This window comes from Bacillus rossius, chromosome 14 (genome assembly GCF_032445375.1).
Source record: "Bacillus rossius redtenbacheri isolate Brsri chromosome 14, Brsri_v3, whole genome shotgun sequence".
Lineage (NCBI taxonomy): Eukaryota > Metazoa > Arthropoda > Insecta > Phasmatodea > Bacillidae > Bacillus > Bacillus rossius.
The window spans coordinates 37,826,277-37,898,365 of NC_086341.1; the positions used below are offsets into that span (position 1 = coordinate 37,826,277).

At 41.2% G+C, this 72,089-nt stretch overlaps 1 protein-coding gene across 2 annotated transcripts; it reads left to right on the top strand.

Annotated features, from left to right (window-relative positions):
• The first annotated feature begins 18,354 nt into the window (after positions 1–18,354).
• Positions 18,355–40,932, top strand: LOC134538800 (mitochondrial import inner membrane translocase subunit Tim21). 2 transcript variants are annotated; one of them, XM_063380293.1, is made up of 4 exons: positions 18,355–18,852; positions 21,066–21,300; positions 27,797–27,896; positions 36,457–40,932. In XM_063380293.1, exons 1-4 carry the CDS (start codon positions 18,645–18,647, stop codon positions 36,592–36,594), a joined length of 681 nt encoding a protein of 226 aa, XP_063236363.1. In that variant the 5' UTR covers positions 18,355–18,644; the 3' UTR covers positions 36,595–40,932. The 2 variants fall into 2 exon arrangements, with proteins under 2 accessions (XP_063236363.1, XP_063236364.1); XM_063380294.1 differs by lacking the exon at positions 27,797–27,896 and having other exon boundaries at positions 18,375–18,852.
• The last annotated feature ends 31,157 nt before the right edge of the window (positions 40,933–72,089 follow it).

A 72,089-nucleotide genomic window follows, 5' to 3' on the forward strand; every position in this document is an offset into this window, starting at 1 on the left:
ATGCCCCTACAACAGGACACGATACTGATCCTAGCGGACAAGCGCCACGATGCCCCCCCCCCCCCTGCATAACAGGCTGAGATAAACAAGGTCCTCGCAGCCTGACCCGAAGTGTTTGCTGTAAACAGCTACTTAATGCAGACCACCATCGCCGAACTCCGTATCCCCACTCTGACCGATGACCCAGTGTTTGATCTACCTCGCGGCTTTGGTTTCTGTGAGCAGTTGACCATCTGGGAGCAGGTGGACAAGATGCTGCACAGCGGGGTCATGGAGCCGTCACACAGCCGGTACAATGTGTGCATTGTACTGACCAACAAAAAAGATGAGACCAACCGGTTCTGTGTGGACTTCCGTCCGTTAAATGCCGTGACCGTCAGTGCGCCCCCCCCCCCCCCCCCCCCAAGATTAACGTCGAGGCAGCCGTAGCCAGCTTAGGAAGGGCCCAGTTCTTCAGCACTCTGGACCTGAAGTCCAGCTACTGGCAGGTGCCCATACGGTGTGGAGACTGAGAGAAGACGGCATTCACGGTGCCAGACGGGCAGCATTTCCAATTCCACACCATGCTGTTCGGCCTGAAGTGTGCCCCTTCCACCTTCCAGTGCATGATGATCCGAGTGGTAGAGGTCTACATTGGGCAGTTCGCCCTAGCATACCTGGATGATGTCATCGTGTACTCGGAGAGCTGGGAGGACCACTGCCGCCATCGGGCCTTAGTAATGGAGCGATTAGCCACAAAACATCTGACAGCCAACCCGGCCAAATGCCACCTCGGAGCCACCGAGGTCGACTTCCTGGGCCACATGGTCAACGCGGAGGGGAACCGACCCCAACTAGGTCACCTCCAACAGATCGCAATGGCAGAAGTCCCACGCATCCGGAAGCAGCTGCAGCGCTTCATCTGGCTGCTAAACTGGCTCCGAAACTACACCCCAAACGTTTCCCAGGTCATCGCGCCCCTAATAGACCTGCTGTCACCCCTGGTCCGCTACCGCTGGGGCATGGTCGCTCAGGTGGCTTTTGAGGCCGTCAAGGACGTGTTCACGCGGTGCCACACTCTGGCCAGCATTGACCCCGAGCGTCCACTCTTCCTCCAGATGAACGCGAGTGCCCGGTCACCGCAGCCGTGCTGTACCATGTGGACGAATGTGGTGAGCGGCAGGTGGTGGACTACGCCAGCGCGAAGTTCGGCTCGGCGGAGAAGCGGTACCACAGCAACGAGCAGGAGTGCTTAGTGGTGGTGTGGGCCATGAAGAAATACCATCCACCTGGAAGGCAGGCATTTCACCCTACGCACCGACAACCACTGCCTCACCTGGCTCCACACAATGCAGGGGAGGAAGGGGAAGCTGATCCGTTGGGTGCTGCTCCTGCAGTCATTTGACTTCGCAGTAGATCACATGCCAGGCACAGAAAACCAGCTCCCTGACCTGCTCTCGCGCGAGCCAGACAACAGTCGTGAGGTACTGGACAAGGAGGAGTGGGTCGAGATCCTGCCCCCCACCTGTGTCAGCACATCAGCCGATGGGTTTCCTACCTGTACCTGCCTCACGATCGAAGTGGAGGGGGCCGAACATACGCCCAACACTGAGGCTGACCTAGAGCGGCGTGTTCTCGCGGCTGCGTGCCGATCACCGGACACCGACCGACAACGTGAGCTAGTGCACGGAGGGGGCCACCCTTTTTGGCAGCTGCGGGACGACCGGGTCCTGAACAGGTCACCATGGGAGATGGACGGGTGGAAGACATACATCCCGCCAGAGGCGCGCGAGGCAGCGCTACGTTTCTACCACGACCATGACCTCGCTGAACACCCGGGCTCGGACCAGACCGGGAGAGCCATCTGCCAGTACTACCACTGGCTAGGGGTGAACCTGGAAATCCGGGTCTACGTCCGTGAGTTCAAGACATGCCAGCACGGCAAGGCCCGTCGAGGCGACAGCACCCAGCAGCAGCATCCTCGCCTACCATCAGCGCCGTTCCAGACACTCGCGCTGGACCTGATAGGGACGTTACCTCTCAGGCCACGGAATAAGTGCTTCCTGGTGGGGGTGACTGACATGTTCACCCGCTGGACTGAAGCCTACCACTGCGGCAATGTATGAGCAGCAACAATCATCGACGTACTGACGCGCGGGTTCCTGACTCGGTTCGGCTACCCGAAGTTATGTCCTGACAGACAACGGCAGCCAGTTCCTGGGGGCCCAGTGAAGAGGGTGGTGTCAAGAGGCACACATCATCCACCACACCACACCCTCCTACCACCCCAGGGCCAACCCAACCGAGCGCAGGAACCAAACCTGAATGTCCAACTACGGCTGTGCCTGGGGGAGGACCACACAGAGTGGGTCTGCCACGTCACCGACGCACTACTCTGCGTCCGGCGGCGCATGAATGCAGCAACTTGGATGACTCCTGTGGAAATGACCCAGGGGCGCAACCTGCCGCTACCCGGCGAGTTGGCAACCCATGGCATTCCGCACCCGGGAGAGCACCAGGAGGAGCGCGATCAACAGCACACCCATGAAGATGACGCGGCCCGAGCGTGACAAGCGCACTACAGCCAAGACATAACACCACAGACTGCACGACCACCGGCACAACTGCGGACCTGCGACCGTGTGTACGCCCGAGCGTACCCCCTGTCGGCAGCGCCGCGCAACTTCTGCCTCATACTCGCCCTCCGCTAGGAGGGCCCCTGTACGGTGACATGGTGCCTAGGGACAACGTCCTACATGATGAACCAAGGCGGCCGCCATGTACAGAAGATCCACTAAGACCACCTGCGAGTGGTGGCGACTCCCGGGGAACTACTCCCAACCGAACCCAACCTAAGGGACCCTGATGATAGGCCAGGCACTACCCCCGATGTACACCCTCCCAGAGGTCTCGGGCAACTGCAAGAGACAGCCCAGGATGCAAATCCGGAAGAACAGGACTTCCAAACCGACGGAGGACCAGAATTGGAAACCCCACACGACCCCAGCGAGGCCCCCTGCTCCACACCAGCAGAGAAGAGGCCGGCCCCGCCATGCCCGATTCCGGTTAATTGATGTCACGGGGGAGGACTCCGAGAACCCTGCTGGAGCACCCCCTAGTCCGTAGCCCAGCATCTGCGACCCGGATGAGGGCCAAGGCGGAACCGCCCCCGAGCCCGATGAGAGGCGGTTGGAGACACGCAGCTTGCCTCGCTGATGCCACTTTCCGCATCACTGTCCCGCACCCGCACGAGGAAGGGACAAGAAGTCCGCGACGGACGCGGCGCAGACCAGAGAGGTTTTGGGTGTTCGTACTCGGCACTACCCAGGGGAGGAGCTCGCCCAGCCTGGCCCTGATACCCAAGCGAGAACGCCAGCCCTACAGGGGGCCACGTCCGACGAGCACTGAGGGGAGTAGCCAGTGAGAACACCCCTGATGGGAGCGTCGACCCCCGGCCCACCTAGCCGAGTATGTCTTGGGCAATCTGGTCGCGCCGCCCCACAAGTCGCGTACCGCGGCGACACCTCCCCGGCCCAGCTGCCCATGCAGAGACTGAGGCGGCGTCCGCCAGCGCCAACACGTCACGCACTGCGGTGCTGCCTCCTGGCCCAGCTGCCCACTCAAGGACCGAGGCGGCGTCCGCCAGCGTCAACACGTCATGCGCAGCGCCACCGCCTCCCGGCCCAGCTGCCCACGCAGGGACCGAGGCAGCGTCCGCCCGCGTCAATATGCCACGAGCCACGGGATCGCGCCACAAAGGGTGCCAGCTGCTCTAGGGGGTCAGTAAGCCGCGGAGTTGGAAACATGATGTGGAGGCGGGTTTCCGCTGGGGGGGGGGGGGGGGCATTTTTGACATCATATCGACAATGGCGTCTAAGCCCGTGCTCCGCACCGTTAGTATCCGATTTCATTTTCGAGAGCTCCCCCAGTCCAGCGGTAATGAGGTAGGCGAGTGCCTCGGTTGTGACCCCAATAGATCTAAAGAAACTTAAGGGCATGGAACCCCAGGGGCTCGAACGCATTATACAATTAAGGAAAAAGCCATTAGGACAAAATTTCTAACTAATCAACATGAAACAAGTGCTTCGTAGCCACTCCGTGCGAGTACCGCATGGACAGAGCAGACAACAAACCTTATTAACATTCACCATGGCCACTTGCCTTAATTAAAGTGCCTGTGACTATGATCGAGTCAGACCAGAAGAAATCCCTCTAAAACAATTCACAGTGGGACAATATGTTAGTAAATTTACAGTCGCCAACTTTATGTCACAATTTAAATAATTAAATACATTAAAACCATTGTTAAGCCTTAAGCACCCAATTACCAGGTGCTACTTTTTAATTGGGCACCTGGAACGTGTTTTACCTTATAACAGTGTAAATTAAGTTAATATAAGTTTTTTTTGGTGCTGACTCACAAATAAGGGAAAGTTTCCCTCCCTTGCGAGGTGGCCATGTTCGGCAGTCTCCAACCACTCCACCCTGGGTCAAGACGTTTGTCCATGAGAAAACTTTCGCTTTGTTTCACTGACCAGTCATTCTGCATTCATTTTAATACCTAAACCTTTTCTTTTATTGCACCGCTGCTCATGTCGACTTGGCGTGTATTTTGCGGGCACGGGCTTATCCCGACCACCTTCGTTAGTGGTTGCGCACCGCGTCGCGGACCACACTACGTATGGCACTGGCCTACTCCAGCCAACATGCTTTTCATAAACCGCCGCACATACGCCTGCTGGCCGCAACCCCAAGTAAGTGTAATTTAAGGTAACGCTCACTGAGCCACCCTAAGACTTTCGGTACTGGCTGTCTCCAGAACACTCGTAACCGCGTCCCACGAGACTGCCGTGGTGAGTTCATTGTGTTGACGTCGTCCGACCGAAGGCCACCCTAAAGCCCGACCTGCAACCGCCAGTATCCGACCCCGCTAACGGAACGCGCCCCTAGCCATGGCCCACCCGAGTCAGACGAGCGCCGCGGGACTTAGGTATTATCAACGCCCTTAACGTAATCAGCAAGACAAAACGAGTCATGTACACAGTAAATGCACTAAACTTTAATGAACCCGACACTTTGAATTAACAACACCGTGCAATACAAGTGCGACGTAGGAGTGCCCGGGCCACTCACGTGTAGTTTTTTACTAAAACAGCTGAGAGTGCACCCCTTGCGGCCTTCAGCCTGAATTCAATAGTGTAATATGTGACATAACTCAAACCGCCCCAAATTAGCATTTACCATTTGCCACTGGAGTAGTTATCAAGAAACAAACACTCTCCAATGTGACTCTAATAATTCAAACTTATTTTATACAAATTTATTAAATGTCATTTATAAAACATATATATATATATTAAGTTAATCATTAAGTTTTATTGTGTGAATTTAGAGCCACTTGCTTTTTGTTACTAATATAATTTTTTACGAATAATGGAACTTTAGAAACTCTGGCGCGAAAGGGAGCTCACCCCTCTCGCGCTAGGGCCAGACGCCAGTACAGCGCGACTCGCAGACCGGGACGGACGCACGTCCCACGGGGAGCCATCATCTCTTTGTCTTCATCGAACTTCAATCTGGTAATTATAGTCAGACCCCGAAACCTTTTTTTTAAATACTCCCCGTGTGCGCCCGGTCCTTTTCCGGTGTAGGGCCTAACCCAGCCGCGTCAACTTAACACGCCCCACACAACGTATTACGTGGAGCCGTGCAATATACAGTACGGGCCGACTCCCACCACCACTGACTTTTAATGAATCGCCAAGTGCACAGGCACTGGCTACATCCAATCGTAGACGTGTTCTTAATTTATTAGTGAGCCGCGGTCCACACAGGTGGGCCCGCGCGTCGCCGTTTACCAATTACGGGATTAGCCGACTCTAATCAAACACTCTCCCTCAACTGCGACTGGCGTGAGGGCATAACGTTAGTGACAGCGCGTCAGAGCGCCTAGTGTGTAATTGACAATGTACTTTATGTTAGAGAATTCGTGTGATTGTAAGTGCCAGTGTAATTGACCAACATAAATTAAAGTCCACTCCGCACACTCCGTGCGCGACGTGTGAACGACAGTGTACATTATTTCTGAACCTCACCAATCCAGTTAGGGATCAGCATCCTATGCTGTTGTGCCGGAAATTAGGCATTTCGTCACTTTTTTAATTTATTCTATAATTTTAAATTTTTTTTGGGGTTTCCATTTTTTTAATTTGTCTGGTGGTTAATGGGGGTGATTTACTTTTTGTTAGGCCGGTGTACGCCACCGATTTAAACTTGGTGCCAGTGGACCGAAGCCCCTTCCCAGGGGGCCAATCTGATATTTTGCTGTCTAATGTGGACATGGTCAGCCCGGTTGAAATTTCTCTCGCCTGCAGTCACGCCCCGAGTTTGTAATTTTAATTCCCTGCATGACCAAAACTGCTTTGAGCAGCTCCTGGGCTGCAAGCTGCTACCTTGTAGAGGCCTGCTGAGAAAAGCATGTCTCGTCACGAAGCAGTCTCCAGTGGAGCTGCGTTCCCACCTTAGTGGCTATTTCTGCCCCCCCTTCCTCTCTCTCCTCCTCACTTTAGTTCTGAGAAATTAAGCTAAGAGCAGTGACCGGACGGGACGATGACCTGATGCAAAAACCTTCTCCCGGGTCCGACAGACACATCCCTGACATCTAGCGGCAAAAAAAGTAACCGCGGGCCTGGTCGCCAGCGTGCAGAGCTTACCCTCATGACACCTGGTGGCAAGTCTGCTCACCACCTCAAGTAGTTCCCCCTTACGCCGCTAGAAGGCAGCGTCGCGGTGCCATAAGGCACTATGCTTTCCTCTCGCGGCCCGGAGAAGTCGATTGTTCTTTGTTTTCGTTTCGGTCCGGTAGAGAGCGCGCATGTCGTGTTGTTGCCACGACCGCCTCGGACTCCTTCGGAAATTTTCGGCTTAGAACCGAACCTACCCCCTCCTTTGACCCGGGGCCTTACCGCCCGATTTAATTAGGGGTTTTGGCCGATTGCGGGGCACTCAGCCCTCTGACCTCGGCTACCGACCTCGTCTCACCTACGTCCTCTGCGCTAAGAGGCTTTTTGCGGGAACGGTGATTTTCGCGTGCACGAGAATGTAGTCAGTTTGCTTAAGGGATGTGATCCCGTTTGTACAGTAGCCAGGCAGAGGTAGTTTTTAGAAAAGTCATGCGTAGTTAAATTTTTATTTATTCTTATTTAATTCTAAAAATTCCGGTTTCGTCCACGCATCCTGATTTCTCGGTCCGCGGCATCCTGATGTCGGCGCGAGACACCTAGTGAGCTCCGAACTCTACACCCTGGTTGGTGAGTAATTTTTTTTTCCTTTCCCCCCCCCCCCCCATTCCCGTTTGTTGGCCTTTTGCGCCGACGGTATAGGACTGTCTGGAAGCAAGTCTAATTCGTTTTGGATTTGATTTGGGTTTCAGACAGGGTCGAAGTGCTGGAGAGAGAAATCGCTCCCAGCTCGTGGTCCCGCACCTCCACTGCGGGTCACGTTAGAAGAGAGGTTTCCGCGACCCGACGTTATTTTTTGAAGACCCGGGTGGTAATGTGAAATCAACATCCCCCCCCCCCACTTTCTAGCTTAGAACTACATAAATCAAATGAATAGCCTACCAGCGAACAGTGCTTTCCTCAAGAATATGTAGAATCAACAAAACTAATCAGCGATGTAATTGTTGGGACATTCAAATTTGGTGCAATTTTTAAATTTTAATTATGTAATAATTTTTGCTAAGGTGTAACATGTACTGTTTTAATTACTCCTGGGGCGCCCCCTTTAACTTTGTTATTTACTAAGATTTTTATTGTCAGGTTGGAATAATACGAACACAAAATTCCTTAATAATAAACCAGGGAACCTATAGACCAAGCTACTTGTGTAGTGTTAATTTATTAAGATATACCTTCTTCCCTTAAAAGATCCATACTCCTCCCAAGTTGCTTGTGTCAGGGAGATCCAAATTATCTTGTTCTCCACCTCGTGCCACCTCTGGTCAATTACTTAATTTTCTTATTTTTCTTACCCAGCAAGTTTCCAAGGCTCTTTTTAATTAATTTAAAATAATTCAACTTTGAGGCACGAGGGGCGTTACAATTGGTAGCAGAGCATGGTTTGGTCTATAGGCATACCTAAATAAAGTAGGCATACCTAAAATAAAATATAAAAAAAAAATTTAAAAATTAAATTAATTAATTTTTGTGATAGCAATTTTGTAATAATAACATTGTGAACTGATCGCTGGTACACCCGGTAGTTATATTGCTTTTCTATTTTAAAGTTATGATTGAGTTTTAAAGTCCCGTGCGGACTTAGTCTGCGCGCAGCGCAAGAAGTCGCGGCGTCCGGTCCGCTAGCAGGCCGGCAGCGAGACGTGTCTTATCTCTCGCCTCAGCTGGCGTCCCCCCCCCCCCCCCTCCCCATCGCCCCACTTGAGCCAGCGACACGCCCGTTATCTGAGGGCGACGACACGGCCCTGTTCCTCCCGCACACCCCTCTCCCTTGTCCATCGTGGGAGACGACCTTGCGAGCGGCAGGTCAATCCCCTTGTGGACATATACAGGTGGTGCAGGTCAACCTGACAGGGGACGTTCGCGCAGTTGTCTGAGTAGTACGGCGACTCTTTACGCAAATAAGTTTGGGCACATACCCCCCCACCTTGAAAGTGTGACTTACTCCCCGCGCATTGGGGTTAGTTGGTAGTTTATATTAATATAGGAAGCCTTAGGAGGTATTTAAAATTAAGATAGTTGTTAAGAGAGGAGTATTTATGGTGTACGTTTGAATCGTACATGTGTGTTAAATTTTTGTTTTAATTAGCAGTAATTTACGTCCGAGCAGTATGTTTAAGCCGGAGTTATTGCTGTCAGATGAGCTGACCTATGAGTTACAGCTACGCAATTTGCCCTCCAGTGGCAATGTCCAAGTCCTCAGGAAGAGGCTCAGGGCCGCCCTTCATGATGGTGTGCCCACTAGTGTAGCGAATTTGGATTTAGATGTAACTGAAGAATTCAACCTTGCTTGCGCCAAGTTTTATGATATATCGGCTTTCGTAAGGTATCTAGATGTGGAGGAAAATTTACCCAATGTCGAGCGACATATAGTCAGGGTAAAACATGTTACCCGACGTTTGCAAAACCTGAAACAGCTTTCGGCAGACCTTCTCCATGGAATTTATATAAAAGAGATAGAACGATGTTTGCAACAGACGGCAGGTTTCCATACAAAATTGGCGGCGAGAGCAGCCGTTTTGGAAGACACACGACGCAGTCAGCATTATGTGGCTGAGGCACAGGCTTTAGGCATCGATTGTCCCGCCTTCCCGGAAGGGGACTCTACTAACTTGTCCCTGGGGGTAGAGCAACCCGACACGCGACAATCAGAAGTACGGGCGACGGTAAACAGACAGGAGCCGGAAACGAGCAGATTACCTGACGCAGCCCCTGACTCACAGCCACTAACGTCGTTTCCAAATCAACCGATGCCCGTATCTACTACTCATTCAGAGCCGCTTGTGCAGTTGATGACAGCGGCGACAAACATTACAACGGGTCATGTGACAACCCACCCCGTCACTAGCGTGACATTTTCACAGGGATTACCAACCATGGCACACCACATGACGCAACCATATCCACCAAACATGTTTTTCCCGTATCCGACCACTCAGGACTATTTTAACCCTTATGCTCAATTTCAACCACAGTTTCCTTCATGGCAAACCACCCCACTTCCGAGTGCTGGTATTTTGCAGCCGCCACTCATAACGCCCCAGATCACTCCACCACAGGTCAGTCCCTCGGGTGCGACTCGGGAACAGATTCAGTCGCACCCGGTGCCACAAAATCAGCATTCACCTCAGCCGGCAGGAGCCGCGGATCAGCCCCACGACTCAGTATTGCGGAGCACGACAGCCCCAGAAACTGGCTACAGTTTCTACGGAAAAATCACCCATCCTGTAGAAAGGCTACTCAAGGATTTGCCAGAGGCGTCGGGTCTGGACGCACACAAACTTATTGATTTCCTTCGAGTCTTGTTAAAGCTACGGCAAAAGGGAGGGATTCCCGACAAACAAATTTTTGAAATTGTTTACCCGTACACCCAAGCTCCCCTAAGTGAGAGGATCATGGCAGCCATTGAGAATGACCTCACTTTCGACGAGTTTCATGAAGACGTGTTAAATTTTTGTATACCGAGTAGGCTACTCACAAACATCCAGTTGGAGTGGTTTAACCGACTGCAGCAGCGTAATGAAGCCTTGCCAAATTACGTGGCGGACATACGCGAAGCCAACCAGGTACTCAGGCTAAAGGTTTCCGAGAGAGAGGTCGTGAGTACGATTCTAGACGGTTTGAACCCAGCGGAGCGCTCGCGCTCAGTGTTCCAGGCACGCCCCCAAAATTATGCTGAGCTTGACAAACTTTGCGTACACGCCACAAACATAGAATACGCTGATTTTCAGCGAAATAAACAAGCCACATTCGCTAGTCAACAAGGTAGCAGCGCGGGAACGGAGCGCAGTAATTCGCAACATAAGAATGCAGCACAGAAACATCAGGGCAATACATTTTTCTCTTCAAGGCCACAAGGGAGATATCAACAAAATGCACATTGTACTTTCTGTAAAAGAGACGGGCATTCCCTGGCCCAGTGTTACCACAAAAACAACAAACAAAATGGCGACACTCCAAAAAACGCATAACGCGGTGGCCTGAACAACCTTATTCAGGGCCACCGAAAAATTCAAGTGTTAAAAATTTTTCTTATAAGTGGGAAGTTCAACTTGCGCCAAGTAATGGCCGTACACAAGAAACACCATTACACAAAAACAATAATCCTAACAACAAGGAGTCCAGGAATAAAAGTAACAAGCGAGGTCACAAACATAAACAAAGAAAGCACAATAGCAGGAGAAATAACAAAAATAAGGGAAATGGTAATTCAACGCACACGTACTCATGTAAAACGTGTGTTGATCCTACAAATAAGGGCAAGAGAAAGTGCCACCAAATTTTTGGCAATATTCCTACAGTAATTCCGTATGCAGTAACAACGATTGGCGAACACACTGTACCGGGACTAATTGATACGGGATCAGCGCGCAGCCTAATTTCTGGACGTTTGTTTAACAAGTTAAAACAGAGAAAATTAATTCTAAGGACTGAGACCACTAAGTTACAATGTTTCACAGCTTCAGAGCAGCCATTAAATATTACGTTAGCAGTTGTGATCAAGGTGAAGATTGGTTTATATTCATGGAATTTCCCATTTTTGATGTCTGATCAACTTGCTACAGACCTAATCTACGGGTCTGATTTCATTGCCAAGACAGGTCTAATCATTAATCTTCAGGCGAAGAATTTCGTTTTCAAATTCAACATGGGTAATCCTATTCCTTGTGGGACCCCTGAACAAATAGTTTCATTTCCGGCCGAGCCAACGGCAGCCATCTTGGATCAGGGTAACACCACTTCACACGAGCACCTTAATACACAGCAGCGGGCCGCCATTGATAAATTATGCAGTACTTTTCCAGATGTCTTGACTAGTAAATTAGGTCGCACAAAATTAGTCGAGTACCAAATTGAGTTAGCGGATAAAATACCAGTGAAATCTCACCCTTATCAATTTTTAGGCCCTAAGATGCAGACGATGCGCAATCATGTTCAGGAGCTTTTGGAAAAAGGGGTAATCGAACCCTCGACCTCCGCCTACAGTTCCCCAGATTTTCTGGTGCCTAAGGGCAAGGATCAACAACGATGTGTAATTGATTATAGAAAAGTTAATGAGAAAATAGTGATACAAAACATACCTTTGCCAGACCTAAACACTGCTTTTCATTGGTTCAGTAAAGCCAAATATTTTAGTGTGTTTGATCTAAATTCTGCCTACCACCAAATTCCCCTTACTGCGGATTCAAAACCCATCACAGCCTTCTGTGTCCCTTGGAACTTGTACCAATACACAGTAGTACCTTTCGGACTTGCCACGGGAGCCCAAGTACTAACTCGACTCCTGGATCAGATACTAGGAGATCTAAAATTCAAAACAGTGTACAACTACCTAGACGATGTCGTCGTATATTCAGAAACATTTGAAGAACACATCAAACATTTAGAGGAAGTCCTAAGTAGATTTCGTAAAGCGGGGTTAACTGTCAACACAAAAAAGGTTAAGTTTGCAGTCCAAGAACTGTCTTTTCTAGGACACCTGGTTTCTAGCAAGGGAGTCACCATTGATCCTTCACGTACTCAAGCTATTCGTGATTTTCCGCCTCCCACAAACCCTAAGGGTATTTCACGTTTTATTGGTATGGCAAATTTTTACTCAAAATATATTCCTAATTTCGCTGAGCACGCAGCACCACTAAATACGTTGCGTAAGAAAAACACACCTTTCACATGGGGTCCGGAACAAGAAAAAGCTTTTAATTTCCTGAAACAGGCGATTTCTTCCCCGCCTGTACTCCGCATGGCAGACTTCACCAAACCTTTCATTTTACAGACTGATGCGTCCAGTGTGGCTATAGGCGCAGTACTGTCACAGGAAGTCGAAGGCTGTAGACAGCCCATTGCGTTTGCGTCGCGGACACTTACCCACGCCGAGAGGAAAGCCTCCTCGATCTACGAATTAGAATGCCTCGCCGTGGTATTTGGCATTGACAAATTCCGCCAATTTATAGAACACAGGGAATTCCTGTTAGAGACAGATAATCAGGCATTAGCCTGGCTTTTGGCACACCCGAAACAATTAGGGAAACTCGGGCGATGGATTGCAAAAATTTCCTCTTTGAAGTTCAAAATCCAACATATTCGGGGCACACAGAATATAGTAGCGGACACACTGTCTCGCATGTTCGAAAACCCAACTCAGACTCCGCCCGAAGGAACACCACTCTTATGTCAAGCCCTATTGACAGACTTTCCGTTGGCATTTCAGGATTTACAGAGCCAGCAGGAAGCTGACCCACACATTTCCAGTATTATTAAACGTTTTAGTTCAGGAACGGCGCCAAAATACTTTAGGATGTCTAAGGGGCTGTTGCAAAAACGCACCCCCCAATCAAAAACATACAAAATCGTGCTCCCGCAAAATCTACGTAATATGATATTCCATTATTATCACACCTCGCCGGTGGGCGCACACCTCGGTATATATAAGACCATTCAGGGTATCCGACGTCATTTCGTGTGGGACGGCATGCACAAGGACATCACCGAGCAGGTGAAACTATGCAAAATCTGTGCGCTGAGTAAGCCAGCGCAGAACACTCGTTTCGGTTATTTAACTTCAGATGTGGCTGAGCGCCCCATGCAAAAGATGTTTATCGACTTTGTCGGGCCTTTCCCGCGCTCAAAGACAGGAAACACTATGCTGCTGGTGTGTATTGACGCCTTCACAAAATTTGTCTGGCTCATCCCCATGCGAAAAGCCACCGCAGAAAACACTGTATCTGCGCTACGTAATCAGATCTTCAAGACGTCGGGAGTCCCGTCTATAGTAGTGTCAGATAATGCAACCCAGTTCACGGCTAGGATTTTTAAGAACATGTGCTTCTCACATGGCATTCTGCACGTCACAACCTCGCCTTATTATCTACAGCCCTCGCATGCTGAGAGATTCAACCGCAATCTCCGGTCTGCTCTAATAGCTTACCATGCGCAGGAGCAGGATAAATGGGATTCGAATTTGGTGTGGCTGCAAATGGCCTTTAATTATGCACATCATGAAGGACACAAAAGTACTCCTTTCGAACTCATGTTCACTTACCGACCTAATACCCCTCTTTCAAATCTTTGGTCTTTGAATGACCTATTGCCCGATGATCCGAGAGACATCAGGGAGATTTGGAGACGAGCTCGTAAAAATCTCAACCTGGCTCATGAGAGCAGAAAAAAGAAATACAACGAAAACAGATCTCCTAACCCTTATAGGGTAGGCGATTTTGTGCTTTGTAAGGCACACCCACTCAGCAAGGCAGTGGATAAGTTTTCCGCCAAGCTGGCGTACCGCTGGAGAGGTCCTTTTCAAATACAGCGATTTTTAACGCCAGTTACGGTTAGCCTAGCTGACCCCAGTTCAGGAGAATTCGTGACCAGAGCGCACATCTCCCATCTAAAGAAAACACATGCTGACTTAAAGTAGATGTGTTTAATTTCTTTACCCTAACATAGGGAACTCTCTAATATTAGGCATGCCAGAAATCCTCGAGGTCTTAAAAATCCATGGTACTAGAAATAAGAATGCTAGCTTTACGTTGTATTAGTTTTAAGTGGCCACTTAGTTAATAAGCTCTTAGTTAATAAGTTTGTTTAAGGGTTATCGATATGTTGTGCCTGAGAGGCGGACGCGTCTCAAAGGTGTTAGAATATAAGTAGTAGGATACAGGCGAACCTGGTACTAGTTTTACTGAGCAGTGTAAGTGTTGTTTTTTTTTCTTCCCTATATGCTCCGCATTCAAGCGGGGGAGTATGTGCCGGAAATTAGGCATTTCGTCACTTTTTTAATTTATTCTATAATTTTAAATTTTTTTTGGGGTTTCCATTTTTTTAATTTGTCTGGTGGTTAATGGGGGTGATTTACTTTTTGTTAGGCCGGTGTACGCCACCGATTTAAACTTGGTGCCAGTGGACCGAAGCCCCTTCCCAGGGGGCCAATCTGATATTTTGCTGTCTAATGTGGACATGGTCAGCCCGGTTGAAATTTCTCTCGCCTGCAGTCACGCCCCGAGTTTGTAATTTTAATTCCCTGCATGACCAAAACTGCTTTGAGCAGCTCCTGGGCTGCAAGCTGCTACCTTGTAGAGGCCTGCTGAGAAAAGCATGTCTCGTCACGAAGCAGTCTCCAGTGGAGCTGCGTTCCCACCTTAGTGGCTATTTCTGCCCCCCCTTCCTCTCTCTCCTCCTCACTTTAGTTCTGAGAAATTAAGCTAAGAGCAGTGACCGGACGGGACGATGACCTGATGCAAAAACCTTCTCCCGGGTCCGACAGACACATCCCTGACATCTAGCGGCAAAAAAAGTAACCGCGGGCCTGGTCGCCAGCGTGCAGAGCTTACCCTCATGACACCTGGTGGCAAGTCTGCTCACCACCTCAAGTAGTTCCCCCTTACGCCGCTAGAAGGCAGCGTCGCGGTGCCATAAGGCACTATGCTTTCCTCTCGCGGCCCGGAGAAGTCGATTGTTCTTTGTTTTCGTTTCGGTCCGGTAGAGAGCGCGCATGTCGTGTTGTTGCCACGACCGCCTCGGACTCCTTCGGAAATTTTCGGCTTAGAACCGAACCTACCCCCTCCTTTGACCCGGGGCCTTACCGCCCGATTTAATTAGGGGTTTTGGCCGATTGCGGGGCACTCAGCCCTCTGACCTCGGCTACCGACCTCGTCTCACCTACGTCCTCTGCGCTAAGAGGCTTTTTGCGGGAACGGTGATTTTCGCGTGCACGAGAATGTAGTCAGTTTGCTTAAGGGATGTGATCCCGTTTGTACAGTAGCCAGGCAGAGGTAGTTTTTAGAAAAGTCATGCGTAGTTAAATTTTTATTTATTCTTATTTAATTCTAAAAATTCCGGTTTCGTCCGCGCATCCTGATTTCTCGGTCCGCGGCATCCTGATGTCGGCGCGAGACACCTAGTGAGCTCCGAACTCTACACCCTGGTTGGTGAGTAATTTTTTTTTCCTTTCCCCCCCCCCCCCCATTCCCGTTTGTTGGCCTTTTGCGCCGACGGTATAGGACTGTCTGGAAGCAAGTCTAATTCGTTTTGGATTTGATTTGGGTTTCAGACAGGGTCGAAGTGCTGGAGAGAGAAATCGCTCCCAGCTCGTGGTCCCGCACCTCCACTGCGGGTCACGTTAGAAGAGAGGTTTCCGCGACCCGACGTTATTTTTTGAAGACCCGGGTGGTAATGTGAAATCAACATCCCCCCCCCCCCCACTTTCTAGCTTAGAACTACATAAATCAAATGAATAGCCTACCAGCGAACAGTGCTTTCCTCAAGAATATGTAGAATCAACAAAACTAATCAGCGATGTAATTGTTGGGACATTCAAATTTGGTGCAATTTTTAAATTTTAATTATATAATAATCTTTGCTAAGGTGTAACATGTACTGTTTTAATTACTCCTGGGGCGCCCCCTTTAACTTTGTTATTTACTAAGATTTTTATTGTCAGGTTGGAATAATACGAACACAAAATTCCTTAATAATAAACCAGGGAACCTATAGACCAAGCTACTTGTGTAGTGTTAATTTATTAAGATATACCTTCTTCCCTTAAAAGATCCATACTCCTCCCAAGTTGCTTGTGTCAGGGAGATCCAAATTATCTTGTTCTCCACCTCGTGCCACCTCTGGTCAATTACTTAATTTTCTTATTTTTCTTACCCAGCAAGTTTCCAAGGCTCTTTTTAATTAATTTAAAATAATTCAACTTTGAGGCACGAGGGGCGTTACACTGTGTAGGGCCAGTGGGGCAACAGGCATTAGGGATCCCTAGCATCATCACCACTGCCGCCGTTCCTAGTGGGCCACGCAGGGGCTTTCGGACCTCACGACCCACCTCGTGGCTAACCACCCCGTTAGCCTGGCGCCCTCCCAGACACGTTTCCCCGCAACAGAACAGCCTTCTCGCTAGGAACACCGCCGAGTCTCGAACATGAGAGCCCGGGCGATGGCAGTGTGAGATTAGTGTTGTGTGTTGTTCTGTAAGTAACATGTTTATGTAACTTACAACGGCCTAGACCCCGCATGGCGCATTTGCATAAACGTTAATCAACGTAACCAGTGTTTCCTACAATTATTTCGTGCCACCCCGTCCTCCACACGGCCGAGCGGCCTCAGGGGATTTCAGCATTGGTGTAGCCAGGATTTGTGTTTGGGGGGTGTTAAGAAGCATGCCCCCCGTATTAAAACGGGTGGTCAGGGGTCCTCCTCTGGGAAAATTTGATTTTAAGGTGTAAAATAGTGCTATTTTAGCTGTTTTCGGTACTTAAATTTAAATATTGCAATAGTAAAAATTTTAATAATTTTAATATGATATTTGTTTGAGTGATGAATAAGAAGTTATTTAAGATTGGCTCCTAAGGGTGGGAGGGTTAGAACTCCTGAAACCCCCCTGGCTATGCCCCTAGATTTCAGGGTAGACTTCAAGCCGTGTACCTGGAGGGGCACGCGGGGGCAGAGTACCCACGACCCACCATCAACGGCCTAGTGTCTCACTAGCCTGGTGCCACCCCGGACAACAGCAACACCATGACGCCCGTAGCGCCCGTAGGTACTTCCCGGGCCTTCCACAGATGCCGGGTGTTGGCAACAGCAAACATGTCACATTTCTGTTAAGTATAACTTCGATTGAATGTCATTATTTAATTTTTAAAAAATTAAATTATTCTACTTGTGCATTATATCACGTGCGAGTGATACCCTTTGTAGAATTTCGTACCCTTTTCATACCACGTACACTTTGTTCATGCTTTTCTTTATTTGATGTACAGATCATATAAGCTAATCATTTTACCTATTCTAATTTAAATTAGCAACGAAGGGAGGTATTCCAAGACGTTTGAGTAAGGTAGCGAATATGCACTGCCTTGTTGGGCAACTGCCGTACCCTAACTCTCGGGTCATATTCCAAAACGTGTCCTAACTAAACCCCTGTAAGGTATCAGATCGGCAGCCATTTTAATAAACGAGGACTTGTGCGAGGCTATAAACAGTTGTACTTCGTGGAATCCATCGTAATTTTAGCTTATTTCTTAAAACTATGGAATTATTATGTGAAATAAAATATTTAATTTTGGCTATAAAAAATAAACGATGAATTTTTGGCCGTATTTATATTTGCTGTTTTTTTTTTAAAGATTTTAGGGGGGTGGGGGGAAATTGTAATCGTAAAAGTTTCGTTAAAGTTCATTAAAAAGGAAATATATATATATACACACACACACACACACACATCACACACACATCACACACACATCACACACACACACACACACACACACACACACACACACACACACACACACACACATCACACACACACACACACACACACACACACACACACACACACACACACACACACACACACACACACACACACACACACACACACACAGAGTCAGTTATGGATGAAATCGGCAACAGATAGGACACCAAAAATCAGTGCCCTAAAAATAAGGGACTGGCAGTGTCCTATCGTGTACTTGGAATATGGTTTTGGTAAAAGTATTGCATTTTTCAATTACCTAAGCTCTTATTTTTGTGTCTTGTAATACGGCCCGAATTGTGGTATATATTTTTTTTACTTTCCTGGGTTTTGTTGGCGATCTTGTGCAGATATTCAAACGGGAATTTGTGCTGTTAATGTTGGCCGTCTGCAATTTCCTGATGTTTTGTAAACAGTATTTGTTTTTTTTTAGTATGATTTGGTTGGTTATCTATTATTAGTGTGTTATCCTTTCAGCGATATGTGGTTATTATGCAATTATATTTTGCTGATTTAACATTTTAACGATTTTCATTAGGTAGATATTAAAATAATGGTTATGTTGCCAGTTATTTACTTCATGTAATGTACATTAATTCTTGGCTGATGTTTAAGTAAAGATTTCGAGTTCTAAGTACATTGCTATTACAGTCTAATTTTATTTTTTTAACACTATGACTCTGTTTTTGCCGTTTGTTCGTATAACATTTTTAAGTTGTAGGTGTGGGCCAATATCAAGATGCTCCTTACGAGCATCAAGGGCTTTATCGGGTTGGTTATATTCTCCTTCAAGATCTTTCGGTAGTGATAAAAATAATGAAAAATCGCTCTCTAAAGTCAAGTCTCGTTCGGAAGTTGGTACTGCAACTACGCTGGAACAAGGTAAGGAATGGCACAATGTGGGTTTGGTCTACAATGCGATATTGAAAAGTGAATTGAGTTTTGCTATGTGGCATAGTTAAGCGTAATAATATTAGATAAGAAAGTCGGCAGAGAAAGCGGTAATTCCTCAGAGCCGTTGTTTATAAGCATTTTTCCTACCTCCAGTGTGAAAATGCACATGCCAAGTGACTAAAGGAGAGCCACTTTTCTATAAAAATTAAAATAAAGTATCCAAAATTCGGTTTTGTTACTTTCTGACACATTTTCTAATCATTATCTAAGGGTGTTGTGGTACTGAAAGTAGTTTACCAGTAACTAACCAATTTAAAGAGTTGTTTTTTTATCAGGTTAGGTAACTTACCTACTTAAAAATAGCTTATAATTCATGAGAATGTTTAAGTTAGTTACATTAAAAATGCTTAATATTAGTGTGGGTGATTGATTGGGTTAGTTAGGTTATATTTAAAAGACTATAAAAGCTTGTGTACCATTGGTTAGGTTAGGTAGCATAAATTAGATAGAATTTTAAATTGTGTAAATATTTGGTTAGCTACATTGAAAATACTATAAAATAGTAAAAAAATTTGGTTATGTTTTCTACATTTTATATTGGTAATTATTAACCATTTGTTGAAACAATTTTACAGTATTTTTTAATATAGCTAACCTAACCAACTATTTTAAAACATAACAAAAATTGCTGAAGTGACATAACCAACAGTGTACTAACATAACCAACAGTGTACATTGTTATAAAGGATATTTGTAGCTAACCTAACCGTCCATTCTCACAATATAACAGTAAAGTATTTGTAATATGTAATCATACTTAACCACTCATTAAAATGGTAAATTCATGGTAAACTACTTAAAGTATCACCACGTCCAGTTAAATGTTCCATATTACTTATCCAAGTCAATCCCTGTATCCTGTAATACATGATGCTTGCTGTTTCAATTTAGTATGGCGAACGATCCTGGATATTTATCGTTTCTCCCTTAGAGAATGAATGGAAAACTTGTCAGTGCTTACTATGTATAAAAAAACATTGTGGTATATTAAATAATTTTTTTTTCTTCCCAGGAGAGTGGCTTTCTTTCAGAAATACCAAATGCTGTTCTGATTAAAGATGGAAATATGTATATATAGAAAAAAACTGGGTGTGTAGCCGCCACACTTATTAGAAGTACAAATATACCGATACAGAGATAGGAAATTTGTAGGGTATACAAATATATGAAACTCGTGTAGGCCTACAGATGTGCAAGTATACAATTTTACAGGTACATGATTGTATAAGAATGTGTGCAAGTATCGGAGTGTAGTAGTAGTTCCTATGCGAGTGAGCAAGTAAGCCAGTGAACAAGTATATGCAAGTGTGCTATAATGCAAACATGTTATTTTGGTATCTAAAATATGATACATAAATCCGCCTTCATTAAAGTGCTTAGTGTTGGCTGTGTTCTCACAGGAAGCTCATAATTGTAACGTCTGTAAAGTCGGTTTATGGACGATAGTTTAACGTGATGTCAAAACATTGATGAAATGATTGCATACTTTTATGAATAAACTTGAATGATTTTTATTTTAATAATAAAAGAATAAATAGGCTACTTTAAATTATACTAGTAATCAGATTTTTAAATGCAAGAATAATTAACCTTTATTGCCGAAATTGATGTTGTAATAAGCAATGAAAACCACATTAACTTTTCACTTCACTTTATAAACAGTCGACGAAACAGTTCACGTGTATATGTAAGTTGTGTGCTGCCGCTGTCTTTCTTCTCCTCGGACGCCTAGGCCAATCGAGTGGAAGAGAGATAGATGCGGTGCAAGCGTACAATGAGCGTAACGAGACACGGCATAACAGAACAATGTGCGTAATGGAACAGCGTAACGGAACAATGTGCATAACGGGACACTTTTTCGTGCGTGCAGACGGCGTTCATCGATATATTAGACGTCACGTCAAAAAAACCTGCAAAAAGTCTTTAAGTTGTCTGGCTTTCTACTTAATTTATTATTACAGTTTATACCATTCATCTCTCTTTTTCTTACCCATTGAACGCCTTACTCCTGATTGATGTATACTTTGTGTAATGTCAACCGACCCTACGGGCTGTGAAGTAGTTTTATACCAATATTTGCCCTGTGGAAAATGGTTTACATTTTTAAACATATCATCAATTTTTCTCCATGTGCTTTCCAGTGAAAGAGACGACAAAGACTGCGTCCTACTGGGGCATCTTCCTGGCCGGGTTCGGGCTGACCGGCGTGCTGTTCTACGCCGTGTTCAACGAGCTGTTCTCGAGCAAGAGCCCCAGCAGCGTGTACGGAGGCGCGCTGAAGCGGTGCTCCCACGACCCCCGCATCATAGACGCCCTGGGCGAGCCGCTCCGGGGCTTCGGAGAGGAGACGCGCAGAGGCCGGAGAAGACACGTCAGGTAACGTGTGGTGGTCGCCCCGAGCATACGTCAGCACTCAAGGCCCGGGACTCACTCACCTGACGAGCCACGCGCGACTGGCTGCGATCCAGTTGTTCACCTCGGAGGGGCTACTCTAGGATTTCAGAATAGCCAGAGAAAAAATGTCTTGAAATTACTAAATTTGTATTTGATCTACTCACACTACACATAACATCCAACCACCAGATTTTATGATTCTAAAAGAAATTAATTAATCATATGAAAGTACTTTATTGGTTTCAGAAACAATCATTTTTGTCGGCAATATTAATGTAGAAGATAACAGGTTTTTCCGGGCGGGGGGGGGGGAGTGGCACTTGCCCCTGGTGCCCCCCCTTGGATCTGCCACTGCTGCGTCGTCTGGGGAGCAGTCTTTTTTATGGTGACTCGTAAAGTGAATCACTCACTGCCGCAATGCGACCGCAGAGACGTTTCCACAGTTGAGGAGGTTGCTGCAATAGGACCCATGCTCCAAAAACAATGTTCTAAGATATCAAGGTGCAAAGTTTTCTTGGTGGTCAACACACTTATGTTTAGCTCCTTTTCTTTTTCCTTCACTAAATCCAGAATAGTTCATCATTCACTTAACATACTTTCACTTATTTTAAAATACAACCATTAATTTACGCAAACACATAAAATTAGTAGGAAATCTATTTATCTGAAAACTTTAAACAATTAAAATGGTTCTCTTCAAAAAGGGCTCATAACATCATCACATAAAAATTTTCACACCAACACAACAAATTGAAATTTGTGGATAATATTTGGTGACCATAGAGATTCAGATATGTAGAATTCATTTTTGTATCCTCCCTCAAAAAGGGCCCATGGTATCCTAGGCCCTTATTGCAGCAACCTCCTCAATTATGAGAGAGAAAATATTTCCATCTGTTGTAAAAAATTTAATCAGATGACCTATTACATGTCAAAAAATTACTTTATGTTTTATTAGTAAAACTTTTAATTTATAGTAATGAGCCCCTGAAAATTATCTTTGGTTTAAATGCTTGAAACAAGATACAATTTCTTGTGTATATATATATTTTTTCCTTTATTCAGAATTAAAGGTCATATTTGCTCTTGTATGGTATTTTTTTATTCAGGAGATATCTAGCTTTTAAAAAATTCAAATAAATATTTATTTAGAAGTCATTGAAAACAGATCAGACACACACATTTTGCTAAAACTTAACCATCATTCAGTTTTCTTTTTTGAGACAACAATTCATAATATGCCCTTCTGTAATATCTTTACGTTTGGAAGGCATATATTTTGTAAAATAAATTAGAATTGAACAACAAAATTTAACTTTCTTGAAATAGATTGCTGATAATCGACTTGGATAACACTGGCCGCTCACTTAGTGTTTGGCACGAATGTTGTGTCCATGTTTGGTATGGTGATGTGATATGTTTAAGTACATGACATTCTATGATCTAAGGCAGTGATGGCCAACTGGCGGCCCGCGGGCCAGATCTGGCCCGTGGTAACGTTTTATGTGGCCCGCAAAAACTATCTGTCGAGACGAAAACACACTTATGCAGTGGCTGTACAATAGCTGGAAAATTTTAATTTAAAATACTGGCAAATACACAGTCGTCGCTACACTCATTTTGCTTTGCATTGGCTTACATTTCATTACAAACTATACAAATGTCATAGCTCCAACCAAATTAATATTTTTATTGAACACAGCTGCCGAGTAAATATGAGAGGTTGACATATTGCGTGACAAAGAAGCGTAGCGGTTTACCGGCTGAGCCAGCGACCTTACGTATTTATTTCGAATGTCGAGAGAGCGCAGCACCATGACTCATATGGCAAAAGAATAGCACTGTAACTCGCGGCACACAGATTATGTACTTGTTCAGGTTTACGTTTCACTAGTTATTTAATGTTGTAGTTAGTTTTAAATGTTTTCCAAATTTAGGAAAGTAGACCGTGAAAATCGTGTTTTCAAAGAAGAATGGGAACACAAATATTTGTTTATACTTAATAAGGACATGAAACCTCAGTGTTTAGTTTTGCCTTCAAGTGCTAGCTGTATTAAAATAATACAATCTCAAACGGGACTTTTTATCAAATCATTAACACAAATATGAAAATTGTTCAGGCGAATCAAGAAAACATCTTGTTGAACAACTGAAAAAACAAATTTCTCAGCAAAAGAGTGTATTCACCAGTCTGTCAAGAAACCAAGAAGCATGTCTTTTAGCCTCGTACGTTGTTAGCTACGAGCTAGCGAAAGCGAAAAAACCACTTAGTGATGGGGAATTCATCAAAAACTGTGCAGTAAGAATGGCAGAATCATTTAATGAAGGTAAGGTGGCAAAAGAGTTTAATTCTGTATCTCTGTCAAAACAAACTGTTATTAGGAGAGTTGAAGATATTAGCAATCAAATACTGACAAACCTGAAAGGTTCTATTTCTGACTGTTCATATTTTTCGTTAGCTCTTGATTAAGCACAGATGTTACAGACACTAGTCAATTGTTAATTTTTTTGAGAGCCATCCAAAAAGATTTCAGTATTACTGAAGAACTATTAAAAGTATGTTCTTTGCATAACTCAACTAAAGGTGTAGATATTTTTAAGAAAGTTAACAATGCAGTTGAGGAACATGGAGGTTATGAGAAACTATCTTCAGTTGTCACAGACAGTGCTAAAGCAATGGTTGGAACATCATGTGGCTTTGTTGGACTTTTAAAACAAAAACAAGCTACCCTGCCCACTCTGCATTGCATTATACATCAGGAGGCATTGTGTGTCAAATCAGTAAGTGTGTCAGGCACAATGGCTACTGTTGCCAAGATCACCAATTTGATGAGAGGGGGGAACCATTCTTTAACTCACAGAAAATTTCTGTCATTTTTATTGGATTGTGCTTATGGTGATTTTTTATTACACACGGAAGTTAGATGGCTTAGTCGAGGAAAGTGCCTAGTCAGATTTTTTGAACTGCGGAATGAAATACATTCCTTTTTGAGTGACAATGTTCCACACTCAACAGATCTCCAGGAAGTACTGAAGAGTGTTGATTTCTTGAAAAATTTAGCTTTTCTCACAGATATCACCCAACATCTGGATATTTTGAATTTGCAGTTGCAGGGAAAAAATCAGACTCTTTTCGAGATGATGGGTTTCGTTGATGGATTTCGAAAAAAAACTTCAAGTATTTAAGTCTACACTGGAACAAAATAACCTCTTCCACTTTCCAAACTGTAAGAAGCTCTCAGGTGAAGAAATGGTTACTTTCGTGCAGTTCGTGGAAAATATTAACCAACTGGCTTCAGAATTCTAAAGGAGATTTCAAGATTTTGAAACATTCCGTCCTAGCATGGAACTATTCAACAATGCTTTGAAGTGTAACATTCAGTGTCAGCCAAGAGAATTGCAGCTAGAACACTGTGAACTCCAGTGTGATCCCTCTGTTAAAATGTCCACAGCAACTGGAGTAGAGTTTTGGAAACTACTTTTGCATGAACGTTATCCTTTGATAAGGAATAGAGCCCTGAAACTGTGTTCAATTTTCTCAAGTACTTGCATTTGCGAAGCAGCTTTTTCAGCATTGAAGCACATAAAATCAAAGAGTAGGAATAGACTTTCCGATGACGTGTTATCACATTTGCTTCGTGTGGCAACATCAAAAATAGATGTGGATTTTAAGTCGTCGGTGAACAGTGTTCAAAAGCCACAGTGCTCTCACTAAGTACTAGAAAAAAAATGATAAGTGTATTTATAAAAATGTGTCTGTTTTTTAAGAAATTCTTTCAATTATTTTTCTCTATTTAGTCAATTGTAATAGAGTTCATAAGTAAAAGTAAACAGAACATACAAAACATATGTTTTTTTAGAATTCTGTAAAATTATAAAAAAATTATGTCAGTGCGTGGTTTGGTCCTTGAGTGTACTTTGAAGTGCTATGTGGCCCCTGAAGTCAACGAAGTTGGCCATCACTGATCTAAGGTATTGATTTTTTTTTCAATTAAGTAAATGTTTCAGTAATATATCATACAACTTGTCTCCAAGAAACCAGTTAACTATCATAATCAGTATTTCAACATGTTATTTGCTATGCATGGACATTAACTTACTGAATTATTTCTTAACTTCTCGTTGGTTTTCTTGTTAAAACTATGTTGACATTCAGTAATGTAGCAAAAAAAAAAATAATCTAGCACAGCTGTGTTTTGTATGTGCCGAATGAAATAGCTTTTCCTATTGGTGCTCCTGAAATTGATTCACCAAGTCTTTGCAGACATTTCTTTCCATTGAATACCAAAACTTAATTATCAAATCTGTGATATGGAAAGAGCTAGGAAATGTTATGTAGAAAATGTGTGAACAATGAGTGTCTTGTGTCATGAGTATGTTGCGAAAGTACATTTTAGTTGTAATAAATAAAAAATACTATACGACACAATGCGTAATTTTAAGTGTTTTATTGTGTAACGTGTGGCTGTGGTCAAAGTGACATTTCGTCTAAAGAACAAATATAGATTGGCCGTGGAAGCGCCAGGCAGAAAACAGTACTATACACATTACCCATAGGGGCACAGCGCATGCACAACAAAATTTATGATAAACCTCCTTAAAACTTGGGAAGGTTATGTGGATCGTGATCACAGGTTAAGAAAATAATAAGATCTGGTTTGGTTTATATAGGCATTTACTAAATCTTACTTAGTGATTTTGTTGCTGTTGTTTTTGTCTTTACAAACGTTATCCAACTGAAGATGACCCATGGCATTACAGCCGAAACAAAATACCAAGAAAATTGTTGACCTTATTTGCTATACTTAATACATTAAATTTTGTTAAACAAAAAAAAAATGGGGAGGCCTTGGGGCGAAATATTATACATAAGTAACAATTTTTATACTTGACTGAATCTTAGGTCATTTGGTCTCTTAACTTTACAGGCCATTGAATATTGAGTGTGCAGGCTCTTCATAAAAAAATTATAAAAAATTACATTTACTCGTTAAATAAATAAAAAGGTGTCCTGAAACTGTTTGTTTAGAATTATAAATTATTTTGTGGTTTTTCCACTCAGGGGAAAAGACATTGAAAGCAGGAACTCTTGAGAAATTCTCCGATTGCATGAGGTGACGAATTTCAGTGAACTAACTCATGAACTGCGCATTCGGGAGTTGAATTTGGAGCGGAATTTCTCGTCCTAATTCTTGAGCCCCGTCTGTAACCAGTATTCCCATCAAATTAGGTTGGTTAACAGGCGGCTGATGTTGGGCGAAGTTAAGCCCAGGTGAAAAGCAAAAGGAAAAGTTTGTGTGGGACGACGAAACAACTTACCTAAGCTGCGGGGTGGAGTAGATCAGGTCGGTCCCTGGTGATGGCCAGGTGATGCGCGACGCGGAAGTTCGCGGTAGCCATGAAGAATATTAAGTTAAGACAAAAAACTATTTCGGGCCGCTAAAAAAAATTAAATTTTAGTGCTAAGGCACATGGCCTTGTCGATAACCGACTACATGCTTTAGAGAAAGCCGTTCACGACTTTTCAGAAGCGTGTTGTCTCGGGCTGCGAAGAGAGATCCGCCCTTACCGCGTGCTGCCCGCCGAATCATCAAAAATGGCGCCGGCTCGCCTAATTAAAACTGCCTTTGGTCGCCTGCCCAGGGGAGGGGCTTCGGAAAACCCGAAGGGAACCCGAAAGGTTCCGATTGGAGTAGCCGCACTCTAGCGCGTCCTGGCGAGTGCGCACGGAACTAGAAGCCCTAAAATGCAAGTCGATCCTTAAGGCCTGGCTTGGATAGGATGGGACTATGCTGTCCTCTGGCGGAGAGGCGAGGGAGAATGCCCGGTAGTTGGCGAAACTCCCGCGAGATGTCGTGAGGATGCAGGACGGCGGCCATCTGGGGCGCGAGTGGCTGTGGCCTTCATCCCGGGCATTGGCGCGGCTGATGGGTTATGACCTCCGTGGACCAGAAGAAAAAAAAAGGGGGGGGGGGTACGACCGGTGACTGACCCGGCCTGGAAACAGGCTGGTCCGACACGATGATGTGTGTTGTTGGGCTGATGAACGGAACACCGTTTTGTGAGAGGGACAGCTAACTTAAGCACAACTCCAAAAAGACAAGTTAGCATCTTTGGGAGCAGAAAACAGCTTTTATAGTCACGCTACCATCTAGGGTGAACAGCTCGACGCGTGACGCCTAGCAGGGTCCAGACGAGACGATTGCTGGCCCAGCATGTCGCCAGCAAACTTCAGCCTTAATCTCTGGAAACGGCATTGGGAGCACTAGACTGCTAAACAAACTAACCTGTCGGTACACTTGACTGAACAAAACTCAATGAGGAATAAAGCGTGGGACATCATATAGAAGATAAAATTTAAAAAAATTTAAAAATTTCGTAACATAATTCAATAGTGCATTTGTGCCTGAAAGTAGCACTGAAATGGCACAATTGTGTTAACAAAATAAAAAATAACTGAATTCAATTTCTTTTTCAGCCATTTGTTTTATGAGCGGGATGGAATCAACTATCTCAGGATGAAGTTTTACATTCAAGGCAGTAGAAGAAAAGGCACTGTACATTTAGAAATGAGAGAGGTAAGATTCTGTTTCGTTGATAGTAAATTTCATTAATCCACTCAACTTATGTTCTTTAAAAATATTTGCATTGGAATTTGTTTTATATGGATAAATTACTAACAGATGGAGACAAAATTCTCTGATAATCTAAAAAAAAAATGCATGGAAAATTTAATTTGAAACTTTAAGCTGTATCAGAAGCTGTATCAAGTACACCAGCCCCTTGAAGTAACACTGTTCGATTAGCGCTGTTTTGAAGTAGCGCGGTCATATATTCAAAGTAGCGCTCTTTCTCGTCCACATAATTTATTTTATTTTCATACGTGCTCAATGTAACAAACAAAATGCAACAAATTAAAAATAAGACGTCACTTGTGTAACATAAACATTATGACGAATCAAAAAAAGATATTACCTTTTTATTTAATAGTTATTTGCTTCCATCGCATATTATTAAAGCCTAATTAAAATTGCACAGTAAATAATATTTCGTAAATACATTTTCCGACGCCTAAGTGCGTGTTTAGCTAATGTTTATACATACTACGCTGTCTTGCAATTCAGTAGCAGCTCTAGTGGGATATGCCGGAAGCTTTCGAGGCTAGTTCACATCTTGCATGACAGGCTGCGCTGACTCCTAGTCGTGCGTTAAGGAAGTTACTGTACACAAACGTGTACGTGATGAAACTAAGATTTTCCATTTTTAATTACTCAGAACGTTATTCCAGGACTTAATACAAGGGCGCCAGAGGTCATCAATAATTAAAAACAAAATAACACAAAAAAAACTTATTTTATTGTTTTAATCATAATGAGAAACCTTGAGTCATGGAAATAATAACCAAACAAACAAATATTAAATAAAGTCTATGGGATGTCATAGATAACCTGAATCTTGAATAAAATACAAAATAAATAAATTTCCTGAAATTGTTCACTGAGTAAAAGTTTTGGGGTTTTGCTCCGGCTTGCTCGAGCATGAAACGCCTAACCAAAAGACTTCTGGACTTGTGTACATATAGTTTGTGCCAATGTGAGTAAATTTGCTGCTAATCGCCGAAAGTCAATGTTCTACTAATTTTATAATAATCCAAAGTTTATATAATTATAGTTCGCGTATGTTGACGGTAAAATTTACGCCAATTTTAATATATAGCGATGATGCAGACCATACCTTAACTATAGATGCTTAATGTCGTTCGTAAAATACTTCGTCGCTCACGTGAATTGAATGCGATTATTCTGCATTCAATTACAGGGCGTCAATTAACATTGCCCAGTATTTTGACGTAATTTCCAGATCAATAACGCCGAAATTAGCATCGCCACGAACGAAATATTCCCAGAGGGAATACACTACCACACGCACTAAATGGCGTCATTTTCCACTCTTTTTCTTCTCTCTTGCCGAAATTAAATTGTTAATTGAAAAGGGCCAATCACGGCCGCGACACGTTAGCGTCCTTTTTAATGAAGCCAATGAAATGTCAATATCAATCAAGCATAGGCTCGTTAAAGCTGTTCCGAACGCCGCGCGATTATTTATTTTAGCAGTTGTCATGACGACACAGCACGAGATGCGCGCGCCGCCATGCGTGGAACAAAACAAAACACTGCCGAAAGTACCGGGAAGCGGTATTAACCTCGAACGTAAAACAATAATAAACAGTTTCAGTTAGTCTGATAATACCGTAGTATTACAGTGCCGCTCCCGATATAAATTTATATTTCACTGTCCAAAAAGTTAAATTCAATTTAGATCGTAAAACAAATAACTGGAACTGGTTACTTCACAAGTTGGCAACATTGCGATGAAAGTTGAAAAACGTTATTCTCTTGCCAAACGACACTACTCTTCGTAGGCTGGACAGTCGCACTGTTGTTTGTAAACATGATCTGTCTACATGTTGTGGAATATCAGTTACCTGATCAGGCGAAGCAAGGATGTAGAAGAAGGCTCACCAATCTCCATACATGGTAAGTGACAGCTGAGCAGAGAGGTCTACTGCGGTGTAAACCACAGTGCTGGGATGGCGGTTCAGCCAACAATACACTGTTGTAGGCGATCGACGTCGTGAAGACTGCTGGACCAGTGTGCTGTTCATCGATGATCGCATCACCTGATGTCACCAATGACATCACGATGGATGCTGTGGTGTCGTGCTGATGCAGACCCACCGGGTCTGCGGCGTGTTCGCTGGGGTCGTACCAACTGGTACGAGCTGCTGAGTCAAATGTCCAACACATGACTCTACATGTGCCTTGGATTACTGCTGCTGCTGCTGCTGCTGCAGCTGCATCTACTGCTGCAGACGGTGTCGAAGGGGACCGCAACAAAACTCGTTCAGTTCGTCGGCAATCAGAAGACACACACACGTTAATCACACGTCCTATAACAGTTCTTATCACTTGCGCAATATGAATATACAGCGTCCTGTGATCGTGCCTCATGCTATCACTAACCCCTCTTCTTCTCTTAAATTAAATGACTCGAGATTCCTCAAACTCATAAAATTAATAATTCATAACAACTTAATAATAAATATAAACATTAATTGAACACATAATAACTCTGTTAAATAATAAGGTAATGCATAAATAAACAGTATTTGCAACAATAACATTGCATAGTGTTTTTCAATAACAACAACAGGTTATTGTTTACCTTTATTGTAGGTGATGAATAAATAAAATATATTTTATGGATGTTATCAACATAATATCTTCACCTAGTAAATAATTACATTCAATTTCTTAATTGAGATTTGTCAATAATATTGGGCTTTCAATAACATATTAGCATATTTAATATGCTTCTCACATATCATATGTGAATATTTTCCTTCATCACATGTTATACAATAGCTACACTTATTTACAAGAAGAGACATTATTTGCTTCTCAGCTATGAAATAATGACAATAACCTCAAGATAAATATTATTGATTGAGTGCTAGTGTATAGTGTTTATGTTTTTAAAGCTGTTCATTAAAGACAATCTTTAAAATTCTTTATCTTTCATTTCTTCTTTTCTCAATATAAAGTGGAGTGTTTTTACATCCTATTCATAAGAGTGTGGATGAAGTTGATATCCACTTATAGTTTCGGGTGTCCTGTGGGAACCCAATTAAAGTGCATTATTAACTACTAGACGATGAAGAAGCATAGGTAGGGGCAAGGCAGTAGCCTGGATCAAACTGTAAGTACTCATACCAACAAGTGTGTTCATTTAGTAGGATATTAGTCAACTAATCTTTAGGCCATTAATTATATGTAGTATTTAGTTGTGTGTTGCATTTGTTATACATTGTAATATGTCACATAATGTTTGTACACATCTTATGCCAAATTTTATTTAAACCTCACGTGTATATCCATTGCTAATACGGTCGAACTCGACTAATAGGGTGATAATAACTGTGTCTCAACACAGTAACTGTACACACAGTACATAATATTTGGTATGTCTCTCTAGGACAATGTACCAAACCAACGCTCAGGCAACACATATGCTCCAAGCACAAATATCAGTTGGAATAAAATCATCAACTGACAAACACCCTAATTCTTCGAATATAAATTACCATATCGAAGCAATGAGGTACCTATACACCTGGATTACCTCTATCAACTCATGAGGATATATATAATTAAATTTCCTTAGCAACATAAACAATACAATGGTTTTTTTAGCATAACACAAGTAATAATGGTACATATTTGGTGTTCTAATTCACCAAAGGTGTTTTGTAAGGCCTAAGCTGACTCAAATTGTAATTTCCTACAATTTTTCCTGTATCAGGGTCCTGTAGAGTGTAGCAGTTACATTTCTCCACAGCTACTACTTTGTAGGGACCTGAGTACAATAAAAATAGTTTCTTCGCTAGATGAGCCCACTTGTTACTAGTTGGTGCTGTACGGCGTAGAACTAAGTCTCCTACAGTGAATTTACTGATCCTAGATGCTGGCTTCCTCTTCTTCCTAAGGTCGGCTTCTCTTGTTAACTTGTCTCGTACTAGTTCTTCTATTTCTTCCTGAGTTGTTAGCCCCTCCATGTCATGTCCAGGTGTGTCTCTTCCGGGTATAAGGTTGGTGGTAATACCTACAACCTTACTGAGCATAATTATTTTGATGCTCCTCAATTACAGCTTGAGAGTAGCTGCGATTCGCAGTCTGCTGAGGCTGCGTGACTGTGCAGTTGGGCGGAATCGGCTGCTGCCGAGCAAAATATCCTCGCTGCATGGGATACGATGTGGTTGGAGGATGGTTGAGTGTAGAGAAACTCGCTGGTGATTGATTCACAGGAGCGGTGTCTGCTACAGGGGGATGCAACATATGCTGTTGCATATTGTTGGGCGGCTGACGGTTAGAGTAACTCCTGTACTCCCACCTGGGTGGCCTTCCATTTGGATCTTCAGGACGGTAATGCTTTCCCCACCACTGGTTTTGGTTGTGGGTGTAGGGTTTCTTCGGCTGGCGGTTTCCTTGATGTTGAGGTTGGAATTCCCTCCTGGTCTTCCACTTCCCTGTCCGGTACTGTTTCGCAGGCTGCCATGACGTGCAGTGGACGTTGGCCTTGCCGCCGTCGTTACCACGCTGCCAGGGTGTGTAGAGTGGTGCTGCCTTCTGATGTGCTGGCTTGAGGTCTTTCTCCACCTCGCTATTGTTGTTCCTGGACAGCCGCTCCAGCCGGTCGAAAGCGAGGACCTGTTCGCGGAACTCTGTGATATTGTGGAAGCTGCGCCCTGTCAAATGTACTTGGTACTTGATGGGTAGCTGGGAGGTCACCATCGCCATGAACTCAATATCACCCATCTCTGGTTCGAGGTAGCGCGTCCTCTCGAACATTTGAGACAAGTGTGTCTCTAGAGTTCTGTTCTTCTTGCTATCATACCGCTCGGTATGCAGACGTGCCCTCAGTGTTCCCTGTATTTTCACATTCCAAAACTGCTGTTTGAAATGGCTTTTGAATTCTTGGTAGGAAGTGATGGTACTTTGTAATACCTCCCACCAGTAATACGCATGGTCTCTCAGTGCAGTTGCCATGCATTTCAGGCGTTCAGTATCACTTAGCCTGAACATGTCAGCGTATTCCTCGAAACGTCGAAGGAATCTCATTGGATTCTCTCCTTCATGAGCAGAGAACCTAGGCATCGCCTCTGACCATTGGCGTGCCGGGTGGTGCATCACTGCAACTGGGTCCAATGTGGTGTGTGTGTTAGCTGGGTTGGAGTGTGTGATTGGGAGCTCAGGTTGCTCAACCTGCGGTGAATCACAGCTACTGAGGATTTCATTGGCATTGGTGTTCAGGGCTGGGGCCAATGCTACATGGTGACTGGAGGTTCGAGTAAGATTGTCTACCCTCAACTGCAATACCTTCTCTTGTAGCTTGCCTACCTGCTGCTCTATGTCCATCGAAAACTCTGTCTGCCTTTTTACTAATGTGTCCACCTGCTCCCTCATGTCTGTGGTATGATTGATTACTACATTTTCAATCATGGTCTGGCATGTAGATTGTATATTTTCCAGACTACAGCTGTTCTGAGCAGCTTGCTCAGCTAATTGATTTAACCTGTCATTCAGCTGGCTAGTCTGGGTAGTTAACTCTGCTGCTAACCTAGTTGTTGTACTGCTACATTGTTGTTGTATTAGCTGCAACTGTGTCTCCGTGTAGTTCTCGTGTTCTGCCAACCGTACAGAAATAGCAGACACACTACTCTTAACTTCACTCATTTCCTTTTGAAGAGTGTTATTAATAGACTCCTTAGTGTCCCTGAGACCTTCCTCCAGCCTAGCATTCTGTTCTTGTTGTTGTTTGTCTAATTGCTGTCGAATATTCTCCTCCAACCTATCACTAGTGCCCTGGAGACTCTCCTCTAACTTAGCACTCCTGGCACTTTGTTCCTGAAAACTAGCTTGCTGTTGTTGGTGGTTAGCTTTCACCTCCTGCCACATGCTTTGCAGCATGATGAGCAAGCTAGCACTTGTTTCATTACTTATTGCAGCTGGCAATAAAGGCAAAGGTGTGTGTGGTGTGGTGGTAGCTTGGGGTTGTGTCACATCTACTCTAGCCGCTCCAGCATGTGTTACTGGGGTAACAAAATCTGTGTTAGGTACTTGGCTAGGTGATGTGGGAACAGACACATCTACAGAGTGTGTAGACTCCACACTGCTGTCCCTGGAGCTGTCCTGACTGACACGTCTACTCCTTCCCCTAGTTTCCATATTTACTGTTTTAATTTACCACACAAAACACAATACAAATATGCACACTATCGGCCCCACAGTTCGTGCGCCAGAAAAATGTGTTTCTAATCTTATTCCCTTCTGTACACAAACGTGTACGTGATGAAACTAAGATTTTCCATTTTTAATTACTCAGAACGTTATTCCAGGACTTAATACAAGGGCGCCAGAGGTCATCAATAATTAAAAACAAAATAACACAAAAAAAACTTATTTTATTGTTTTAATCATAATGAGAAACCTTGAGTCATGGAAATAATAACCAAACAAACAAATATTAAATAAAGTCTATGGGATGTCGTAGATAACCTGACTCTTGAATAAAATACAAAATAAATAAATTTCCTGAAATTGTTCACTGAGTAAAAGTTTTGGGGTTTTGCTCCGGCTTGCTCGAGCATGAAACGCCTAACCAAAAGACTTCTGGACTTGTGTACATATAGTTTGTGCCAATGTGAGTAAATTTGCTGTTAATCGCCGAAAGTCAATGTTCTACTAATTTTATAATAATCCAAAGTTTATATAATTATAGTTCGCGTATGTTGACGGTAAAATTTACGCCAATTTTAATATATAGCGATGATGCAGACCATACCTTAACTATAGATGCCTAATGTCGTTCGTAAAATACTTCGTCGCTCACGTGAATTGAATGCGATTATTCTGCATTCAATTACAGGGCGTCAATTAACATTGCCCAGTATTTTGACGTAATTTCCAGATCAATAACGCCGAAATTAGCATCGCCACGAACGAAATATTCCCAGAGGGAATACACTACCACACGCACTAAATGGCGTCATTTTCCACTCTTTTTCTTCTCTCTTGCCGAAATTAAATTGTTAATTGAAAAGGGCCAATCACGGCCGCGACACGTTAGCGTCCTTTTTAATGAAGCCAATGAAATGTCAATATCAATCAAGCATAGGCTCGTTAAAGCTGTTCCGAACGCCGCGCGATTATTTATTTTAGCAGTTGTCATGACGACACAGCACGAGATGCGCGCGCCGCCATGCGTGGAACAAAACAAAACACTGCCGAAAGTACCGGGAAGCGGTATTAACCTCGAACGTAAAACAATAATAAACAGTTTCAGTTAGTCTGATAATACCGTAGTATTACATTACTCTTTTTTTTTAGAATCAATTTCAATATAAACTAATTACAAAACCTAATAAGTACTACATACTTAATCCTATGTTACATAAATTAGTAATTTAGTTATTTTATGTTATTAGAACTTTAAATGCAATTTATACATTTATATTTTTATTAAATTGATTTTAATGTGTTAACAGTATGTAAATACGTACATTTAAATGAAATAAATGTCATACATATAAGGAATAGTATTCAAACGGATTTCATTGGCTGGAGAACCAATTATTATAAATAACTTAACATGCACTCTTATGGCAAAAATGTATTTGATTAGCGCTGTTTTGATTAGTGCTCTATTTTCCTGGAACGAATTAGAGCGTTACTTCGAGGGGCTGATGTACTTAGGTATGAACTTGTGACCTAGCATCCTTCACTTGTTCTTGTAGTTAAGTAGAGCAGTTTGGACAAGTATAATTTATGGTCTCTTTGAATAATATAAGCCAGCTAAAGAGGCTTTAAACATAAATTTTTTTAATAAATAAATTTAATACGTAAAAAAATCCTAATTTGATAATCATAAATTTTTACACTTAATTTTAAACAGGTGGTTTTTTTGGCAATACCTATACTAAGTTTTTACCTTTATTTGTAAGTTACTGTTATCATATGTTTGTTTATTTCTTAAAATTTTGCTACACACTTGTTAAATATTTATTATTATTTATTCATAACCATGTTAATCCTGGCAAAATTATAAAGTGAAAATTATTTTACAAGTCTATGTATTGATTACTAAAATGTTGAATCAAATATAACCTACAAAGTGCTTTTCTAAATGGTGATGTTTCTTTATCTGAAAGTAGCAAGGACTCAAATCCTTGCACACCTGCATACCTCACTTGTAGTTCAGACAGCTTTCATGATGTCACTTTCAGGACAAGTACATATAATTTGATACTTCAGATACGCCCAGATATCGCCTTGATTCCTAGAATATTTTATTGGTTTTGGGTTGTTTCAATTTGACTACCCTTTCCATCCAACAATTTGAATCTTTTGTCATTCATCATGATTTTTTACTGTCAGCCAGTTATTCAATTTATTTTTCTGCGAAGCACAATGTAGTCTTTTGGGTTGGTGAATAGTTCTGACAGAGTTTTCTTTCCAAAAAATAACTTATTTTTTCGCATCCAAATCCAATTACACTAGGGTACTGTCTTTTTGTTCGCAGAATGAAAAAAATAAATTTGAGTACAGGTACCTGTTTGTGCAACTAGAAGAGTATCCCAGGGACATAATCGTCTTAGAAGACAACAGATATGATCATCCAAGTCCAGCAGACAACAGCAAAATATTTGATACGTTATAATAAAACTTGTTCTAAATGAGAACCATTACCTGACTGTTTGAAAGTGTATTTTGTGTGGTTGAAATGTGAAAGCATGGTTTTTCATGGAAGTATTTCTGTATTACAAATTTTTTTTTTCAATTGAAGCAAAAATAATAAGCATAAAACCAGAATTAAGCTTTCCGAAACTCAGCCTCAGCTGCCTTTAATTTGTTTATAATTCCTTACTTCTAAGAAGAAATATTTTGAAAATGAGAAAATAGATAGGCTTGCATGCACAGGCATGAATTGAAGCAATATAAAGTATTACCACATTTACTCGCATAATCGTCGCAGCAATTTTACCAAATTTTATGAAAAAAAAAGTGAGGTGCGACCAATATGTGAGGAAAAATTAAAAAAAAAAAAATTTGAAGTAAAATTTTTTAGTAAATCGCTTTAAAATGCTAAATTAAAGAAGTTAATATCTAGGTACATGGTACCTATACGTAATATTTAATTACAATACGTGCAAAATAAACAAAACAACTTTTGGTTACAAGAAGTTTGGCAAAATAAAAATATAGTATGAACACAAAATTGTGATAAAATCAATAAACAAAATACATTTATAAAACACATTCAGTCTCAACACTCACCAAGTTTATCTATTTATTGTCTGAACTAGATTCTGATGCATCAGATTCATTTGCTGGGACGTCAACGTCATCTTAGTCGCCGCTGTCGTCATGTGTTATCCAAGTTGTCTGTTGTTTTCGCCAGTCACGAACAAGTTTTTCAATTACTGATTTCCGTGCTTCTGCAAAAACGATTACGCGAAACTTGAAAGCGGCAGTATACAAATTGTATTTACCCTTATTTTTACAAAATGAACTTTCTCAAACTCTGCAATTACCGGTACTTTCCACTCCAATGCAAACGAGATAAAACAATGGCATCACAGCATCTTATCTTCCACACACATTCCTTCCTCCCACACGGCCAATTAGGACATGCCGCTCAAGATTGGACCAATGATAAGCGCCACACGCCACGTGAAAGCAGGCTGTTCCATTGTGTTTACGGCTATTCCGATCGCGCCACACGCCACATGAAAGCAGGCTGTTCCTTTGTGTTTATGGCTGTTGCATTCGCGCGTCGCGCCTCGCGCCTCAGTTGCCGTCAATAAATAAGGGTGCGGCGATTATGAGGAAAATCTTAAATACCAAATTCATTACCTCGAACAATAGGTGCGACGATTATTCGAGTAAATACGGTAATCTGTTTGATTGGTCTGCAAAGTTTTTTGCTCACGTTTGCTTTGCTTGATTGTGCAAGCCAGCCTTTGCCTTATTGTCAGTCAGAAAATTCGGATTTCTCGCACGTGGGGAAATTTGTTGGACGTTGCAATCGCCTGTGGGTTTTCTCAGGGTGCTCCTGTTTTCCCCACCACTTCATTCCATCTCTGCCCCATAGCCGTCTCACTTCGCACACTCTCCAGGCTGGCCATTACGACAGGTCTGTCCCTCAGGTAGGGCATTCCATCCATGCAGACCCTGCCTCGGGCGGGAAACTACATGACAACTTTCATGTTCACTCTGTGACTCTCCGAACCAGTTGATTAGCTATCACATTTAAATTATGATCATATTTGTAATTTTTTGGCAGTTTGCAGTTAACTTTTAATACATGTATATAACTGGTGAAATATTTTGCATTCATTTCATAAAATAAAATTCATAATAATCTAGGGGTTACAGTGTTTTATCGCATAATCTATACACATTTTTTTTTACTAAAATCAAGTTTGAAAAGTAGGGGTGCGATTTTTATGCGAAAAAAAGCATTGTTTGTTCGGTAAAGTTATTCATAAAAACAAACTTGTTCATGGAAAGTACATTTATTTAAAAAGTAGAATATTCAAAAGCACGCACACATTTTAAATTATAACCATTTGTTCAACTTTAATTCGAAAAATGAAAACTGTGACTCGAATGTAAGCTGGAATGAATGTATAACTATTGTAGTAATACACACCTTGAAAGATTGTGGGCTATCAAATGCAGTTAACTAGGCGCTGGACAGCGTGTGCGCATTGCACCCAGTCGGCAAGCTATTGGTATCTATATTTGACTACGTGTGCGTGCTCTATACAGGAAACAACATAACTAAACATGAATGATGCCAACCAGCAATGGCTACATTTCTATAAGCGATACACAATGACGACTAAGTTGGTAGATAAAAGTTAAAATGTTTGAAAAGTCTTTAAAAGAATATTTACATATCAGACAACTTTTTTTTCTGTTAATTGAATAAGTAAGCAGTAATAACCGAATGAATAAAATTTCAATTTTAAAATAATCCTTTTATATGGAAAAACTACCTACACAAAGCGCTTGGAATCTAACAGCAAGATCAAAAACATCATGCGACGTTTATGCCACAATCTTTCTCAAAATTGCGATTTCTCAACATTGCGATGATTATGCGATGAAACACGGTAATTCTTTAATTATTGTGATGTGTAGAGAATTTCTTAAAACCATTCAAATTGGATGGCTTCTTTGATTCTAAAAAATATGACATTTAATTTAGCTCCATCATCATGTTTTAAGGTTAGTTTTATGTCCAAACGTAGTTATTTCTATTGTTTCAGTTTTTTTTCTTATATATGCTGATAAGCAAGTGTCTTATGAACTTAAAAAAAAAATGGCTGTCACCAAGTTGAGGTACATAATTTTGTAAACATATGTGATAATCCAATTCCATCATTTTTTTTTAGTTAAATTTCTTTCAGATTTATTTAATTTCAGTTAAAAAAATTATATTTATTACAGTTTTAAAGTGCTATTGAGTTCAACACCTGTAAGTTGGTGTATATCCTGGTTTATCAAATTTCAACACCAGTAAGTTGGAGTTTTTAATTGTTCATTAAAGCCAAGTTTTTTTTCAAGCCAAATTTTGAAAACAGATTCTGAAACCAAGCTAATATCTCTTCAAAAAAAAAAAAAGTAACATGAGACTGAAGACAAACATGGTAGTGAAATGCATGTTTGACAATAAGAAAATAATCAAATTTTCAGGTTGTGGAAATGTATCCAGTTATATGATTGTCATAGCAAGGTGCTTATTTTTTAAAGGGTTCTGGCGAAAACTATAGTGTATAGTTTTAATGGTATATAAGGCTTTGTGGATTGACTAATAACTTGTAATAGTTTTTATTGTTAGATTTCCATATTATTAGTACCTAAAAGTTTTAATTATTATCTTTGAATTATAATGTACTTATAATTTATTTTGTACTGTAGTTCAGTCATGTTAAAATGAAATGTTTCTTTTTGAAATTGTAAATTTTTTTTTGTGACTTTTAATTTTTATATTTTAATTTTTACTGATATCAGAGAGTGGATTGTGGTTTTTGCAAAACATGTTGATTTACTTTAAAACTCAATATTAGCATGTTATTTTGTTTTGGCCTGCATTTTGAAAGAATTATTTTTCAAAATATTTTTGTTTGAAGCTTTAAAATTTAAAGAAAAAAAATCAATATTAAAATTTAAAGAAATGTTTAAGTACATACTTCTGGTTTCTTTTGGCAAAAAAATGAATGTGAGCTATATTGGTAAAAGTTTTCTTTTCTTTGGATGTTACCCAAATAAAGTATATAATGAGAGAGGTTGTTCAAGTTTTCATCTATCTTATTTTAAGACTGAGATTAGTAATGCAATTTATTGTTATTTAATATTAAATATCTTTGTATTTTCAAGAATGAACAGAACTTGATGCAATAAGTGATAGCAGTTGTAATATAAGTGTGTAGTTATATTTTTGGGAAACATATACCTGATTGTTAGTAACCAAACTTGTATTTTTTGTACTGGGAAAATTAGTTTTTATTTAAAGAAATTTATTAAACTAAAAATTGCTTTACTCGTGTGCTGAAACATCTGACCAAATATGTTTTGGGACATGTACTGTCTAGGGTGTACATAAATAAAATGTCGGCACAATTTATTTTGTTGGTTTTGTTTTAAATAAACTGCCATTTATTAAATGTATTTTACCAAAATGAATTCAGTGCATTGAAAATAATTATTTGTGAAAAAAATATAATGCATGCATATTGTACCATTATGTAAATTTGTGGGTAATTCATGTTTCATGTCCCAAATCATTTATAACTTAGAACCAGCATATTAAATATTAACTTTGTGTTCTGTTAATTTTGCTGATCTACTTTTACTTAGATTTATTGACTATACACTGTTTTCTATACAAATTATGGTGAAGACTGATGATTACATAAATAAGTAGCAGTGGAATATTGTACTCTTTAATGAAATAAAAAGCTTTTCCTGTAGTTAGTAACATTAAAAATCAGTAATGTAATATTATTCCTATTTTAGTTGACAGATAAACCTGGTACCTACTTAATAGATCTGCATGCAGATAAAACCAAAGACACACACACACACACACACACACACACTCTCTCTCTCTCTCTCTCTCTCTCTCTCTCTCTCACACACACACACCTACACACACATTCACACTCTCACTCGCACACACTCACTCACACTATTACATTCACACCCACACACTCTCACACTCATTCACTCTCATGCTAACACACTCTCACTCACACACACTCACACACACTCTCACTTTCACTCTCACACGCCCAAAAACTATTTTTGAATGCCAGATGTGTTTGTATCCAGCAAATATGACTTGTTTTGTAAATTTTTCTGCATTGGGTACAGTGCAGAATTTAGAAGTTCGCGAAGGAGGGGTTCATGTTCCCATTCCCCCCCCCCTCCCCCCCCCAGAAAATTGGAATTTATTGAGTGGAAATTTAAAAAAAGGCATTGACTAGGCACAATGTGAATATGTTGAGGTTACGTTGCGAGATATAATTAAATTAAAATATCATAATGTATTATCGTACCTGTTGGCTGAGAAGCATCGAAAAGTAATAGAATTTGGGATGTCAGAACATAGATATTAGGACACTACCACTGCAATAAAATATTTCACTGCCATGTTGAAATGAGAAAAAAATATTTTTCGGTAAAGAGATTATGCCCTCTCCGCTGTCCCAGGGAAAGTAACCCCTTAAATTAGGCCTTTGCAAAAACTAGTTTTCCAATGTGAAACGAATATCCAATTGAATGTTTAAAATACTCGTGGAGTTGATATGAATTATAAATATTGTTCTCAGCAAAGCTGTACTAGACTTATTTGATAAAAAACAGGATTGAAGTGAAAAAGATAATCATTGAAAATTTTTAATGTTTGATCTAAACTTTGGCTTTGGCTTTACGTCTTATCGACGACATCATTAGTAGGGACAAAATTTTATGGTGAATTGTGATAAAACCAAAATAACACTGCAAAGCATCAATGTAGCATATCACACCAAAATGCAAGTTAATACATCATTTATCACCAAAATGTAAGTAAACACATAAAATCAATCAGCAATATGACAAAAATTTATTAAAATTACCAAAAATTTTATCTTTTACCTACTATGGTAAATTCATTAAACATAATTTATTTAGCATCAATTTTATATGAATATGTATGAACTAAATGGGTTGGAAAAAATTAATGTTACGTTACTTGCTTTTGCCTCTTATTAGTAACACATTTTTATATTAATGTAGTACATAAACACCACAAAAATTTGCTGTTATATATATTATTCTGAGTAGTTTTGTTCTAGGCATGTTTATTTCTATTGATTTTATTTTCTCAATTATTATGAATATAAAAACTGTATAAATAATATAACATAGATTACAAAAATTGTTTTCAATTTTTAAAATTATTTTATTTGTATGAAGAAAAATATGAACTTACATGAGATTGTTTTTTCCATTGTTTTCAAAAAAGTATCCAGTAGAGAGGTGACAGTCGTAAAAGAGCCACCATACGTCTTGTTTAGACATAGTCCAAATTGTACTTATGGATATTGAAATAAAAAATGGTGCTCGCTGAAACACAGTCTGCAGTCACGAGTTCAAGAGCATTGCTTTAAACTGTAAATAGTACATGCATCTATTATTACCACAAAATGTTAAATTATTCTTATGAAAAAAGAGTATGAGTAGAGTACTTTGACTTCACACTAATTTTAAGAACACTGATGGACAATATGAGTATTTTTTGAGGGCCAGATATTTGTGAAATCAATTCGAGGGGCCAAACACACATTAATTGCTATAGTATTTTTTCAACAATTTTTTGTCGTACATGTTCTGTACAGAACTGAAGTATGTGGCATGTAAAGAAGTAGTAATGGAAAATACGTCTTTTGAAAATATGCAGGAAATAAAAAGAAGTATGTGTAACTCAGTACACGTGGACGAAGTGAAAGTTCTTTGGCAATCCAAACCTCGACTCGTAAGTCTGTCCTTACAGCATCAGAAATGTTTCACTGCACTGTTTCACAGAAATATTGCATGAAAATTGGGCCTTTAAATTTTACTCTCATTGTGCCCAAAGAAGTTTCAATTCAAAAAAATTTAGTTCCACAGCCTAAACAACACTCATAAAAAACTGTTTTATAATACTGATTTGCACAAGTTATTTAACTGATACGTACTTGAAAGATTAACATTTTTTACAAATATGGCCTGTGGCGTGGTACACAACAATAACCTCAAACCCCACTGTGTTGCCCTCTGCCCAAGCCAGGGTGGCGTTAGGCGCAGGCAAGTCCCTACCGCCGTGACCCGCCTATCCCTGCAGCATGGCGGGCTTCAACCTGAGCCGCACGCCGCCACGTGGAGCCCGCTCAAGGGAACTTATCTAGTACCGTCAGTTGGGTTAACATTGGCCCTTTGAGGGTAACTTTGGCCCAAGACAAAAAAAAATGTTAAACAATGTTACAACTCTTCCAAATATTTATTATATGTGATGATACTTATGTTATTTAATAGATATCAGCACTAGGTTGAATAATTGGTACGTTTTTGAGCAGGTCTTCCAACTTCATATTCTGCAAAGTGCGAATAATACACCAGAAGTTTGGTGAGTACTGCCTGTTATTCCTTTATTACAATAGAAACACACAGTAATTAACACATATTTGATGTATTATTTGATTTGTTATAATATGTTGGTATTTATCTGGGTGTTTTTTTCTTATAGGTTATAGGGTAACTTTGGCCCAAGTGTTTTTAGGTTAACTTAAGTGGTGTTTATGTTATTGGATGTTTTGGGTGTTTTATGTTTGTAATGTAATATGAAAACTTATAATTACAGACATAAACGTGAACTGTGGCCTAATGCAAATATGTTTTTTGTATTTCAGAGGGATAATGCCCAGGACTTACAAGAGGAAACTAGGAACCAGATCTTATGCAAATTACACTGATGACAAATTACAAGAATGTTTAGAAGCTATTCGTTCTAAACCAATTTCTCAACGTGTTGTAGCAGCACATTATGGAATTCCAAGATCTACTGTCGAACAAGTTGGGTGGCAAACATACAGCAAAGGTTCCGTAAAATGGGGCTAAATTGCTCCACTTTTTTCCCATTTTTTACACTCTCATCATGAAATATTAAATGTTACTTTGTATAAAGCCACACAATTTTTATGATATACTTAAAGGTTAGGATAACAAGTACACATACAAAAAATTGCTGTATTTATAGTGGCCGGCAGTTATCTTGGCATCTCTCAGCGCAGGGGTGCGGGGACAGCGGGACGGGAGAAAGAAGAGGGGGTAAGCAGGCGACACGTAGCCGAGAGCCGTGTAGTGGCTGTTAGGAAAATATCGCCTTTCAGTGTATACCCGAAAATGGAAGGCGAAGGTGGCAGCTCGCAGAGGCGCGGTAAAGTGATACATAGCGGAGAGCAGGAAATAATAAATACCGTGATGCAGTTTTGTGATGAAGAAGCGAAAAATAAATGTCTGCTCGAGCCTTTACAGAGACAGACGGCAAGAGCGGCGAAGTACACGGGTGTGAGTGAACGGTCCATAGTCAGGATTCGTAAAGTCAGCAAAGAACGACCACATGACCCACAGACTACGCCAGAAAAAAACAGGTATTTTAAGTATTTAATAAACAATGGAAATATATCTTTACTACGTTACTGTTACGTAGTGTATAGTGGAGTAAAATATTTGGGCAGTTAGTGTGTGTGTGAGCTGGGCGGCTATTAACAAGTAAGGTCTTGATAGCCTATTGTGGAGAAATGATGAGTATGAAGCGTTGACGAAATGACAGAACGGGGAAAACGGGAGTACCTAGAGAAAGTAATAAGAATAGTAATAAATTTTAACTTAATTATGTTTTTCGTCACCTAATACAATAAATTATCATGGAAAGAGAACTTCACACTTACATTAAACAAATCATATAATATATATGAGGTTTTGAAGGTTATAATATGCATTCTAAAGTGGAAGTACAATGCAAATTGTATTAACATTTATAATAAATAATCGATTATAGGTGCATTAAAATATAAAGCCACACATACACAAGCATTTTTTAAATGCCATTAACGTTGGTAGTCAGGTGTTTCCTAAACGACTGACATGAAGTTAAAGCAGCAAATATAACATAACAAGCTCCATGTTTACTTAAATGTACATCCAGCGCTAAATGGAACGTTTTAGGTACGGAAACCGGAGAACGATAAGGGCTAGACTGGCTCCTGCGTCATCAACTGTGAGATAGCTTTCGCGCGGAGAGCTACAATTGCGTAATTTTTTGGTCGTTTGCTTTTTCTTGTAAGACTTTTGTTTTAATTAACTTTGAGAACACAATGAATTGAGAAGCATAGTATGAAATTTATTTTACATACTAAGTGACCTAGTTTTCCAAAATAAATTGTGTCTGGTTTTCGCTAGTTACTGAGTTAACATTTCAATTAATTTTGGTTAGCATAATAATTAGCAGACACCGTAAGTATATTTAATGGGACAGAGTAAAAAGTTGCAGGTTTAGATAATAGTTTGTTACTTTTCCTGACAGATGAGTACAAATATTCGAGCACAACCACTGCAATTTACACAATGTTACACTTATGTAGTACAATTCATAGGATTTCTCACTTTTGGCTTGGTAACCCAGCGCTCTTAGCCAAAAGGCCTTACCGCCCTGGGGCCCCCACGGACGTGGATACAGACTTACGTAGTGTAGGAAGTCACGCGCCGAATGTTTTCTGTTCTGCTAGTAAAAACCAGGCCGCTGACCTTGACAATAGGGTATCGCTTTCTCTTTGCCCTCCCCTCCCCTCCAGACAGGACTAGGGAGCTCAGACGCCAAGATATCTGCCGGGCATAGTACCATTGACAAGCAAAAATTTTTGTCAAAAAGTGGGGCAAAATCAAACATAGGAGTGGCAGCTTTGCCCCAGTCTGTTAAAATTATGCTAAATGCTAAAGAAAATTAAGTGGAGCAAAGTTGGTGGCTTATATTAAGTATCAGTAAATACAGTAGGGTCTCGATAATCCGAGCTTTGATAATCCGAGTTCCCAATAATCCGAGTCAGTTTCGGGGGTTATGAGAAAGAAAAAAATACGAATTTTGCAAACACACGTACACGTAGGGACGGCCAGGGCTACGTTGAGGAGGAAGGCCCGATGGGGTGAGTTGGGTAAGTGACTGTACATAGCAGGTAGCGGCCCACCCCTGTCAGAAGTCGAAAGAATCTATTTTTAGAACATTGGGCGGGAAAACCCTTTTCTCCGTCAGCCTAGATCCTCCGCCCCCTCGTCACTTCCCCGCGTTCCCTCCAGAGGGCAATTTTTAGTTCCCATAAGTTCTTCGCCGTGAGCACATCTATGTAGTTACGTCCCAGTTCTATTACGAACCAGTATAAGTAAAAGAAAACATACTGAAATATCATTAAGTGATAAATTAGAAGCGCTGACGCGGGTTGATAAAGGTGAGCCGCTAAAAACAATTGCGCGTGATTTAGGAGTGAGTGCTGTTACCGTGGGTGACTGGATGCGCAACAGACAGAAATTGGAGTTCTGGCATACTCAAAAAAATCTTTCTCAGGCTACAACATCCAGATCTCGTATGAAAAAAAGTGAGTACAAAAAAACAAGTGAAGCTTTGTTTTCATGGTTTTTAGCACAGCAGCAAAAAGGTGTCCCTCTTTCTGGGCCTATATTACAAGAAAAAGCGCAGTATTTTCGTAATAAATTACAAGAAGGTGAAAGCAATTTTAATCCCAGTAAAGGATGGCTGGATAAATGGAAAAAAAGATACGGTGTGCGGCAATTGCATATCACGGGAGAAAAGCTTTCAGCTGATGCTGCTGGTGCTGAAAACTACGTTCAAAAATTTCAAAGCATGATCGAAGAAGGGGCTACACACATGATCAATTATATAACTGCAACGAGACTGGGTTAAATTTTAAAATGCTACCTGACAAGAGTCTAGCATCCAAAGACGAAATTTCCACTCCTAGGCATAAAAAGAGCAGGAACGAATTACTGTTCTGCCATGTTCCAATGCCTCTGGGACACATAAGCTTCGTCCCTTGGTGATAGGAAAGTCAAAAAAACCTAGAGCTTTTAAAAATGTAAATATGAACGCACTCCCCGTCGCATACAAAAATCAAAAGAACTCGTGGATGAATACGACCATTTTTAAAAATTGGTTCTTCGAGGAATTTGTTCCTTTAGTAGAAACTTTTTTAAAAGAACGACAATTACCGAGAAAAGCACTGTTGGTTATTGACAACGCTCCATCCCATCCAAACGTAGAAGAGCTGTCAAGTGATGAAATTAAAACTGTTTTCCTGCCCCCAAATGTGACTAGCCTCATTCAACCTATGGACCAAGGCGTCATTGCGACAATAAAGAAAAAGTACAGACGCATGCTTCTGACATATATTTTGCAAGAAGAAGAAATTTCATTAGTAGATATGCTAAAACAGTTAATATAAAAGACGTTATCTATTGGTTAGTTGATGCGTGGTCAGAAATTAAACAGGAAACTATACAGAAATCCTGGTCAAAACTTATAAAACCGAGAGTTTCACAAAGTGAAGAAGAAGAAACAGTTGAAGATAACTGTGATAATATGACTCTTTTGAATTTAATGGTGGCAATCCCTGGCTGTGAAATGGAATCCAGTGCTGAAGAGGTTAAGAAGTGGTTAGACAGTGATGAAATTGAAGAATTGACAGATGAGAAAATTATTGAAATGGTCAACAACCGGAATGAGGACACCGAAAAAGACAAACAAGAGGAAGAAGAAACCAACAAAAAAATTAGCCATGCAGATGGGTTTCTACGCTTAGAAAAGGCACTCGAATACATGGAGCAGCAAGATGACGTCATGCCAAATGACGTAATGTTTTTTAAGAAGTGGAGCACACGAGCAGCTGAGAAGCGAGGAGCATCAAAAAAACAAAAATAATAATAATAGATTATTTTAAAAAATAATAATTATGTATATATTTCTATTATGCCTTTTAATATGTTTGTATTTTCTTTTTATTAAAACATCGACATATGTATTAGAAATCGATTTTGCGTGTTTTTATTCGTATTTCCAATAATCTGAGGTTCTGATAATCCGAGTTGACCCCGGTCCAATCCAGCTGGGATTATCGAGGTTCTAGTGCATACCTAATATAAATATATGCTAATGTACGTCTGCATATTTTATGCTCCTGTGACATCATTATTGATCAATTTCATCAAATTTAACAAAGTAAACATTATTTTAGAAACTGATTTCTACTTGCAAGGAAACTAAACAGTTTTGGAAATTGTGATGAAAACATGTTATTCATTATAGTACAAAACCAGTTCGGGAACTCTAAAAAATCCTTGTTTGTTTATTTTATGGGGAGGATTGATGCCACCAACTCATAAAAAAATTGGTTGTCTGTAAAGTTGGTTTACGGACGATAGTTTAACGTGACGTCATAACAAAACATTGATGAAATGATTGCATACTTTTATGAATAAAATTGAATACCTTTTATTGAATTAACACTATTTTGTATGGATACAAACATGGAGTGAAATGAAATCTACAATTTAATTGATAAATTTACTTTTATTTGCACTCATTAATTCAAATATGTTTATTACTTTGACGAAGAGATTATTTTAACTATAACTTTTATACATGTTTGCTATTTAACTTCTTCCAATCTGTGTTATTCTTTTAAGGATAGGACGATTATAGGAAAAGTAGGAAACGAATAGGAATGTTTTAAGTTTAATGTGCCTCGAAAAAGTCAAATTGATGGTTGTTCCAATTGAGTGGAAGAGAGATAGATGCGGCGCAAGTGTACAATGAGCGTAATGGGACAATGTGCATAACGGGACACTTTTCCGTGCGTGCAGCCGGCATTCATTGATTTATTAGATGGCACGTCAAAAAGTTCATCTTCTTTTTCAGGCCATCTCCATGCTTTTACAGATCTTTGCATGGCACTAATAGTTGCACCATTAGTATGAATGTTTTTGATCACTCCAGGATAAAGATGGTCATCATAACGGAAGACAACAAATGTTCCTTCCTGTTGATTGATTGGCTTGAAAATGTCATTTGAAACATTTTCACTTTTCGGATCATCTTCATCTTGTAGTTTCAGTAGTTGTTCCTGTCTGTATGCTTCCCAACCTTCATCCTCTGAAGAATCAAGATACTGATAGTGGGAACTATCAAGTAGCTCACGTCTTCGTTTGTAGTTCTTATTAGTCTGGGATTTGTTGGACGGTAGGGTGAAAGAAAGCAACATCTAATGGCTGTGTCAAATGGGTGCTGTTCGCTGGAGGACAGACAAAATGAATATCATCTTCTCTGCACTTTTGGAAAGCAGTAGCATCCATGTGAGTGGACAAGTTGTCAGCTATAATTACTTTTTTCCCTGGAAGTCTCTTCAGCCTTGGATGTAAAGTGGTTTGGAACCAATCATTATATGTAAGTGAATCAAACCATCCAGATTTGGTATGATGGTACCTACAACCTTTTGGTCCTCCCTCTGTCCATGTAGTCCAAAGTTGTGAAGATTTGTATACCACATACAGTGGTAATATTTCCACAGCAGCACTTCCGCACATCATTATAGATGTTCTAGATTTAGAAAAGTTACATATCTTCTCAGGGTATTTAACCCCATGACGACAGATTACTTTTCGCTGGCCTGGATCATCTGTCAAGTTTGTCTCATCTAGTTTCCATATATTTTCTGCTGGTACATCTTTCACAACTTCTTTCAAATTACTTATGTAGTCTCTTAGTGCAGTCTCATCAACAGTTGCTCTGCAACGTTTAATATTTGCAGCGAAATGCTCACTCAGTTGTGGCTGGCGATGTAGAAATAACTTTATCCAATCCTTACCAGGTAGATTTTCCTGAAATGCTTTTACACTGCGACTGGTTCTATCTAAATATGATTTAATTACATGTCGTAAGTCAGTACTTGTCACAGGGAAACCATAGTTGATCATCGCTTTAACCCTTTCCCGGGCAGTGGGAAGTATACTTCCCACAGAGTTAGTTTTGTTTAAGGGCCACGGTAAATAATTTTACCACCTCAGACTTAGTCTGCCATCTGTCGGTTACTTCAGTAAACTATAAATAAACAGTTGGTAACTCTTGAAAACAAATGACAGGCACTGGGAACGAAGGAGAAGGCGCCAAAAGCTGCACTAAATACAATTTTACTACTTTATTGACATTGTGTGATCGTAAAAGTAAGTTATGATTTGAGTGAAATTCAGAAGGACCAAAAATGAATGTTACATGTTATGGTAAGTGAAATAATGCTTTGAGTTTATTTTATCATGTAATTGGAGTAATAATTTTTTCCTAACCTCACATTTTTGTTTTTACTTGCAGAAAAATGTCCAGCAAAAAAGTGAAGTTGCGCTAAGAAAAATAGTTTGCAACTTTTAGCCCCCAATTTTACAATTATTGACAATGAATGAAGAAAATAGTAACAGAAAGTTTCATTGAGTCCATATTGACACTTTTTACGACATTGTGTGATCATAAAAGTATTGTTGGATTCAAGTGAATTTCAGAAGCACTAAATATAAATGTAATTTTGTTCTGGTAAGTGAAGTAATGCTTTGAGTGTATTTGATCATGTAATTGGAATAATTTTGTTTTCCTAACCTCACGCTCTGGGTTTTGGTTACAGAAAAAAATGTCCAGCAATATTTCAGTGAACTACAAAAGACAGTAATTTCACATTTTTGTCTTCCTGCAGCAAAAATGCCCAGAAAACATCAGAGAATTTCCACCGAGGAAGCCCTTGAGTTATATTTTGCACTTCCAAGTGACACTGATGATTCCGACAGAGATCCGGACGAAGGAGCAGAAGAAGAATTTTGTTTGATCGAGAATCAGGAGAGTAGTTTTTGGACGTCTTATCTGCAGCCAGGCACCAGTACAGAACCAAGTAGTGTGCACATTGTAGATCAAGTGAGTGATAGGCTTGGCAGATCTATTACACAATGTAGCACCAGTAGGGCACCCAGTAATTCATGTAGGGAAAATGTGGAATCTAGAAATGATGATAGGGATAGCAGTGACACTGAAGTTGAGCAGATGGATGAGGACTGGTCTCAGGATACTAGTCAGTTTGATTCGCTAGCTGTCAATATGGATGTTGATGGAGAAGTCACTCATATGCTAACTCGAACAAGTACAGAGAAAGACTTTTTCATGCAAATATTCAGTAAGAAAATCACAGAAGACATTGTTGAACAAACCAATTTGTATGCAACACAAGTGAAAATGAAACGGAGGAGCGGCAGTGATATTAGTGAAACAACAAGCAACTGGGACAAAAAATATGTAGAAGAAGTCCAAGCGTGGATTGGAATGAACATTCTGATGGGTTTGATAATACTGCCACAAGTTGATCAGTATTGGAGTTCTGATCCTGCACTCGGCCAACCTACGATATCGCAAGTAATGACATGTAAACGTTTCAAGAAGATAACTGAAACAATTCACATCAATGATAATCAGACCATCCTTCCAAGGGATCATCCAAATAATGATAAACTTCACAAAGTTAGGCCTCTTATCACAAACCTCAATAATACTATTGCTGAGGCATACACTGCATCTAGTGTGTTGGCTGTTGATGAGAGTATGATACCTTTCGAGGGGCGCTCATCACTCAAACAGTACATGCCCATGAAACCTGTGAAGAGGGGCTACAAGGTGTGGTGTCTAGCCGATTCTAGAAATGGGTATGTATTGAAATTTGAAATATACACTGGCAAGTCTACAAATGGAAGGATAACTGATACACTTGGTGAAAGGGTAGTACTCAGCCTAACGAGAGATCTAAAAGGAAAAGGATGTGTCGTGGCATTTGACAACTTCTTCACCACTGTAAATCTGATGAAAGCACTTCGGAAGGATAACATTTATGCCATTGGCACTGTAAGAACAAACCGAAAAGGACTTCCTGCAATGTTGAAAGAGAAAGTGCCACTGAAGAGAGGAGAGTTTCAGTTCCAGTGCAAAGAAGGTGTTGCAGCCATCAAATGGATGGACAGGAAACCAGTAACCATTCTCACAACCTCAAACAACCCTATGTGCACCACGACAGTCTCAAGGAAGAACAAGGATGGGACAAGTTGTCATGTGAGCTGCCCAACTGGTATTGCTACATACAATGAGATCATGGGAGGCGTTGATCACTTCGATCAACTGCGGGAACGTTATGCAATAGGTCGACGTTCCCGAAAATGGTGGCACAGAATCATGTATTACCTCATTGACTTAGCAATCGTAAATGCATTCATCTTGTGGAAGATCAGCAGAAGAGAATGGGCATCTCATGACCAGCTTAGTTTTCGGCTACGACTAGCAAGACAGTTGATAGCTAATTTCTCAAACAGAAAACGAAAAGGAAGACCTGTCAGCTTCCTGGGCAACAAAAAGATGGTTCCAAAAGAGGTGAGGTTGACCAAAGTAGGTGACCACATGCCTATTTTGGAAAAAACATACAGAAGGTGCCGTCTCTGCTCAACGAAAGTGCATGACAAGAGAACAAGGTATATCTGCAAAACATGCAATGTTCCATTGTGTATTGAACCATGTTTCAGGAAGTTTCATGGAAAATAAAATGTGTTTGACATCTCAGGGGGTCATTGTGTAACTATGGAAGAAAATAGCTTTTCATGGAGGATGTAAGTTTGAAGGACTAGTGAAAGACAAAGAAGTGATGTTACATATTTTTTGTTACTGCTGCGGGCCATGGGAAGTATACTTCCCACCATTAGAAATTAGACAAAATGTAAAGAAAATATTTTATGCCTGATATTGATGTATTTTAGTTGTATAATATAAACTAAATCCAAAATTTAGTTTTTGTACCATTGCTAGAAATAAATGGCCTGTTAAAGGGATAATGAAACTAGCAAATGTTCCTTCCTCTTCTTGTGAGAAAACTGATTGGTGGCCTGGAGTCTTGGCTTTGTAACCTTTCAGTTTATTAAGTAATGTACGCCTGGGTATGTTGAACTCCTCTGTGGCTTTCCTGTGAGACATAATTCCATTACGTACGCAATCCAAACACTGTCGAAGCTGCTTTGGAGTATAATCAGCATACCTTCAGGCTCCTGGCTTTCGCCGATACTTTCGAACCATTTCTGAAACAAAAAAAATGTAGGTACATATTACAGCATAACACTTCTTAATAATTTAGGACTTATAATTCATTCCGATATTAAACAATTAATTTAAATAACAAAGGGGCTATTTTGCCCCACTGCCATAGTGGAGCAAAGTAACCCCAAATATTACCGAAATCGACCTTTACATATTGCACATAAAAAAAATTACTTTTAGTTATTTATTTCCAAAGACTATTATAAATTTTGGAATAAGCAATCACTATTGAATAGTATTTTGTTTTACTCACCTACCAAATACTTCTAGATATGTTTGCACTTTGATACTTTTGGGACAGCAATAAAAATAATGTGCGTACAGAAAGTAAATAAAATATCCATAGATAAATACATAGCAAATGTATGACAGTTCTAATCATCAAAATAAATGTATTAAAGAGTCGTCTTTTGAAACTCCAAAGAATCATGGAGATAAGGTTAATCATTCATACACCACAGAGCAAAGAAAATTTTTTATTATTTGGAGAAAAATCGACTCTGTAGAGGCAATTTAGCCCCATTTTATGGTAGGTCATGCACTGTTGTTTATAAATGAAGAAGAACTTGCTTTTGAACATCATCTCATCAAATTGTGTGATTTTGGATTCCCAGTCACTGAATTAGATTTCTGTCTATCTGTCAAAGGTTATTTAGACAAAAATGGAGTCACTATTTCTATGTTTAAAGGCAATCTTCCAGGTTATGAGTGGGTAAAATCGTTTTTGAAACGCCATCCTGCCCTCTCCGTTCGAATAAGTTAGAACATAAAAAAAATCAGAGCACATGTGAATGAAGCTGATATTCACGATTATATGGATAATCTAGCCAGTGCCATAAAGGATGTTTCACCAAGTCGTATTTGGAACTACGACAAAACTTATTTAAGTGACGATCCAGGCAGTTAGAAAGTCATTTGCAAACGAGGAGCTAAATATATTGAAAACATATGCAACTTTAGTAAAAGCTCCACGTCTATCATGATTTGTGGCAATGCTGTGGGGAAAACCTTGGCACCGTACATTGTCTACAAAGCTGAGCACATTTGGTCAACTTGGACTGAAGATGTTCCAGAAAATGCCCGTTATAATCGGACCATAAGTGGGTGGTTCAATGAAACTACATTTAAAGATTGGTTCGAATCACAATTCCTTCCTGAATTAAGGACCGGTTGTCATGATTGGTGACAATCTGTCCTCTCACATTAACATGAGAGTTTTACAGTTGTATGAAGACAAAAACATCAGATTTGTGTGTCTACCCCCAAACACAACTCATCTAACACAGACGTTAGATGTAGCATTTTTTTGGGCCAATGAAATGACTTTGGAGGAAGATCTTAAGAAAATGGAAAGAATCCAAAAGTTTCGTACCATCCCAAAAGATCGATTTCCATCATTGCTGAAAGAACTTATGAATGGCTTGAATGAGAAAAATAAGCAAAATATAGTCTCTGGCTTTGAAAAATAATATTGTGGGTAAATTCTTTCTAAGCATTTTGTAATATATTACTCAGAGTACACATATGTCAAAAAGTGGGGCAATGTTACCCCAATTGACGGTATAGTTAATAAACGTTTCACAAAAAATGTTGCATAAATATTCAGCCTTGAAATTTTACTCCAATGCGCCCAAATAATTTTCGCTTAAAAACTATTTTTGAGCAATATTTCTGTTAGAATACCTAGTGTGTATTCTGAACAATGCCAGCTGACAAATCTCATTATTAATACATGCAAACAAAGGCGTAAGTATATAGTAGGTAGGTACCTAAGAGTATTTCTTTGTTTAAAGATTCTTAATGCAGGCTGCACTGGCCATCACTGCTTTGGAACAAGTTTGTTACTTTAAGTATGCAGTAGTTTTACTTAGCACATATGCGCAGAGCCGTGAAGCCCTACCACGTTCCCGTCTGATCTGTTTGATCGCAGTGTCTGACCCTGCTGTCTGATTCGTTTTCTGTAGCTGTGTGCCACATTCACACGTCTGATGCATCTGGTACCTACTCATCAGTTTAACGGGAAGCCTTCTTTTCACAGACGAGAGAGCCAAACGCCCGATCGTGAATCTTCGGTTTTTATTTTATTTTGGACAACTCATGATAACTAATGGTCAATTAGGTTAGGTTAGCTTAGCTACATTATAAATACCGGTACTTTAAAACATTGTGAAGGGTTGGTTTTGTTAGGATGGCTACATTAAAGATACTGTGAAATCATGTAAACGGTTTCCTAGCCCTGGATAGCTACATATTAAAAAGTTATTTGCTAAGCGACATTCGGGGATTTTCGGGTGTGGCTCTCTCGTCTGTGAAATGAAGGCTTCCCTCAGTTTAACACAGTGACGGATTTGGGAACAGGGGAGCATTGAGGAATGGCCCTTCCTACCTGGGCAATGATATTTTTTTCCTAACCTAACTAATAACTAAGTATATTTGGGATTTTTATTTTTTCCTAGCCTAAATTATAAGTGTGTAAGGGGAGGGTCCAGGTTAGGGGAGGACCTAAATGTGTCTCAGGCCGAAGCCTATACACTCTACCATGCGGGTTTTTAACTGTGCAGGACAAGGGCGCATGCATCATGTCCTAATTGGGGTTTACTGGCCAGCCATGGCAGCGATTGGCGCCACGGCTGATGCCCCATAGAAAGTCTAACTTAAAAGCTAACTAATATGACCCAGGTAAAACCTGCATAGACACATGGAAAACCCTGGGCTGGGTCATGCAGGGATAAAATATCATGCATTAAGCAAGCAGGTAACTACTGGACAAGAGGGAAGAGGGTCCAGGTAAGAAAAGTTGGGCGGGGCTGAAAAATCAACCATGCAGGGGTTGGGTGCTTGAGCCTTGCGGCCTGCATTGTTATTGTTGGGCACTCCTGGGTTATTATTAGCCAGGGGCGCATGCACCATCAGGGGTGGGCGACTTCACTCGTTAGCCCAGCCCAGCTGCCCAGGCAGCCACAGCAGCGAAGACAGATGGCCGAGAGCACGAGTGCTCTCGACGGTGGGCAGACGAGCCAGTAAACCGGCTCGAACTGCGGGCGCATGGAGTGCCAGGCAGCCTGGCATTGCGCCATCTTCATCTACCTTCTTCAAGTCGACAGCACTATACCTTTCAAGCCAGGGTGGGGGAGGGTCCCAAACCTCGCTGCCCAAAATCCCCGAGACGGTTGAAGGTCGCGCCGCTCGAGGCTACTCCTGCCAACATACAGTAGCCCCAGCTGAAGGTCCCTGAAGTCTTCCTTCGGAGTTCCGATGCGTTTCAGTTCCGTTGCGCGCGCAGCAGTCCACAGCTCCGCAAGTTCCAGCCCGCAGTTCGTCTACACTTCGCTTCCAGGGCACATCGAGCTCCCCTGCGGTGCCTTCGCCGACAGAACTGCTTCCTGCCACGCGCCGAGCTGCATACAGGCTACCTTTCACCCCGATAGTCGTAATAACGACTCCACCAGGCCGGCCAGTGGTCCGCGGACTGTTATTGGTTATTCACAGTCACTCCAGCGAGATTGCAACTCTCGGGCTGGGATCCCGTATCCGCCACCCACGGGACGCGGTCGGTAGCAGATGGCACTGCTAGGCTGCCTCCAATAAGCCCACAAATCCCCCGCGCACTGCCAGTCTTCGGTTACCCAATAGGTCGCAGGGAACTCCCAGCCAATAGCCTGTGAGAGAGATGCGCACGCCCCGAGAGACGACCGCCGACGTGTATTTGGGATTTCTGTTTCCTAATGATTATTTTCCAAAAGTACCTAAATATTATTTTACTGCAGTGCTATAAATAATATGATGTTTTTTAACTAGAAATAAAATGCACACGACTAACGCATAACAATTGTGTTAGTTATTAGTTAGTTAGACAAAGTAGGTATGTGATGTAAATCCGTTACGAAATGTAAACGCTCTAATGCCTGTCAGAGAAAATAAGGTATTATCGCCATCTAGCGGTGGACAAAAGCACCTACCAAGAACTACAATGCCAGTGCCCTTCAGGCGTATGATATTACTACTATGGCTATCAGGTTTGTGTTATTTACATTGTGAGAGCACTGTGGGTTGTTGAAAAACTGTAAAATGAAAGTAAATCAGCGAATTCTCGTACTTATTAGTTGCAGGTGTGCATTGTTAGTAAAGTCTTTGCACTGTTAGTAAAGTCTTCTTAAGCACGAACAATGGTGAGTACAGAATATAATCTGCAAAATATGGTCGAGTTTGAAATGCTTTATTAGAAATTTGGTTATTGCTTATGTATAAAGTTATTGAATTAACCCGGGAAAGATTCATTATTTGTCAGGCTTCAAAACAATTTTTTATGACTCTAACTTTCTCTACTTATTAGTTCTGATTGGTGAATGAATCACTCTTTAGTGGACTGGGCCAATGAAAATAAGCTATAATGTATTAAAGGACACCCGTGATTCACCTGAAAATAAATACAATTACTACCTATGCCATGTTCAAAAAATGTTTTTACAACAATACGTGCGAGAAGAAGTAGGTAGCAATGCTTAGGATATTATTCTGGCACATCTTTAGAAACGTGGTATATAAACACATTTTTTCCACGACTGTTCATTACCAACACACTAAATTGTGGTTAATTACAACAAAAATAAATTTTTATTTTATTATGCGAATTCCACATATTTTGTAAAATATTGTTATGCACATAAATCAAACACTATATCCGTACATATATTATGAATCCGACAGTTTGTTTGTTGGTTTATTGGTTTGTTGGTTTGTTTTCCAATCTTTCATAGAAACGTGGTATATAAACACATTTTTTCCACGACTGTTCATTACCAACACACTAAATTGTGGTTAATTACAACAAAAATAAATTTTTATTTTATTATGCGAATTCCACATATTTGGTAAAATATTGTTATGCACATAAATCAAACACTATATCCGTACATATATTATGAATCCGACAGTTTGTTTGTTGGTTTGTTTTCCAATCTTTCATGCTTCAACGGAGTGACAGATCGACCTGATTTTGGGTGTGCATACAGTTCAGAGGCCCGAGGACTACCTAGGCTAATTTTTTATCCCGAAAAAATGCACTGTTCCTGTGGGATAGATCTGGAGCGTAATTATGTCATTGCCTATTCATGCTGAAATGGCTGAAAGGTCCAACTAATGGCAAAATGTAAAAAAGATAAGCTTATCAAAAAACATTTGTGTCCACCCATACAACGATACAATCTCAGGTCTATATGCCGAATTTTGTTACGAATTGGCGATGGGCTGCTACAACTAGACAGCGAAGGTATTGTTAAACCGACAAATAATTTTTGCAATCTGGTGAATGGTGATGCTAAACTCATCAGCAAAGTGCACGAAGATTTACAATTGAATATGAACGACGATCAATGGTTGTTACGGGTAACGGCTGAGTCCATCCCCAATTTCTTTGAACTGTTTTGAATTTATCCATCTCTAATGATAACTAAAGACAACACAAATAAAAATAAAGTTTACTTATTTTGAGCTAACGTTTAATTTTAGTTTACTCTAAGATATGATATAACTTTTTATAATCTCTGATAGCATATTAAGCTTGAAGCTAGGCTGCCACGAAATTGATTTTCTAGCCTCATTAAGCTTATTCCAATATTTTGAATAAGTATGTGTCGTAACTATAAAAGTTACTATTAAATTATGCTGGATGTGATAAGCTTACACAAAGAGTCACTTTTAAAGTCTTCCGCAAGCCAAAATGCTATGTGGGATCCCGGTTTTAAATATAACATTTGTAAGCTTATACATTTGTAATCAATAACTACTCAGCAAAATTTAAGTTCACCAAATTTAAGACTTGATTTTACTTCCTTGCTTGGTTTTACAGGCAAGTGAGGAAAGACAAGGATCGTCGAAGAAACGGAGAAAAATAATAAATTCATTTTTCTTGCCAGCACTTAAGTCTTCTGTTGCGGATTCATCAGTACCAGCTTCTTTGGCGACAATACCTCTCGAGCCATCATCGTATTCTGAAGTGGATTTACCAGTTGTATTAGGAGTGAATGTTTTAAAAGATGACCCTACTACTTCTGGGATTATTTCAAACAATCTTCCGAAACTTTCAATGGAACTAACACCAGTAATGGCAGATTATTTCACAGATGCCAGTAGGCTCTCAATGGCAGACACTACTTTAGTGAATTTTGAAAGTTCTTTAGTTCCAGATCCTGGATCTTGAACCTGTGATGAAAATACTAAAGCTGATAAATTTTTATCAGAAACAGTTGTAAATGACATTGGAATTTTAATTGGGAAAACGATAGATGACATTCAAAAGAGTGACCTATTAGAGAATACTTGGCAGGCTCCTCCAAATTAGAAGTTTCCGCATTCAATACACACCAAGAATGGTAAAGAGGTAAGCATATTTCTGGACCACGAAAACCTCAGTAAAATAACTGGCTAGTTTTCTCCCCATCCAAATAGGAACTTTATTGCAAGTACTGTCCATGGTTTACTGTAGGGAATATCGCAGGAGATCAAAAAACAGTAAAACTGCAAAAACTAGTTACGAAACCCCTAACAACATTTCCTAAATTTGCTATGTCAAAAAGGTGATTTAGAGGAACAAAATAATACTACATATATCACAAGGAAGCTATGCAAGCAGGTAAATGTTTTCTCAAAAGCTATCATTATACTGAAGACAATATTCTCAACAAAATGAACAAGTAGTGCCTACAAGAAATCAAAGGTAACAAGCTGAGACTGAGCCTATTGTGGAGTCCATTATGTTCTTAGGATGACAGAATATTCCATTTCGTGGACATCGGGATGATGGTCAGCTCATGCTGTCAGTCAGAGACAAATGAAAACATTTGCAATGAAGGTAATTTCAGAGAGCTCTTACATTTTCGAGTATCTGCGGGAGATAAAATGCTCGAATATCATATTAAACACACTTCCTCCAGAGCTACATACATTAGCAAGACCACACAAAACCGGCTGATTGACAGTTGTGGTATATATTTCTAGTCAAATTTGACAAACGTACTGCAGGCAGGAATTTATTCAATTAAATTTGATGAAACTACAGACTTATCATACAAATCACAGATTAGTCTGGTTCTGCTGTATGTACACAAGAGTGAGTTAAGATAAGACTATGGGTTTTGTAGATGCTTTCCACGATCTTGAAAAAGTGCAAGTGGAAGATAGTAGAGACTCGTGCAGCCAAAGTAAAACAGTAGAGGATAAATCATTTAAAAAAACACAACGAAAAACACAGATGACTGACAATAAAGAGGTTTCCCTCACAGGAAAAGATTTGGGAAGCATAGTCCTGCGGCATTTGAAAGGTATGGGTCTTTCTCTACATCACTGTGTTGGTATCAACACATATGGATGCTCAGTAATGTTATCATAAACACGAGGGGCAGTCGCTGAAATACAGAAAGAAGCTAAAATTGCTTTAAGGACCCCATGCTTTAACCATGCTCTCAACAACTCTGTTTCAAAATGTAGTGAGGTACCTGCCATTAGGAATTCGATTATATCTATGAAAGAACCCATTTTGTTCTTTTCTTCTTCTGGGAAAAGAAACATCGTCATTCTACGGAAGTCAGGGGGTCATTTAGCCGGTCTTTGTGAAACAAGATGGATGGAATGTCATGACGGTGTTGTGACCGTGTGTGGTCACGAGACGTTAATTTACGACCCTGCACACAAACATTTAAGGACATGAAGTAGCTTACCTTTCATGTTGACGTGTAGGAATAAAGTGACATCTTGTGACGTCACGACTCATAGATAGGCTACGGCTGTGTGCGGCAGAAGACAGTGCACTTTCAAACAAAATACCATAGACAAAGTGGAGACTTCATTCCTACACAACATCGAATTCAGTGTTACCAACTCCGGATTTAGCAAGAAGAAGAATAAATCCCGGAAATTGGTTGTTTATCGATTATGTGAACTGGTATGAAGATCCTTCTAGAACATTCGAAAATCATCTCTATTAATCCCGAGATTTGGGGGGGGGGGGGGGGCAATAGGCGGGAAGGGGGGAGGGGTGAGAAAATGGGTATTTAAGCTCGGAATTTTGACCAGTTAGGCATGGAGCAGCAGGACCATCACCAACATCATCATGAGGCATTAGAGGGAGAGAGATTGACAGCAGGCAAGGTGTTTTGGAGAGCTAAGTATGAGTGTTGTAATTATTTTTTATGAAATGGCCAGTAGAGTTTAAATGTTTGATAATGATGTGATGCCAACCATTAGTGCTCCTCGAATCCGCACAGACCGCTATGGCGCATCCCCGCCTCGCCCCGAGCGTGTGCGACGTGAACGCATCTGGGTGCAGGGTGGTGCAATGCCTCGAACATAAGCTGCCCCGCCTAATCGACTGTCGCCCGCGCGAAAGTCGACCACGGGAGTACTGTTAGGTGACCTGATTATCTGGACTTTGAAATTAAATTCAGCACTCTTAAAAACAAAATTAATTGAGTAATGGCTATGTTTAAATATTATTTGTAATTCTGGACTTAAGCGCAATCAGGCGGCGTGCATGGCCTGGGATTACTTTTGCACACGACACGTTTTCGCGGGAGCGAGGCTGGGGAGTCGTGCGGACGTCACAGCCCTCGCCAGTTAATCACCGTCCTCCAAGGAGACTAGTCGCGAGTCGCCCGCGGAGCCTCTCGACCTCCGCCCTTGCCATCTCTACCGGAATTGCGTGAGTTTTCAACCCATCAGAAACTTGGCCTGTAGAGCACGGCTCCCAGTAAGCAGGCCATGCACGACGCAGCGCATGTATAGCGTGCCTGACAATAAAACACTTTAAATTGAGCCTCCGCGTATCTGTTACAACGTCCGTAGCATAGCGTCCCTGGTGGCTAAAACAGCCGGGGGTAACTCTGTCGGAATGACCCTTACTGCCTGCCGGCCACGTGGCGACGTCACACCCTGAGTCAAGAGTCTCGGCTACGCACTAGCACATAGTTAATATTGCTAGTTGGCGCCCAAAACCACAGCCACACCCTTAACATCACCTCGGCAGAAGGCAGAAGGCATCAGATGAAAATAACTTTAAGATTTTTGTGTAGTATCTGTTGGACTTGTGTTTTGGGAAAAAATGATGCACCTGTTTAAACTTAAAGTGTTGTTTAGATGCTCATAATGTGGATTGCACTTGTTCAATTTGCTGCACCTCCTGTGCATTTTCTTGTTTTGGCGGTCATATTGCTTTCAATAAATTGATTTTAGCTCTCCAAAGACCTTGCCTTATGAGTTAATTAATAGTTTGTTTTGTATTTGGTTAACGACATGAAGCATTTAAATGTACCTTATAATAAATGTTGGCGCTTCTAGCCTAGAGTTTGAAAAACCAAAGAAAGCATTTTAGTCAGATATATTTATTGTGTGTAAATTATAAAATATTTGTTATTTATGAGATATATCTAGTCATAACAGATCTAACTATTTTTGTACTATTTATGAGATGTTAAAGATTAACAATAAACATTGGAAATAATTTGATGTGTTCGGTCAATGTTCTGCCACCTTACATTTTTCAGCATAGGTTTTGTCCCTCTGATTTTTTGTTTGATTTTAAATTTAATATGCAGGTTAGGCCCCATCTGGGCAAGTGTTTACCTTGTGGAAGGTACCAAGAGTTTACGCTTGCAGTGGGAGTTTGGGCTCTGATGGGGCCCAGCCTCAGTGTAATCCAGTTCTCTGTTTATCTGCCTAAAATAATATCTGCATTAGATGCCATTTGTGAATGGCGTGACCCTGCTACTGCTGGAAAAGCACATGCACTCTCAACAGAAGTTTGTGAATGCCAGTTCATAATATCTACCTTTTATGGAGTTTGATAAGGAAGCTGCGTCTATCCTTCTTAGGGGCGAATTTTTTCTGTGGAAGAATAAATGGAGTGAGGTTTCTGAATCAACTGAGGTTCCACAGAATGTGGTGGAAGCTTTGAGTGCCTGCGAAAGGGATGTGTATCCCTTGATTCATATGTTGCTTCACATCCTTGCTACTCTCCCAATCAGCAACGCCAGTTCTGAGAGGAGTTTTTCAGCCATTTTAACACTGAAAACCTGGCTGCTGTCACGAATGTCAGAAGATCGTCTCAAAGATCTCGCTCTTCTACATGTGCATCGAGACATTCCAGGGAATTTAGACAGTGTTATTGAGATATTTACGAAAACAGGAAACCGGAGAATCCCCTGTGTTATAGCATATTACATGCAAGATGTATGGGTACAGCTATACATGAAAATAATACTTTTAAGGTACTAGGCCTTTAAAGTTAAAGTTACTTAATTTTAGCATTAAACACTTTCATTGAGTAAAGAAATTTCCATGAAATAGGTATAACCTTATTCCCGAAATTGTAAATAAAATATGGTCTATATAAACTCTTAATGATAAAATTGTATATTTCAGGTTAAATATTATTTAATTCAATATTTATTTTCACATCCTTTGGGTGAATTATACATTTTACTTAAGACTATTCGTCATAAAAATGCAAATTCTGTTAAAAATTCTTATTTGTTTGTAAGAAAATGGTGTAATGGTGTACCTATATGTATCAAATTGTTACGTATATATTGTAAAATAACTTTAAAAAGAAACTAAATAAGAACTACAAAATTATTCTTCAGCTTCTAACCCACTGTTAAATAGAGCAGCAGCTAATTAAGACCATACTAAACTTACTATTTTGTATTTCAAATCTATATATACTAAAATTTATTAGAAAAATTAATTCTGCTCCTCCCTAAGCCTTATTCTGGATCCGCCCTTTGTTTCGTAGAGAGCACCACTGCATATTGCTTAGCTTCACTCGAGAGATTTATGCAAAATAGAAATTTAAGTGAAATTCGTATTAATAGATTTCGACACATTTTTGAAAATTTGTTTATGTTTAATACATATTTGTGCCAAAACTGTCAATTTCGTGCCTGCACACTTTCATAACTTTTATTTGCGTTTTCATGTACTTCGTTTTACATTTTAAAGTAGGTAACTTAACGAAAAACAAACGCAACAAAATTGTGCACACGAAATTATAAAAACCTAAAATTAAAATGTTATTTGGAAATGATTATTAACACACTATCCTACACTTCCTATGTATTCATCAAAATTCTTATTGGCGAATATTATTCATGACGTAAGATGCAGATGGCGCTGTCTGACCTCGGGAGTTTAAGTTCGCCAGGTTTGGTCACACAGATCGACTCTGCGCGACTGTACCATCAACACCTGACGTCATATGTCACGTGAACCAATCAAATGCCATAATACGCATTTGCACAATCAGCTGCGACAAATCAGATGTGACTGTGTGAATGTGGTGGTCTTCCAAGATTGTAGGGTTTTGCCTCGGTGTTCGCAAATCAACTAATGCGGGGGTTGGAAATCATACTTACGCACCATCTTGGCCACGAAATATTTATTTGTTTACTCTGGACCTCAAATATTACAAATATACATAGTAAATTAGATATTAAACTTAAAGATATGTGTTACTATGTATTGAATGTGTAATCTATACCAGAAGTTGAAAATAAATAGCTACTTAAAAATTAAAAATTCTGTAGCTTATAAAAATAGCTTTCTGAACGAAATAATTCAACAATATGTAACTTACAAATTTTAAGTTACTATTATAATACCCAGTTTATGATTAAAACTCTTTTTTTATTGCTCCTCTAAAGCATCATAAAAACACTCGTCCTCCTCTCCACTGGTGTAGTCACCAGCTGCATTTTTCTTGTCTTCGTCTGATTGTTCAGTCTTACCCTGAGCAGGCGTGACTTTGCTTGTTTCCTCAGATGGTTTTCTTGTCCCGGAACCAAGGAGGTCCATTACATCATCTTTACCTTCTTCTGCGGCAGCTGAAACTTCTTCCTGATACTCAGGTTTTCCCTCCGTTGCCACTTGGGGAGTTTCCTCGTCGACATCTTCACCTCCGTCTGCGGCAGGCGGAACTTCTGCCTGATCCTCAGGTTTTCCCTCCGTTGCCAGTTCGGGAGTTTCCTCGTCATCTTCACCTCTGTCTGCGGCAGCTGGAACTTCTTCCTGATACTCAGGTTTTCCCTCCGTTGCCAGTTGGGGAGTTTCCTCGTCGACATCTTCACCTCCGCCTGCGGCAGGCGGAACTTCTGCCTGACCCTCAGGTTTTTCCTCCGTTGCCAGTTCGGGAGTTTCCTCGTCGACGTCTTTACCTCCGTCTGCGGCAGGTGGAACTTCTTCGGGTATTCCCGGAACGTCATCTTGGTCCTCTTTAGGTTTTGCGTCGTCACCTGGAACGGTCTGCACCTCATCGGCAACCAACTCAGGGGTTTCGGAGCTGCGCCTTCGTCCGCCCCGGAGACAGGCTCCTCCGAAGCGGGCCTTCCTTCCTCGTCCTCGGTCTCCGGTTTGCCATCGTCGCCCTCCTGTATCTCCCGTAGTATGTCATCGGTGGAGGCTTTCACCTCTCCAGCCGTCTTTATGGCGTCGACAACCCAGCGGCGCCAGCTGGAGTCACCCGTGCCGATGACTTCCTCTCCGGCCGGCGTCGGTGCCACATTCCTCCCCAGCATGGCGAGTTCCCTCTTGGCATGCATCGCCGCCTCGCTGGCCTTGTTGATCAGCTTGCGCGCGTCGGCGACCACCGGACCCTGGTCGCCCGTGCCTCTGGCGGCCCACACGATGCCCAGCGTCCCGGCGCAGGCGTCCTTGGCGAGCTCCGACGCGCGCCTCACGGCCAGCGCCACAGCGAGCGCCTTCCTCACCATCATCTCCGCGCTCTCAGACGTCCTCCTCACGTCGTCGGCTACCCCGCGCACCTTTTGCTCCAGCGCAGACAGGGCTTCCAAGAAAGCCTGGGATCGCCCATAGCCATCTTTCCTCGCCGCCATCGGCCGGCCTTGGGACGGCGCGAAATGGAACACTTGTGAATTTTGTGATAGATTTTGCAGGAGCTCTCAACCGGGTGTTTACGACAAAGCGCCATTTTTATGGCAACTGCAACAATTGCGACAGGAGTATGCATTTGTCCAAAACAAATATTGTTGTGTCGCTGCAGCACTGGATAGCCTACAGTTTACAGGGATGAGAAAGCCACAAGCACAACCCGAACATCTCCGAAGTTTAACGAAGTAAAAAAAATGTTTAGTATCCTTCAGTGTAATAAATAATAGTTATTTCCTTTTCCCGGGAGGATAGGTTAGGTTAACATAACTAATATAAAAGGTTGGTTAGGTTAATGTTATTTGAAATACTCTATCTATGACCATAAAACATACAAATCCTAGCAATATGGTTGGCACAGATTATTGCTAACTGAAGCCATCCCAGGCAGTGACTCCTGCCCAGCCAGCAGGGATGTCACCTGGAAATTGTATGGTTGGGGGGGGGGGGGGGGGGAGTGCAGAGTTTAGATTACTTTACGTTTCTGAGGGGGTTTAGGGAACATGACTAGTAGCTCCGCAATGGCCCTGAGGCGAAGTGACTGTATTATGCTATATTTTAAAATTTAATCACATAGACGGTGGCAAGTTACTCTATTGCGTGGTTTGTTTTTCAGCCATTCCGGGAAGGTAGGTGAGTTTTATTAGGTAAATTAGTTTCCGAGCAGTAGGCCTGTTCTACTCAGGTCTTGATTTATTTAATTTAGTTTTAAAGCTGGATGGATCTTTTCTAATTTCTTGTTTATATAGGGTTGGAATAGAATCTACAGGGTTCTGCTTGCTAGATGTTGTTTACGAACGAGGTTCCCAAAACCGCGGGCCACTGTACCGGGAGTAGGGGCTAGGCCTGTGACCCACGGCCGGCTCGGAGTGTGCCTAGGGCGGTGCAGCGTGCAGCCAGCAGCTCTGCCAGCTCCAGTACCGCACCAGCACCGCGCGGGGATGAAGTGCTGGCAGGAAGTCAGTCTGGGGGGCTGCTTCCTGCGATGTCGCGAGGCGCATCCAGAAGGCCAGTGGCCTCCTGGATGGTGGTGAAGGCCACCATACAGAGGCCGGTGGGGCGCCCTGTAGCCAGCACCTGGTCGGGGTGTGGCTGCGTCCACCTCTTCTGTCGGCATCCGGCCCTTCTGGCGTCCCAGAGGACAGCAGAGTGCCCACGCTGGTCCGCAGTGGCCTGGTTGCTGGCTCCCGCGCAGAGACCTCCCTCCTCCCGACAGGGCGGTCTGTGTGGCAGCAGAGGCGAGCAGTCTGGACCGACGACGAGGGTAGCATCTTGAGTGCCAATGTCGCGGGCATAGACGCCTGTGACTGGGCGTGCCGGAGTCTCACAGGTTGGTCAGTCTGGGCGCTTCTTTCGCGCAGCTCTGGGGCCGGCTCGGCTTCTGGCTGTGTTTCATGGGCGATGATGACCCTCTCGCATGTGAGGACATTCTCGTAGGTGGCCCACGGGATGTAGAGTCGATCGCTCGTACAGCCGGCATCTCGATGTTTTCGAAGGTGTGGGTCGAGGCTTTTGGTCAGCTCTGTTGAGGTCTTCCACGGCTTCCCGAGTTCCACGTGGATACCGTGGTGGTCAGTGTGGGGTGAAAGTCGCAGGGCCCCAAACCCGGGTGCAGTTGGCAGCTTGTGCTGGACAGCAGCTGGCGCAGCTCGCAGGTGTCCGGACCTCTGCGACGAACATGGGAAGCCTTCTTTTCACAGACGAGAGAGCCGAATCCCCGATCGTGCATCTTCGGTGTTTATTGTTCATTGTAAATAAATATACAGCTCATGATAACTAATGGTCAATTAGGTTAGGTTAGCTACATTGTAAATACTTTAAAACACTGTGGACGGTTGATTTGGTTAGGATAGCTACATTAAAGATACTGTGAAATCATGTAAACGGTTTCCTAGCCCTGGATAGCTACATATTAAAAAGTTATTTGCTAAGCAACCATAAAATGATTTTACAGTATTTTTAATGTAGCTATACTTACCTAATATAACCAACCATCCACAATGTTTTAAAGTATTTATAATGTACCTAACCTATCCTAATCGACTGCAAAAATTTAATGCCACACCAGTTTATACAATGAGATAGAACGGGGAAAAAATGCGAGCATGAACTTGGGGGAACTTCGGGTGTGTATCTCTCATCTGTGAAATGAAGGCTTCCCGACGAACAGCGGTGCCTCTGCGCCAGCTGCTCGTAGCGCCACGTAGTCCTCTTGTGCAGCTTCCCCTCCCGCGAGTCGGGAGGTATTCTCGCTGGTCCGTCTCGAGGCTTGGAACTCGTCGAAAAGATTCTTGAGTGTTTGCTCCCTCTGATGGTTCTTATTCGGCTCGGTGCTGCAGCGACGGGAAGCACCTCCGTTCGTGCCCGAAGCGAGGGCCCGAATGGACGGCGATATATCGATTTTTTCACAAGCGATCGGTAAAGTTCGGTTAACTTCGGAACTGTTCAGGCATGGCTCTCATCCATGTGAACTGTAGGCTTTCCTGTAGCAGTTCGTACAAGGTTTACACCGTGCGCGATGATCGGCCGTTATTGTCACGACAGCCCAACAGATCGCAGAAGAATTTGCAGTAATATTAAAATTACGATGCTAATATTATTATGATAAAAATAAACATAAATTTCTTTGTAAACTTATTTTGTTTTACAAAAATTTAAACTCTATGCTTCAAATTTTCCTAGTAGAAGTGATAACTTTTGTCGCTAGATGATAAATTAATTCATTAAACTAGGTATTATTAAACAAAATGTAGTGTCTAATCTTGCCGCTAGGTTGTTTGTCGTACTTTCGTCTGTGTTGGTCTGGTATTGGTTTCTAATTTACTCAGAAATACGCCTTACGCATTTGGCGAGGAGTCACTTCAGTCGCCTTTGACCAACTGAACGCAGATGAATGTTTGTGCTGATATTTTTCTTTCTGTGTAACACTTACTATATACTTCCTACTTTCGACATAGTTCGGATCCCTCTTCAATTACAGATGTCTCTCAATGTCGTAAGAGGTCAGATCATTTGAAAAACTTAACCTTTTAAACTTTAGTTTGGAAATGGAAAGAGTTTGTGTAAAGTCATTTGCAAACACTATACAAAACTTGACGTAAGTTCTTGTGTATTCCGAGAGTTCAATTTTACATTATTGTACAGTACAATCTGATATATGAAACTGTTTGATTTTAAAATTAGTTTTAATCAATAATGCTTACAAATTTAAAAAGGCACCTCAAACAAGTACGCCAAAAATAAGTGAAGAAGTACAGTGATACATTAGGCAATATAGAGTGTTTTAATATTGCTTAGCATAAACTTAATTGCCAGGGAATAACAAAAAAAAATGGCATTTTTTGCCAAGGAACTTACGTCCGGGAACGCAACCCTGCAAAGTTAAAGGCGCGAACAGTAGCGCGCAAATTAAAATTTCCCGCGTATCGTTCAGACGGTCGGTAGGAAGAAGATCTGGCTCAGACGGCTAGAGTTAGCCGTGCGTAGCCTTGTGCACATAACTCTTCGTGGTGTGGAACGGGTCGTTACCACCACGCCGAAATACCACAACGCCGAACGTAAAATAACGCCGAATACCATAACGCCGAATGCCAAATTGACCGCAACGCCGACAGCTAGAAAACTGCTGTGTACCACAACGCCGAAATACAGTAACGCCGAAAAATGTTGCTGCGGGGAGGGGGGGGGGCACAGGAGCAAAATGAAAAACAACTGAATGAATTTGTGTGCTAACCTTACCTAACCTAACCTTTGTGGCAGTCCTGCAATGACATTTTTCGGTGTTAATGTATTTCTGAGTTTCGGCGTTATGGTAATTCGGCGTTGAGGTACACAGCAGTTTTCTAGCTGTTGGCGTTGTAGTCAATTTGGCATTCGGCGTTATGGTTTTCGGCGTTATTGTACGTTCGGCGTTGTGGTATTTCGGCGTTGTGGTGCGTCCCCGTATGTGGAACTCCCATTCGGTGCACGTCTGTTGTGAAAGAGTTCTTGGTAAATGCGCATTTCTCCTTCTGCGATTCCTTTCAGCTTCTCACTACACCATTAACTTATCGGCAATTTCTGCGAATACGAAGTCTGCCGTGCTGTTCCTGTTCGCCGCATCTGTAATCCCAACCACCGTATACTCATTAGAAAGTCAATGCATGTGGACGTACCGCAACCATCCATTGTGACGGACGCTATTCCGTGTAACTGACGGACGCCTGCTTCCCGCTCTGAGGGCTTGAACGTCACTGCGCTGCGATCGCGCGTCCTCTCGGCCAATGGAGTGGAGCCCTGTAGGGCGCGAAATTCAAATTTGCGCGCTATGGTTCGCACATTGAACTTTGCAGGGTTGCTTTTCCAGACACGTTTCTTAGCAAAATAATTGCTAATTTTGACATTCCCTGGTACCCTTGGAATTAATCCCCAGAAATTTTCAACATCTCGTATATGTATACATCAACTACAAAATGAATCGTTAATATATTGATTAATGTTGATGTATAGTAGGTCGCACTAGCCACCCTAATTTTAAGTAAGTGTTGCGTGTTGTAGTGTTAACCTTAATCTAGCGGCTTAAATCTTTTATTAAAGTAGACAATCAGAACTGAAAGCTTAAATCAAAAAATATTTTTGTTTTAATTTTATTTTAATGACACAATTCTGGAATAAGGGAAGCAGAGGCTTTAGTTTTAAAAACTCCCAAACAGTTGTTACAGTCTAGTTTTGCTTATTAGTCATTTATTTAATTGTATAGTGTTTTATTGTTTATTTGTATAAGTTATAACAATACATACTGTAGATCATTTATCAGTGAAAGAACATAAAATAGTATAGATAAAATAATATTATATTGCCTATTCGCATATATTTTGATACACAATTCTGTAAGAAATTCATAAGCGGAAAAACAAAAAAAATAATAAAATTTATATTTAGAAATAAAAATATTATTTACAACTGAATTTCGAGCTAAATAATGTAGACTACAAGAAAACTAAAATAATACAAAGGAAATAAGATATTTAAAAAAAAGTTTAGAAACCACGTATTACTTGAAATACAATAAAAATTATAAATTTAAAAATAAAGTTAAAACCACGAAAAAGGGGAAAGAAAACAGATTAATTTGGTTTTACAAGACTTAAATCCTGATGTTGATCCCCCCAATGGAATTTCATAGTTTACTCAAAAAATATTATTCCTAAAAGTTGAACTTTTAGTTTCAGAAATCAGTGCTCAGCTTAGTGACAGTTAAGTTTCCTGATAGCCTTAAAACAAGGCTGTAAATTGTAAACAAAGAAAACTACACCCGGAAACACATAAACTTTATGTTTTATTCCCAGGAATGTGCGTCATATCAAGTTTAACTTCCTTCCCAGCTCAACTACAGAAATGTTCCTGTACTTTCACCCCGGTCATGCATGACTGAGCAGAGGCTTCCAACACCGTGTCCGGACTCAAGTAGGCTACTTTGCGCCAGTGGCGCGAGCACAGATTCGAGTCTCGGTGAGGGCGAACTACACCAACACCTCCGAGTAAAATGTGGAGTCAGAAATATTGAAAAAAAAAAAAAACCTCTATATTTTGACGCGTTTAAGATATATTGAAAAATCATTACGTTAACTGTGGTGTTTAGCTGATTTTTAAAGTGTTAAAAGTATAAATATATGCATTTATATTTTTGCTATAATTCTGATTTTGGACTCTTTATCCCAATTTTCGGCATTTCAAGGCATAAATCATATCTCCCAGACCTACTTTAGCTTGTTGCAAGCACATATTTACTAACTGGCTCTAGTCTGTGGGCGCCGCGAGGAAATAACTTTATGATTCACGCTGTAAACTACAACTATCATGATGATCACACCAGTTCACAAGTGTTGACTTCAACAAGCAGCCAGAGCTAAGTCCTATTCCATGTCAAATCAAAAATTCTAGCTGGAAGCTTCATTCGAAGCGGTATCAAAATATTTGAAATT

Coding starts and splice junctions, on each gene's coding strand:
- LOC134538800 (XM_063380293.1), top strand. CDS start 18,645: ATGACTCTGTTTTTGCCGTTTGTTCGTATAACATTTTTAAGTTGTAGG. Junction 18,853..21,065: donor TGCAACTACGCTGGAACAAG/GTAAGGAATGGC, acceptor TGTGCTTTCCAG/TGAAAGAGACGACAAAGACT. Junction 27,897..36,456: donor TACATTTAGAAATGAGAGAG/GTAAGATTCTGT, acceptor TTTTGTTCGCAG/AATGAAAAAAATAAATTTGA.